Genomic DNA, 71,224 nt, shown 5'->3' on the forward strand with positions numbered 1-71,224 from the left:
ATGACAACATTGAAACCAGACATGTTGAGAATTAATTTCAAATGACATATGGGGTACCAAACATATAAATTGTAACCATTGGTCACCCTTGCAAACAGTTATGGATGACCTACAAGGTTACAGCCCCCCAGCACCTCATTTAAATCCACATGGTAGGGTTTGGAACATGTTTCAATACATTCAGTTTGAGCTATGCAGAAAACTACTTCTTTGAAATACTTAATTTGTGTTCTACATATGACCATTGCATGTAACTACCGCAAGAATGTGACCCCTCATAGTCTTTGTTAATGGTTCAAGTTCAATCCATATTATGAGGTTTCATTTGCTTTCTGCTCAAGTGGGTCTAGGAGACAGGCCTTGTGGTGTGGACACAACTTTCATATGTATGGTCCCCTGGACAAAACTCATATGGATTTAATTCACTTATCCCTTTATGTGGATCATATTTCTAGTGTTGTTCAACCATTCCCTTCAGGGATTATTTGAATTTCATTTTTTATGTTTGATTTTTCAAACACTAATAAGAATTCTTCTCTACTTTTTTATTAAACATTTATAAATAAATATTGACTCATTTAAAGAAAAGGTGGAATGTTGCATACATGGTATAAATGCCTGAGCAAGGAACTTAATTGTTTTCCCTTTTGGTCTTTTGAATTTTGGACATGTTACTTTTTCTAATCATCAAAAACTTGTACAAGTTTGAGGCATTCCCCTCTTCATGTTGTCTTCTGCTCTTATTGTTTGTGGTAAAGCCGTAAATCTTGACTCATACTAGCACCGAAAATAAGTGTACCCTAATCACATTACATTGTCTCTCTATCTTTAGCTTTTAAATTTCTTAGGAAACTCCCCATAATTGACAAAAGATGACAAAGGTAAAAGGTGAAAAAGTTACTCACGGAAGTGTGATTAAATTCATCAAACCCTCTCCTTTATTATTTTAATTTTGACAATAAAATACTACCTATAAGAAAACAAATTTGCAGGCTTCATGAAAAGATGTTCTTACGGTGATTTAAAAGGGACGTTTATACGCGTGTCGTAATATGAATTGTCAATGCAATTAAAATATTTGTTACCCTAAATAGTTACCGATCTCTTTTGTCATATTTGTTCTTACTAACCGTTCATTATAAAAGTAGGACACGGGACGAAATTTCTTCACTTTTTTTTGGTATAAGAAATTTCCTCACTTTACATGCTATAAAGATTTTTTTTCTCTTAAATGAATAAAGATTTTGTTGTTGTTTGATGATATATTAATATCGTTGTGAATTCGACTTTAAACCTCAAATCAATAAATTTAGAAGTTCGGAGAAAAAGAAGTAGTAATCAATAATCAAAGTTATCATAAACAACAATATATTTAGATTTAATCTAGTAACTAACTAAATGTAAAACACAAACTATGAGCAAAAGATAATGAGAAAAAAGAAACAAACAAACTAAGATTTGTTCATCAAGTTTAGTCCAACAATAACTTATATATGAAGGAGGAAGATTCCTCCACTTCACTATCAATGATTTTTTTTTACAAAGAGATATAAAATAGTTACAAGAAATTACTTCAACAAACTCTCAAGAACAATCCTAATTTCTAAAGACACTCAACTCTTAACCTATAAGTTCTCTAAAAGTTCTCTCATTTGATTTAAACTCGTACATCAATACAATATTTAATCTGATCCAAAATCGCATCACAATTTAACCTAATCGCACCTCGATTTTTTGATGAGCCAAAACTTCCAAATTGCTTCTCCAATCGCGCCACGATCAATCCCAGCGGCGCTGTGATTTTTTTAAACATTTCAACATCAAATTTTGAGCCAATTTTCAAGAAATATATTATAGAAAATTGATAATAATAATAATAATAATAATAATAATAATAATAATAATAATAATAATAATAATAATAATAATAATAATAATAATAACTATATGCACACACATTGATTCCCCAAACCAATCTATATTGGGCCCGTTTGTTACAGATTAAAATAAAAGTGATTTTGACATAAAATAATTTAGAGATTATATTTTAGAGATTTTATGAAAAATCAGAATATATTTTGCGTTTGTTTACCGTAATAAAAATCACTTTTTTTAAACAAATAATCTAGTTTGTTTGGATACAACTATATAAAAGGGATTTTTTGTTACAAAATTAGTTCAATCTTTTAAACAATATTTTCTCTCTCTCTCTCTCTCCTGTAAAAAAATCTATTTTTTGAGAAGCTGCTCTTAACAGCTTCTCATTTGAAGCTGTTTTTAGATTTTTTTTAGATTCTGATTTTTTTAAAAAGTTGTAACAAACGGATGCAAAACTATTAAAAGTGATTATTTTTTTAAAATAAGTGATTTTTTTCTTAAAAAAGCTATAACAAATTAGTCTAAAAATTAAACATATTTTATTTCAACACCTAAATTAAACATGTTATCAATTTCTTCGCTAGCTGTCCGACCACTTCCTAAACCGCCCCCAAGTCACAAATTAACCAGTGATCTGATCCCGAGACGGTCCCCTCGAAAGCCACCATGGAAAAGTTTTATTTGGGTTTCTCTGTTATCTTCCCGTTTGAGAGTGTGGTTTGGCTCCATGTTTTTGATTCTCTGTTATTTTATTTACTGTTTTGTTTGCTTTTTGTTTTTGTTGGTTTATTTCAAGTTTGCATGCCATGTGTTTGTTGAAATGCTAGTGAAGGATTCGTCTTATCGGTACTTTGTTATGAGTAAGGAATTCCTGGCGACAATCAACAAACTCGTCATCCTCTCAGCCTCACATAGGACTTTTCAACGTATGGTTGTATTGGTTATCACAGATACCAATTATAGTCAATATGCGCGAACAACAACACAATCTTTTTTCCGGAGTTGAATGACATCAAAGACTATGGATCTCAAAAGTTTGGTGATCTTGGACCATAGGTGGAAGGAATTAGTCTGGTTGTTAGGGTATTGTTTTTGGAGTATTGTTGCCCTTTTGTTTTCTGAACTTTATAGATGTATCGTTAGGATGTATCCTACTATCTTGATTGTTAGGTCTAATCTCAATTTATGGGTGTGTGGAATGTCTCAACTCTTAATCGATTGTATTATTTTTTGCCTTTGAATGCATGAAGTTTTTTGACTGTCAAAAAAAATTAAACATGTTATATGCTCTAAAAGAATTAAACATATTATATTGGGCATTTTATCAATTATAAATATCATTTTACAGCAGTAGTTTAAGTAGCTTACATTTTTATTTTTATTTTTGAAAGGATTAAAGTAGCTTTAATTTTTGTTTTTGGTGACAAAAATTAGGGTTCAACTTTGTTAATATTTTAATTTTGGTTTTTAAAGTAGCTTCTGTATATCCTTAATTAAGTAGATAATAAAAATAATCCATCCACTCAAAATGCATACCCTTCACTTATATTTTATACTATCCAACCACTAGAATATTTATTTATATTTGCAAAAGTCATTATCCGAATATAATTTAATTGCAGACCAGTTTTCTTTCCTCAATATCCAAATTTTATTTATATATTTATCCAAAAAATGACGCTTGAATGAAATGGACCGTAAAGAACGGGACATGCATGTGCCCCTAACATGGTAGGGCCAACATGAGATCTCCCCTCCACTTTCTCTTCTTCGTATTAATTGCATTACCATATGTGCATACAAAAAGAAGTATCATAAAATGATGGTTGAAAAAATTGAAAACTTTGTTTCACTAAACAAAAAATCAACCACTCTCATTCTCTTTGTTTATTGTTTATAGTTTAAACGTCTTCGTGTCCCTTCACCAAGCTTTGTAATAATTAACATTGATTTTTATTTGTTTAACTAATCACAAGTCCTTTGATTGAACGCAACCACGTGTCCACTTGGCATAGTTCTAAATAAGATGTGATTTGAGATATACCCTACTGAAAAAGGGACACAGTAATTGTCTTTTGTTAACTTACTCCCCTCCGGTCTCAAATATAAGAAAATATTCCTTTTTTAGATTCATTGAGTAGTTAATGTATGTGGTCTACATTGTAAAACAGATACATTAATTATTCAATGAACCTAAAAAAGGAATCTTTTCTTATATTTGAGAGCGGAGGGAGTATATGGTTTATTAGTATTTAAAAATATATAATTAAACAATCAAAATTTATTTTACTAATACGGTGGCTGAGATGACTTTTACCTTCTTTTTACTCAAGGGATCGGTTTTAGAATGTCTAATTTTACTATGATCATATGGAAGATGCTGCCTCCTTTTTTTTTAATTCAAGGAAGTTGCATTGTTCCACAATTTAATTGAGCCATTATACTGCTTAAATTGATTTAAACAAACAATTTAAAGGCTGTGTAGTGATATTTAAAAAGAAAAAAAAAATGACGTATGACAATGCTAATAATAATAATGTGTATTGAGGAAATCTTAAGACATAGAGCAATAATGAATCAATGTTACAAGATTACTCCAAAATTCCATTATGTATATGGATCACCGCTCTTATATATCAAAAATTTAGTTTATTCATAGTCAACGTGATATTTAATTTTATCACTTGAATTCAAACTTGAGTCTCTCATGCTCTATACCTATATCGTCATTATAACCAACTAAACTCGCCTCTTGACTACACCGCCATCAAGACTTTCAATGCAAGAATTCATCTTGTTCCACTCCCGCTCCCCATCAAGCTGACTAGAACATATATACCACCATTGGATGATGAAGGGATAATCACATTTAGTTAAGAGTAATCACATAAGTGAAATTGAACATCACATTTTCATCCAAAATCTTATATTTAATATTTATTTCATTCATAAGTAATGTAAGACCTTCAAAAATTCAACTCCTAAATACATCCTTAAAGAATACTTAAAATGAGACGGAGGAGTATTTACCATTTATCCTCAAAATTCTATACTAGATCTTTTTTTTCTTTTTTAAATTGGTGCTATATGAAAAGTGGGGAACCAAACTTACCAGTTTTACCGTACAAATAAGCATCTGGTTATATTTTTTGATTGTAGGGACGACAGTCAAACAGTAACCTTGTTGCTTAAGTAATATAATTTGCTTATTAGATTATGGTTTGACATAGTAACCGACAAAAAAAATATAGGATTCTTTCTAAGTATTAATCATCTGAAATGACTAATTGTCTAATATTAATTTCATAATATGCTAAGAGAGTTGTACAAGCAAAAGAATAAGACAAAAGATAATTTGTTGTTATCTCATTTTTGAAGTTTTGGTTATCATATCATAGTAGACTTTAAATCAGCATTGGTTTTTAAAATCATCTTAAAACTTGAGCAAATTAATGACACACGTGTAATCAAAATACTTTGGTTGTTGGTTTGTATGAAATGCTACAGTTAAGGTCGGTTATGTGCTCTGAGCCTTTGCAATATTAAATCCTTCTGCATACAAATTTAATATTGGTACTGTTTTGTCCTTTTCATACACAATAACAAGAACCAAGTAGAATGCAGAAAGGGTTCCGTGTATCTGTGTGATTCTGTAGAGAAAGGGAGGGGACAAGGGATTTGTAGCAGTCACAAAATAAAACTACTCAACTTAGAATGACTCATTAAATGCAAAGTATACTAAAGATGAAAAGTGAAAGTGGGCTACAATATCACTAGCTAGTTTTTTTTTTAAGTCACCATAATTTTACTAACAATATAAATTAAAATTAAAACAATATGGAGACATATAACAAAACCCATGCAAAACAATTACTATGATAACTTTATAGGAGTATTTTTGAGATTTTGACTAAATTACTAAGAAATTGCTTTATTGAGAATGTCATTGTTGTAATTATATGCCGGAAATCGCTCCTTGCACGGGCTCGTTGGTTTAATATATGCCGATTCAAAAAAAAAAATTGTCATGAATAAAAGTAGGGTACATTGAATTAATCACGAGGATCTTGAATTCTTATCTTTACCAAAAGAAGGGCTATTTACAATCTTAGACCATCCCCAATGGTGGTGTCTTTACCAATTAAGACACCATACCTAATAAGTACCCCCATTGGGGAATTTTTTTTTTGGGGTCTCTTAAGACCCTGGGTCTTATTTAAGACCCCCAACTTTAAACGGGACCCGCACGCTTTTAATATTAAAAAATTGAAATGTAGTGATATAAAGTTATTGATAGTTGATTAGTGGGTTCCATTTAAGAACTTTGTGTGAGATCTGGGTTGGAGGGATTGAGTGCTTATTAGGTACTACTATTAAAAAATAATAAAAGAGTGATGTGTACGTGTGAGACCCATTTAGTACCCAAAAATAGATGTCTCCATTGTGGATGCTCTTATATCATGGTGCTACCCGTTCCTCCAATTGGAGTTGCACGATGAATGCTATTGGGGCGATTAGATCGAGGAGAATCAGAACACCAACTATATCACTATAGCTACTGTAGCAAGCCTTGAACTATTATGATCATTGGGGTGAGGAGTAGCAGCTTGCACCAAATGTTGTATTGAGATAACCCCTAAAAAAATCTCTGATCAGCGAATAAGCAGATTGATCCTCTGTAAATCGTAAGGGTTAGTCAAAATAGTTCATAGTTATTTATTTATTTTAATAGGTAACTACATTTTAAAAATTGTAAAATAAAATGGTTCATCCATTAACTTCTGCTTCATGTAGTCTCGAACATAAGAAAAAAAAAAAAAATCAAACAAAACTGAGTCATATACATCTATTTTGTTAGATTTTTTTTCCGCCTTATATTTAAGACTGAAGTAGTATATGTCTTTAGGGCAATAACATGATATGCTAACCGGACATGTCATATTGTACGTTAATCACACATTAATGTCACCTCATCCGAAACCAATTTAGACATATGAGACACATATTGTTAGTAATTGCAATTCAACATGAACTGATTATACATATCAACACAATATCGTTAATTATATTTAACCATTGCAAACTTTCAAATTTATATTTCGAAAGTTCCCTTGACAAACCAAATGATCGCATTTATATGTCTTACATGGGAGAAATAGTACCTAGTAGTTTAGTTACTACTCTATCTTAATTTATCTATTTTGTTTTTTAAATGAAAATCTTCCCCTAATGACACAATGTGAAAATCAAAATCTATATGTAGTTTTTTCTTCACCTCTATAGTATTGCAAGAAATTAATGCGATTAAGTCTACTAGGTTTGGTGCTCACCTCAACAGCACACCAAGTTGGACGTATATGAGTAGAGGCCGGTTTGATAACCCAAAATTAGTGCCACTTTATCTTATGCAAACCGTGATTTAAGGGCAGCTTAATAAGAAATACAACACTTTCATACGTAACGACCACTTGAAAAAGATAAACTAACATATATAAAAATGAAGAGAAATTTAAACAGTTGAGAAATGCATGTGCCAAGTGGGACCGTAGATTAAGCAGTTGGTAGTGTAACCAAAACATTTCCATGTGCACATATGAATAAGTTTTTTGAGGTTTTGGCTCTCTCTTTAGACCCTAAGAAATGCTAACTTGTCCCTTTCTAACACTAGACCCCATATCTCAGTCTTTAGTATGCTTAAATTTCCTATATAAAGCAAACCAACCTTAGCTAATGTATTAAGCACCACCAAGCACTAAAGCTACTTCTCCTATCTTAAAATCCTTTGCAACCCTGAACTTCTCTTAGTAGTAACACACAATGGCAATAGTAGCAACCTCATTCATCTCTATTCTTTTCTTTGTTCTTAGCTTATGCCTTAGAGGCACTTTTGGTGACTATGGAGGTGGATGGGAAAATGCTCATGCCACATTTTATGGTGGAGGAGATGCATCAGGCACAATGGGTTAGTTCAAATAAATACCTTAACTTTTCACTTTTACATATATGTCTTAAAAGTAACTCTCTATCTCATTTTTCTAAATGTAATTTTTTTTTTTTTTTTAAATATTAGTTTCACATTTTAAAATTATTTTTCTAAGGGAAAACAATTTACTACATATTTTTTCAATAATATATTTATTTATATATTAAATATCATATATTAATTAGAAAGCTTACCGCAACAAAAAGACATTTTAGTCACACGAGACACTTGTGATTCAGCTTTTGTCGTTTCAATTCGTATAAAATATATTTAAGTTTTTGTCGTTTCTATTCGTACAAAATACTATTTCACTTATTTGGGTTTCTAATGAGATTGTGATCATTGCAGGAGGGGCTTGTGGTTATGGAAATTTGTATAGCCAAGGCTATGGAACCAACACTGCTGCACTAAGCACTGCTCTTTTCAACAATGGATTGAGTTGCGGGTCTTGCTACGAGATGAAATGTAACAGTGACCCCAAATGGTGCCTTCCTGGTAGCATATTGGTCACTGCTACAAATTTCTGCCCACCAAACTTTGCAGAGTCTAATACCAATGGTGGATGGTGCAACCCTCCCCTTCAGCACTTTGATCTTGCTGAGCCTGCTTTCTTACAAATTGCTCAATACAAAGCTGGAATTGTTCCTATTTCCTTCAGAAGGTACATAAACCCTATAAAAGAAACTCAACACTACTTTCTGCCGAAGCATTAACATAGACACGAATACTGAACACTACACTAACACGTAGATATTGATGATAATTTAAGAAAATAAAAGTAATTGAATGTGACTACATATATTAATACTAGACACTAATGTGTGTTACGTGTTAGATATCAGACACGTCTTCAATTTGAAATGTCACTAATACATTATTTTCTGCGAATAAAAAATGGCAAAATTTAAATCATATGTTCCTATTTTTTCTCTCTCTCAATTTCAAGCTACTATCATGTACTAACATTTCTTTTTGTGGTTTTAAAACAGAGTCCCCTGTGTTAAGAAAGGAGGAATCAGATTCACAATCAATGGACACTCATACTTCAACTTGGTTTTGGTCACAAATGTTGGTGGAGCTGGAGATGTACATTCTGTGTCCATCAAAGGGTCAAAGACTGGATGGCAAGCTATGTCTAGGAACTGGGGGCAGAACTGGCAAAGCAATAACTATCTCAATGGTCAAAGCCTCTCATTCCAAGTCACTACAAGTGATGGTAGAACTATCACTAGCAACAACGTTGTGCCTGGCAATTGGCAATTTGGACAGACATTTACAGGGGGACAATTTTAGAAACATAAGTTTCATTTCAAGCTAAAAAAAAAACTAGCGTGTGTAATATATTGCATTGCATTGTTTCCTTTGTTTTAGTTGGAAAGTGTGAGGAAAAGAAAGGTAGATTAGGAGGAGTTCAGGCCAAAATTTGGCCTCTAATGCTGTGGTAGCAATATGGCACCCGCTAGCTAGGCCGAGTATAATATATAGTTGCATTTTATTTCTTGAAGTAAGTAATTAAAGGTGATGGTGATCTTAACCCCCTTGTATATTTGATCCCAACAATGGTACAACCAATTTGGGAAAGTTTATTATATCAATTTGAGGATGAATTTTAATTTCAAATTTGTTCCAACTTTAGCTTCTTGTGTTGCTTAATTAAATTTGACTATTGATAAATTCTCAAGTGAAAATTGAGAATTGCATAGAAAAACTCACAAAGTGTTTAGAAATGTGGAATTTGTAAGAATAATAATTTGGAAGTTGTAATTATGTATTGGTTAAAAACATTTATTTACTTGGCCTAGTGGTAATACATGTTGGATATAGGTTAAAGGTTGCTAGTATTTCTAACTAATTTCCTTTTGTGTTGGGACTAGGCATAGTTAACTATGATTTTGCTTAAACCTTTTTTTTTTTGAAGGGAAAGAATTTAGATATAAACTTTTGATATGGCTCGTTATATATAATTTTTGTTTCATTATATCCATGAGTTATATATGTTCTTAATAATTTTTTAGCGTTAAACCTTAAATTAGAATAGTAAAAATATTTTGATTGTCGATTTAGACTATTATGGCCTCGACCTAATTTGATGGTACCAATTAAAAAGGGTAATCTTTGAGAAAGTGGTAGCACCATGTAACTAATCTAGCAAACCATCAAGTTGGGGTATTAGAAAACAAAACTTGATGGTAATTTTGTTGAAACTCGTCTCTCAACACACATTCTCCGACTTTTTGTATTTTCTTTCAGTACTAAAATGGAATGAACAGCACAAAGGCTAACACTTTCCACAATCAACCTTTCTTCAGCAATTCTTAATTTGATGCTAGACTTCAGAATTTCAATGGCATGGCAACTTCTTCATTGGATTTCAACAATAGAACAAAGCACGTAGTTTCAACTTCTTATAAAACTTCTTTGATTTAAGTCTTAACTCTTAAATACTAAAGGCACAAGATGTTTGGAACGCTTCTTGCTTTTAAGAAGATCCCTATATGGCAATGGAGTTGACTTGATCATATTGCCAAGGTCATCCGAAGAGAAGTTGACATGCGTCCATTGGAACGACATTATACCAAGGTCATCTAATAGAACTTGTTAGTATTCAGAGTTTCTTGTAATTGTTGAATTTGTCTCCTTAAGTTTCAATTTCTATTTCATGTTGAGGTTAGCTTCTGTAGACATTTTTAATGATTAAATTGGATTTTCTGTGTTTTTTTCAAAGGCAATATTCAAGATCAAAATGGTAATTTGAAAAATATTTAGGGGCCAAACTACAATTTAAAAAAATGATAGGGGTAAATTTAAAATTTTGAAAAGTTTAACGGTAAATATGCAATTTCTGAAAGTTACGGGTCAAAATGTAATTTTAGAATGTTGAGGGACAAAATGCAAATTTTTCAATTTGTATTATGGGTTTTGTTGACATAGCAAGAAATGATATGTGCTAGAAGGTGGTTGGTTGAACAAAATGATGTGGCAGGTGATGTGTAAGACGATGTGGTGCAGTGACGTGGCAATTCAAACACTTGACACGATCTGAGTGGATTGTCTTCTTCCTTGGGAAAACACGTAGAAACGTGGAAAGAGAGTGGTGACGCCTGGTACTATTGGGAAGTCGCGGACAACATGTGTGTTGGAATACGAAATTTTGTATTCCAAGATTTTCAAACTTGCTAAACACAATGAAAGTGTTTGTTTTTGAAAATTTAGACTAAAAATGGAGCCTCGCCCTTCTAGAGTTGAACTTGAGTTTGATGCTAATATGGATTAGAACACAATGAGCTACCTAGCTCGGTTAAGAAGATCAATATTTTTTTATGAGTGCAATTATTGCACACCCAATCTTCTCAATACACATTTACTATGTTTGACTTTTAAATGGATACAACTAAATTATATACTCCGGTCCTATTTATAAGAGTAATTAAACTTTTTAGATTCATTGAGTCATTAATGTATCTTGTCTTGAATATAAACCAAATACATCATTTAAGCGGTAACCTTTTCACAATTCTCTCATATATTCAAGTCTAATTAAAAAAAAAAAAAAAAAAGAAGGAACGAATAGAACTCAAAAACAGAAAATGAAGAAGTAAAAACATGCAACCGCAGAATTATTCCCACCCATCACAAGTTAACAACCACAAATGACAAATCCATCTTTTGTAATATTTTCTTCACATCTATACAATAGCAGAAATTAATGCCATCAAGTCTATTGCGTTTGGAGCACACCAAGTTGGACGTATATGTGTAGAGGCCGATTAGATAACCAAAAATTGAGAAACTCTTGTGTGAACCAGGACCAAGAAATTTGGTTTGGTCACACATAGAGTTTTTGTCTTCTCTCTCTCTTCACAAATAAACAAATACTTTCCATTTTCTCTCTCTTCTCTCTTCTCTCTCTTCTTTCTTTGGTTGTGACCAAAGAAAATTTCTTGGTCCTGGACCACCTAAGAATTTCTTCCAAAAATTAGTGTCCATTTATCATATGTAAGCCGTGATTCAAGGGAAGCTTAATAGAATACAAAACTTTCAATCTTTCATACGTAACGACCACTTGAAAAAGATAAACTAACATACTATAAAAATGAAGAAATATGTAAACAGTTGAGAAATGCATGTGCCAAGTGGGACCGTAGATTAAGCAGTTGGTAGTGTAACCAAAACATTTCCATGTGCACATATGAATAAGTTTTTTGTGGTTTTGGCTCTCTCTCTTTAGACCCTAAGAAATACTAACTTGTCTCCTCTAACACTAGACCCCATATCTCAGTCTTTAGTATGCTTAACTTTCCTATATAAAGCAAACCAACCTTAGCTAATGTATTAAGCACCACCAAGCACTAAAGCTACCTCTCCTATCTTAAATCCTTTGCTACCCCAAACTTTTCTTAAGTAGTAATTACTACTAGAAGTAGTAACACACAATGGCAGTAGTAGCAACCTCATGCATCTCTATTCTTTTCTTTGTTCTTAGCTTATGCCTTAGAGGCACTTTTGGTGACTATGGAGGTGGATGGGAAAATGCCCATGCCACATTTTATGGTGGAGGAGATGCCTCAGGCACAATGGGTAAGTTCTTAATAAGTAACTTGCCTTTTCATTTGTACATAGAAATGTTAAAAGTTACTGTCTTAATTTTTTTATCTGTATCTTTTTAATTATTTGTCATTTTAAAATAGAAGACTACGTAATTTTTTCAATACTATATTTTCATTTTAACTATCCAATATTATTTAGTAACGTTACCACGAAGAAAAAAAAGGGACATTTTAGTCCCATGATGAGACGCTGATTCAGCTCTTATCATTTCGTACAAAATACTATTTCACGTATGTGGAGTTCTAATGATATTGTGATTATTGCAGGAGGGGCTTGTGGTTATGGAAATTTGTATAGCCAAGGCTATGGAACCAACACTGCTGCACTCAGCACTGCTCTTTTCAACAATGGTTTGAGTTGCGGGTCTTGCTACGAGATGAAATGTAACAGTGACCCCAAATGGTGCCTTCCTGGTAGCATATTGGTCACTGCTACAAATTTCTGCCCACCAAACTTTGCAGAGTCTAATACCAATGGTGGATGGTGCAACCCTCCCCTTCAGCACTTTGATCTTGCTGAGCCTGCTTTCTTGCAAATTGCTCAATACAAAGCTGGAATTGTTCCTATTTCCTTCAGAAGGTACATAAACTCCACACAAAAAAACTCAACACTACTTTCTTGTAATTTTAGTTGTGAATCTATGCATCCTAGGATAAGAAATTATGTTCTGCTTATGAAACACGGATATAGATGTGAATGCCAAACAAGACACTAACACGCAGACATAATGATAATTTAAGAAAATAGAAGTAATTGAATGTGACTACATGTGTCCAAACTGGACATTGATACATGTTAGATACCAGATAGGTCTTCAATTTGAAATGTCAATGGTATATAATTTTCGGTTAATGAAACATTGCAAAATTTAAACCATATGATCTCAATTTTAAGCTACTAACTTGACACTTTTGTGTTTTGGTTGTCTTAAAACAGAGTCCCCTGTGTGAAGAAAGGAGGAATCAGATTCACAATCAATGGACACTCATACTTCAACTTAGTTTTGGTCACAAACGTTGGTGGAGCTGGAGATGTACATTCTGTGTCCATCAAGGGATCAAAGACTGGATGGCAAGCTATGTCTAGGAACTGGGGGCAGAACTGGCAGAGCAATAACTATCTCAATGGTCAAAGCCTCTCATTCCAAGTCACTACAAGTGATGGTAGAACTATCACTAGCAACAACGTTGTGCCTGGCAATTGGCAATTTGGACAGACATTTACAGGGGGACAGTTTTAGAAACATAAGTTCCATTTCAAGCTAAAAAAAACTTGTGTAATATATTGCATTGCATTGCATTGTTTCCTTTGTTTTAGTTGGAAAGTGTGAGGAAAAGAAAGGAAGATTAGGAGATCAGGCCAAAATTTGGCCTCTAATGCTGTGGTAGCAACATGGCACCCGCAAGTTAGGACTAATATAATATATAGTTGCTTTTTGTTTCATGAAGTAAAGTAATTAAAGGTGATGGTGATCTCAACCCCCTTGTATATTTGATCCCAACAATGGCACAACCAATTTGGGAATGTTTATCATATCAATTTGATGATGAATTTTAATTTCAAATCTGTTCTACTTTTGGCTCTTCAGTTGCTTAATTATATTTAGATGCAACCCTTACTATAGGTAATCTTCTCAATACAAACTCTAAATGGATCCTACGTAAATTTAGTAGAATTTATTTGAATTTCAACCAAATAAAGAATATATAGAAAAGTGTGTTAGATTTTGCTAGCATTATTCATATTTTTTTTAACAAAGTAGAGGTTTGCCTCTAATCTAGATAGCTTCATGCGGACATAGAATATATATTGCTTATTTGCCTAATGACGACATGTAGGAAAGGGCTGTCACTTAGCCTTAATGGCAAGAAAGCCAGAAATACATTTTTCATGACTGTATGAAATGGTATCATATTGCTTTTACCACATTTATAAGGAACCGACTACTAGATTCTTTCTAATATTCATTCATAAGTTCAATATGCTGGGTAATAAGAGACTGGCATTCATTTCCCTGATTTTACAACAGAAATTAAGGCGGCAGCGGTGACCTTGTGTTAATTCCAATCTGTATTTCACTTTAACCTCTCTCTGCGGAGTCTTTCCAATTCCTTGGTCATTTGCCAATGTTCTAGTGACAGGGTGGTCTCACCAAAGCTTAAACACATGAGGCGACCCATTGTTACCAATCTGTTCAGAGAAGGTAGGGCAACAAAAGGTCAGGGAAGAAAGGCTGCAAACAAAATGACAAGACATGTAATATAGTCAATCACAAACCTGCTTAAATCTTGGGTATTCAAACTCCTATCTGCTTGTATTGCGGCAACTAAATCACTTTCTACCACCTGGAACACCCAAAACAGTGCAAAGGCTTATAATGCATTCTCGCCACAAAGATTAAGTATGCTAGAGATGTATTCATTAAGAAAAATGGTGTTTCCAAATAATAATGATGGAACTAGAGAAATCAGCAAAAAAGAATTTGTAAATTGCAATAGTAATGCAAACTATAAGCGCCCAGGAATCTATTGGAAACACTAGTGAATCACCTGCATGTTTTAAGCTATGCATGTATAGGTTGAAGTGGATGATGTAAAAATCAAATTTAAAATGCCACTTCTGCCCAACTTTGAAATTAGTCAGTTCCTGAATTTGTATGCTAAGAGTAAGGCAGGTAACCTAAATATCTTTAACTGGTTCAATTTAACCTTAAACAACCTTAGTTTATGAAAACTGTTATTAGCATCACTCATACCTGCTGAGTTTCTGATTCAAAAGAGTGTGGCAGTTGTCTAACAGTTGCTAAATACCACCTCCAAGCTTCCAAAGCTTCTGCTTCCACAGCTTCCAAGCAAATGGTTGCAGAAGGCCGGATAGGTACAATTACATCAGCTGGTAAGATATTTGATTTCCCCTCAGACAAAACTAACAGTTGGACATCAGTTGCCATTTCCATTTTATAGTACTTGAAATCATATTCCACCTGAAACACATACCAAGTACTTGTCATTATCTTAGAAAATAATTGCAAGCAATCAACAGAAAATGGAAAATAGTGTTTTTCAATAAGAAAAAATTGTTTTAAGTGAAAAGAAATTTATCTAAGAAATCAAGATTCATAGCATAATAGAACACACAACCATCCAAAAAGATAGGGAGAGCTAGACAAGCAGAAAGTTACCTTTTGCAACTCCATTACATTTTTCAGCAACCTTGCATTCTCTACACCCACAGAATTGAGAGTTCCAGCTTTTAATTGTGTCTCATCAACAATTAAATGCGAACCTTCAGCTAGTTGCAAGACACCAGTTTCTAATCTGGAGCATTGACAATAAAACTTGTAAATTTATTTGTGTACTAGTAAGAAGTCAATATTCAGAATGATTATCAAATATGATCCCATACCTATTTGTATCATAATTCTTTTTTGGTGCAAGAGAAGCAGTGTTCAAGTATTCCACTGTAAGGGGTATGCAATGTGTGAAAGGCACGAGGTTCTTGACAGCATGGTTTAGTTGTTTTCCGATAGATGCAGTTTCTTTGCTAAAACAAGTAAAATTTACTGAAAACTTTCCCACAGCAAGAGCATCTACCCTGGCTTCCACCTGGTCAAAAGCAAATCAATCCTTATTACAAACATTCTCAAGAATGGAGGGCAAGGGGATTAGAATGCATAAATCATGTGTGGGAGGAAAGGGAAACATGTGAGACAAACAATACCGAGATCATTTACAATGCTTGAAAAGGTAGAAGGGAATGATCTATTAAGAACAGCACACCTTGGATAGGAGATGCAGCAACATGAAATGAGCAGCTACATCATCATTGCCTAGAACAGCTGAGAGATGTCTTAAGAGAGACTCCCTGATGCCTTTGACCAAGTCAGGTTTTGGCTGTAAGAACAAGCACATGCTATCTTATCAAGGTATTTTCAAGTTAAGAATTATCCCAATTCAAGACGCTAATTGCTAAACTCGAGCCATTTGCTTAGATGAATAAATACATTTGAGTGGGTACCTCTGTAATAGGCTTATTCTGAAGGAAGTCCTGAACCGAAAGTTTCCTATGAATAAAACAATGAAGGCGTGGTACCTGCAATTTAGAGGGTAAAATGCAAATAAACATGTCAAAACTTATAAACCAGGTGCTATGAGGACATAGAAACAATATACAGCTGCATATTTGTGCTTCATTTATGCTAGTTTCATTTATACTATTCTCATTGATCAAGTATCCTCAAGGGATGAATCATACCTTGTCAGCTGGGAAATGATGCAAGGGATCTTCACCAAATCCATTTGATAAATCACTATCTTCGTTGTCCTCCTGAAGTTCTGGATCAGATGTAAGGATACCCACAAACTCAAAAATGTCATTCAGCTTCAGTTCAGACTCTGGTGTGTCATATACCTAGCATGGTACAGAGGAAAATAAGGAAATGGATTTGATATAATTCCATGAAATTAAAAACAAGTTAATCTCATGTCAATGAAATATATTTCATAAGATCCTAAACAATGAGACTAAATCTTACCTTTACAATACAACTAGATGAGATGCCATTGAGACCAGGCAATAAACTCATACTAGAGCCAGCAATCTCAGTTACAACTCCCTGAGACTGAGAAGCAGGGGAAGTGCATTCACCTTCTCTCTGTAAAAGTAAGAGTCACACCAATTCTTAAAAGAACAGAATAGAAGGTTGCACCAATTATCAAACTCAAGTAATTTTGACGATTCCAACAAATGGAGGTAGTAATAAAAAATGAATCAACTAGTACGCACATTTAACTTATAAACTGGAAAAATACCACTGGACCTATCAGTCAGTTATTCAGTACAACTCATAAGCTGTTCAAGACTTCATAACAAGTCCAGAACTCCTAAACTAAATAGAATACTAAAGAAACTGTTAATGATTTCATAAATAAAACTTGTAAACTAAATAGGGTACTGAAGACTTGAGGGTCTATGGACATAAAATTTTTGGATAACAAATATCTTGGTTTGGATGGACTTGATTGGAATTGAAAAATAAACCTCGAGCAAAATATCAGCCATAATTTCTAACAAATTTAAACAAAAGATACTAATATATTATTCTAGGATGATTCTTTCCAGTCAATCAAATTCATAACACAATTGGAGTTGGGTGAAAGCCATTCATACCATTCTTTTAGTATTAGGAGAACCTTCAACCTCATCACCCTCAACCTGTGAATAAATAAATGTCATTAAAAATTCAAAAAGCTGAATGAACACACATTACTCACAGTGTATAGTGTTGTCAAAATCATAATGAAATCCAACAAAATGATTCGGTAAGGGTACAAATTATTCACATTTCTCTCGGGACACAAAGAAACAAGGAATGAACTCAATTAAAGGCAAGGAAGAAATTACAGGCATGTTAGAAGAAGACTCTTCATCTCCTCTCCTCCTCTTTTCTCTTTGCTCAGATGTCCAATCCATAGATGGATTGCCAACTGCTTCTCCTGAAGGTTCTGCCCACGAATTCAGTCCCGGAACCTATGCATAAACAACTGTTAAACCTTGGAAACTCTATTATTCAATTTAAAATAAATCATCAACTTACCACTAAATTATCCATCTCTTTCCAATTTAGTAATGAAAGTACATACATGTATTAAGTAGTCCCTAAAATATATGAAAGAAACATAACACGACGCAAGAAAATATTAGAGAGTGACGAGAAATGGACAGCTCACCGGAACACAGTAAAGCAATCTCCGTTCCCAAATAGGCGTATCAGCAGAGCAACCGACAGGGATGGAATGTTGACAAAAATCCGTAAATTTATTGGTCCTCCACACGGAACCATCCTTCAATATACATTCACATAATCAAAATTAATATTATTTTTTTAATTAAGCAAGAAACTGGAACAAGATAAAGAGATAAAAAGAAAAATTACCTTAACAGCGCCTACATAAAATTCATTTCCAAGCATATCCTGAATCATACCACGAAACCGAACAAGAGTATTTGGTTTCACGTATCTGATAGTGGCTGGTGTGAGAAGCGGAACCTAATGAAGCATAATTAGGGTATAGTAAATTAATTAACAATTAGGGTTTTGATGTGATTTGAAGAGAAGAGAGTGGAGATTGTTATTACCTGAGAGAGATGTGATTGGTCGGAAAGAAGGTTGCGGAAGAGATCGATGACGCCCCAGTCGCGGTTGTTTAAAGAAGTGGGATCGGAACCGGTGGCTATGGCGGCGTCGAAGGTGGATCTGACCGCACCGAGTGGGTTGGCGAGAAGATCATACTGTGGGCCCACCATCGTGACTCGTGAGTTGAGGCTGTGGAGAATGAAGATGCAGATCAGAATGCGCAACGGTTATGTTCTTACCGTATGCTTCTGCAGCAGCTTTGTAGGATTTCCGTTTCCCGCCAAATCTTCTTCGGCTTAATCCTTCCCGCCATTCGTTAACCCTCTATAATTTTTTTATTTATTTTTATTTTTATTTATTTATTTGGGTAATATTTATTAATATTTGATAGAAACCCAAAAACCAATTGACACCTTGAGAGAGAAATAAATCAAGATGATGTGGTAAATGTAATACATCGATGATGTGATAGAAAAAGAGAGATGGAGAAAATGTTATGTTGAATAAGTGTATAAAAATTAAGGATCTCTACGTATCATTACTCAAACCTAAAATACAAACACAAGAGTCGATGAAAAGTGCAATAATTATATGTTTTTACTCGATGTCAACCAATTGCAATTGATGTTGATAGTTGAAGCACTACGCTCACATTTGTTGTAATTGGGGTTCAAGTTCATAATTTATGTTAGAAAAATGTGTTTCTCCCTTTTGTTTTTGCTCATTCCCGTGCCTACGTGAGGTAGCTCGCGCTGAAAAATGCCCTACATGATTAACTCACGTTGAAAATAGTCGAACGTGAGTTAGCTCACGTTGGATATTTTTAGGGAAATGAACAATTCTAAATGGGAGAAGAGCAACTCTTTTATGTTATGGATTGGAGTTAGAAGTCAAGTCTGTATTTTAGCCCAATTTTTCGCTTGAGTCTGACATGTTTTGAATCCTTCTCTCGTATATGACCCCCCTAGTGTCTACGTATCATCTTCTAATGTCGCAACATCCTGTCCATTGATAGCCACCACGACTACCCACGAAAACCATTGGGAGGTTGCTGATAGTAACGGTCCATGATTATTCCTCCCCAAACATCGATGTATTTATACATGTCAATCACAACTCACAAAGGTACAAAACTTCTTTCACTCTCATTTTGCTCTTACTTTACTTGAGTGTCGAAGTCTTTAAGGTAAACACAAATCGAAAGCTAAGTAATTGAGGGCAGCTGCCTCTCAAACTTAGTTATTTTGTTATTAGTGGTCGTATAATTTTCTCTTTGATCTCACAAAAAATATTGTCCCCATAAAAAACTATTGAACAAGATTTTGAATAAAAAGTGCAATAATAGGAGAGATAAATTGCTAATGATTAGATTATTTGATCACGTGTGAAGAAAAATATGTATTTAATATGTATATTTTGTAGGTGAATATATGTGTTATATGCATGTTTTATTGTTAAAATGAGAAAATCATACTGCAATTTAAAATATGAAGATACACAAATTAATATAATTAGTAGACATTGGCGTGTCTTAAATTTGCTTGGGTATTAAATGATATAATTTTTGCAGTTTTCAACTCTGTCGTTATTTTACCTCAAAAAAAAAACTATGTCGTTATTTTATCACTCACTCGAGAATTATTTATTTTTTATATAAAGATAAGTTTTTGATTTTCGCCCATAAATGAAAAAATGGTAGTGTTAACTTGTGCCCTTAGGTCACATGTTAAAAAAACCAAAAGAATAAATATTTTCTAAAATTATGTACATTCAATTCATTAAAAAGTTAAATATTAAATAAAATGTACACATTCCAATAAACTATTTATACTTTTAATTCGTTAAGCTGTGTACTAAGGGCACAAGTTAACATTTCTCACGAAAAAAATTTAGATTAGTGTCAATGTTTGCGGTTATCATCCTTACTTTCCTTACAAGGAAACTTTGTTCACCAATCCGACCAATCTTCTCAATCCAATCAGATCAGTTTTGCGGTTGAAATGTTATTCCTAATATGTGTCTCTCTAAAGCTTTTTTTTTATAAATAAAATATAATGTCAACCATACAAGTATTACTTGTATGTAATGGTGAACGTGGTATCTGGTACCAGCTAACTGAGCACAATTTTTGGACCGGTTCTAGTGTGAATTTAACCGGACCTTGAGAAAATTGCTGTTGACACATTTGATAAGACTGTTTCACACTAGTAAAATACGATTTTGCCCCCTAACAGCCGAGGAATTTAAAACCGGCTGCAGTTAACTGCCGAGGAAATCCTCGGTAGTTAACTGCCGAGGAATGATACTGCTGTTTTCTGCTTTCTTTTTCTTCCCCTATTTACAATACTGGTTACTGGTGTGTTTTTATCAGTTTGATACCCTGCGGTTGTTAATGGTGCCAGCTTAATTCATGGAAAATTGAAGATTCCTGAAACTAATAATCCTTCAAATTGATAAAAATTTGCAGAATATAAATGATTACAATAATTTCAAAATTGAAATTGCTTCCATAAGAATTTGAACCAGAATCGAAGTAATAATGAAAGTTTAATTTTAAAAAATAATAATTAATAATAACAAGGTGCAAGGAGCATTTTTGAAGAACAGAATCTACAAATTCATAGAATAATTCAACAACAATTCTAGTTCTCAGTTTTGAATAATTCTAAAACAGCGCAGCGGAGTGAGAATAATTGTCACGGAATTATTCATACTTAAGCAATTTCAGTTTTTGAAGAACAGAATCTACAAATTAACTCGTACTTAAGCAAGTTTAGGGGATGTAGGGGAAGAAGATAGCAGAAAAACACCAGTATCGTTCCTCGGCAGTTAACTACCGAGGTTTTCCTCGGTAGTTAACTGCAGCCAGCCGTTTTTATTTTTCCTCGGCAGTTAACTACCGAGGGGTATTTTCGTCTTTTACATGTGTTTCTCAGCCAAACAACATGTGTATACAGCAATTTTCGGACCTTGAAGGTTGAGCACGGTTAGGACTTAGGACTATGCCACCAAATACCAACTTTCATAATTTAACTATGAGAAAAAAAACTATGAGAAATTTAGGAGAATATATGACTGAATCATGCTTTATACTTGATTTTTGTATAATACTTAGACTTTAGGTTTGATTAACACCTCCCAATCCCATTGCATAGCGTTAATAGTTAATAGAATACAGTGTTCTAGATTAAGGGCTTTGGTTGCTGTAGCGTGCAGAGCACTCCGCTTAGATTAGCTTCAAATAAACCCTTTCATTTTGTCGCACAGTTCATCCTAGTTCTGAATCTAAAGCAACCAAAACATGTAAGAATCTCCTTGATCTGATGGTAAAAATTCATTTCCATCGTATTAATTTTTCACGCACCCTACAAATTTTGTATTTTATAATCCGAAAAGTTTTAAACATCCTCCAAAACATGCTAAAACACCTTTACAAACCCTCCATTTTTTCGCATTTTATAATTTGAATAGGGCGTGCGAGAAGAGACAAAGGGGGAAAAGAAGAAATTCCCAAAGAATTATAGTTTCCGTTTCAGATTAAAATTCTGATTTTTAGTAGAAGCAAAATTGTAGGCTTCTTTCTTTTAAGGGAAATGTTAACTTGTGCCCTTAAGGCACAAGTTAATGAATCAAAAATAGAAATAGTTTATTGGAATGTGTGTATTTCATTTAATCTTTAACTTTTTAATGAATTGAATGCACACAATTTTAGAGAATATTTCTTCTTTTGGTTTTCTTAACATGTGCCCTAAGGGCACAAGTTAACACTACCCTTCTTTTAATCCAATTTAAAAAAATTAGGACAATCAATACTTAGACACATATTCAGCGAACATGAATCCTGAATCAATTCTCCATTTGTTTGAGACACAACAATAAAATTAAAATCACCTAATGGCCAAAGGGAACTTCCACCAATGGGTTCAAAACAAAACACCCTAAAAAGTCTACCAGACAAGATATAATGATAAAGGAAAATAAAAATTTGTATGGTTAAGAATGCAACAGTTCATTTGGCCAAAGAGAAAACTACTATATACTTTAAAATTTCATTCTTGTATTGACTGAATGATGAGAAAACGTCTCTTCTCCACTACAATACCATGTCATGGTCATAAAGAGAAGAGTCTGGTAAAGAAGTTTCCAGATTTTGCCTTCTCTGCACATGCTACATGAACATATCTTCCAAGCTTGTCCACTTGTCTTGCTTCACCCTTGGTGTCCTTTTTGCACACCTTGCATGTTTTGTCTACCCAACCCTCTTCAACATATTCTCCATCCACTGCTCAGTACAACAAGATTAATGTTTCAATTATATTTCTAAACCAAACAATATATAATTCAACTAATCACATGCTTCTTTAAGGACATGTTGTATCAAATTTCATTAATAAAATAAGAAAATGAAAAATGTTGGGTATTCAATTAATTTCATTTCTTATGGCTTTGAAAGATAAATATACTACTCTACAAAACAATAATAACTATACCTTCAACATAAGATTTGAAAAAATCCTTGTAAGTCCCACCAATTTTCCTTCTAAGAGCTCCATACTGCATTATTTACAAAAATATAAAAATTAAAGAGAATCATAAAGATTATTGATTATGAAAGATGAACAGTTTAGAAGATTAATTATAATATACCTGCTCCCTGCTCATTTGTTCTCCAGATTTTGTGGCTTCTCTAGCCTCTTGTATAAGCTGAGCATCTTGTGCGGATCTTGGTTGAGCAAAATCAAGAGCATCAGTTACACTAGTAAAAAAAGATTGCTTATTCTTATCTTCTTCCTTCTTCTCTTGTTTGGCTGAAACTATGAATTTTTTGCTTCTATTGCAATTATTAGTATTTTTATGTACAAGTCCTGATGACTTTGAAGAAAAACTTGTATAATAAGGAGGGGTCAATGGCAAAGTCCCAAGACCCATTTATGTATGTTCTTGAGCAATGACCACCTAGAATGAATTTGAACTTTGTTCTGCTTCTTGTATTGTACGTTATGTTATATATCTGCTTATGATATGAGTGTGCTTCATTCTTTTCAGTATTTGGGGCATCAAATTGTAGCCACAGGTTGGTGTTAATTTTGTCCACAGCACTGTTGCCACTCACAACTTGGTGGTTAACATTGTGGACTATGTGGCACCTTAGGGAGCTCTTAAAATGATTGGATCTCTATTTTCTAGAGCTTGATGCCATGTAATTAAGAAATTTATGTGGATCATTAATTTCCTTCTGAGGTTTCAGTCTCAGAGAATGATTCTCAAATCTGATTAATTTATTTTTTAACTAAGAATCATATACATTTAAGTATAAAGATTAATCTCTCGAATTATGTAGATCATAATAGACCATAAAATCTTTCATAAAGATTTTATACTTTTTAGGCTGAATTCAAATCTAAGTTTTAGTTAAAATGAGAAATACTTAAATCATCTAGTTCAAACAATTTTGGGATCAACTTAATGTTTTCTTTATTTATTTTTTTGACAAAACCATCTTATTGGTTTATGCCTTTAAGATATAGAAAACATACATGTATATGTTTTTTACTTTGTTTAAGGGGCACAAGTAAAATAGTTTTGCATCATGTGCAAATGTGTTTTTTACTACTGGATCAATGAATCACGCCATACATTATTTAATTCAATGATAAAATTTATTGATTTAATGATAAAAAACTAATTTATGCATGATGTAAATCTTTTCTTACTTGTGCATCATAGAACTAGTATGTGCTTTATACCAACAAAAAAAAAAACTGGTATGTGTTTCTTTTGTTTATTGTTTTTGTTTTTGAAGGAATGTGTTTCTTTTGTTTTGTTCTGTTCTTTTCACATATATTTGTTGTATTTGATATTCATTATTACATACAAAAATAAAAATTAAATTAATATTTGAGTTTCATTTTTGAATTTTGTGAAATCAATCAATTTCTTCTCATTGTTACGAACACTTACTTTATTTTCATATTCTTTTGCATTTTACTTTGCTCAAATTTTCAATTAATAATCTCTCCAATTAAATCAAATTAAATATTAAATATAATAAGATATTAAACGTTTTGTTTTTTAAAAAAAATATTAAACATTTTATACTATTTTACTATTAAAATAAGCTTTTAGCAATTAAATTAACTTCACTATATAATTGAGAGTCAAAGAGGGAGGAAATCATAACAGTTTCTTGCTAACAATCCTCATAGATATTATAATTAATTGTCACACAGTCCCATTAACAAAGGTCTTTGTAAGCTGCACATTGCTCTGCCATTAAAGTCTGTATGTAGTTATAACTCTACATGCAAAAACACAAAACCGAAAATGAAAAGCTAATTACAAGTTAGTTTTTCTACACAATATAAACCATGCCAACCTCCAATAAAGAAACTGGGGGAACCTTAAGTGACACGTCAGGCCCTCTACAATTCCTTCTCAAGAAATTATATCCATAGTTAAGTGCCAGCTTCTTCAAGAATGATGAACCTTGCTTTGTTTTCATATAAGAATGTCCAAGAATGAAAGCAATACCAGCTTCTTGAGCAGCATAAAGATCTTCAAGCTCTTCCTGCATTTGCACACCAACCTCAGACCTTGTCTCACTTTCATGATCATCATCAACAGCAAACCTCACTCGTCTTTCGGGCGCAGCATCCATCGGTTCCATCTCAATAACATCTGTTAAGCTTTGCACACTTGGAAATCCTACAGACACGCTACCTGGCTGCACACTTTGCTGACTCTCATATCCTTGTTGGCTGCAAAAGCTAGTTGTTCCAATCACAGTTAATCTGTAACTAGATGATTCGTTCGAGTGTGAACCATCATCCTCAATGCTCATACTATTCCCACGAGTTCGATACCAATCGTATTGGATAAAATCAGACAACTTTTTTACTAGTTCGGTTTCAAAGGAATCAACATCTTGATGAACGTCGCGGTATCCATATCTTACTATACACCTATAAGATCGATGAGTAGCAGGTCCTACGCGGCCTACAAGGTACCTCTCTTCAGGGGTTACATGAGGAACAGGTACTGATTTCACACATACAAAAACTAGGACACGGTGATATGCAGGGAGGTTGGTGACAAAGCGGGAGAAATTCGCTGGGATGCCGGTAGTGAGATCAGTGAACACAAGGCCTATTCCAGGGACCCTGGCAATTCCTAAGCTTGGACCTAAAGCTAGAAGCCATTCTAGTGAAACCTTGTTGTGAAGGTCATATTCATATTTCTTGATTGTTGCGTAGTGCCAAATGAGCATTATAATCATTAGGAAGAGGGCAAGGAGGATTGGTAGCCAAGCACCCTCGCGGAACTTTGTCAGTGAAGCTGAAAAGTATAGCAGTTCGACAGATCCAAAAAACAATAGGAAACAAAGAGCTAAAATTGGTGGTTTATGCCAACAAACTACTATCACCAAAGAAGTTAGGCACGTTGTTACCAACATCACGGTCATCACTGCTAACCCTGCATCAAAACATTGTTGATTATATGTCACATTATAAGTACCACTGTGTTTTATCTAGTTAATCACGCATAAATTGTAATATACCTGATGCATTTCCCAGGTGTTTTGTGTCTCGAAATCCAATGGTGACAGCAATACATAGAATCATGAGCATCCAATTAATTTCTGGGATGTAAACCTGGCCATGTATTTTTTCTGATGTATGAACAACCTTAACTCTTGGGAAACAGCCAAGAGATTGGCTCTGGTTTATGATCGAAAATGTTCCACTGATGATTGCTTGGCTCCCCACAACAGAAGCTAGAATAGCTAAGATAAGCACCGGCCATCTCACGCTTTCTGCAGCCAAAATTTTGTATAATGTTTTCTATAATATGCTATTGTACCAGGTAATAACAACCATAAGAGTTCTGAAAACCAGGAAGGCATTGCAAATAAATTCATTTATACTACTAGTTAGTAATTTCCTATAAAAAGTGATATATGGCAATGAATACCTGGAACGGAGACATAGTAGCTGATTCGTAGATCAGCATTGTGATGTTGCGACAAGTACGCAGCTTGACCCATATATGCCAATATAAGTGCAGGATATACCAGAAAGGTGAATGCAATCTGCACATGACAAATTGTTAAAGACATTTTCCCCAGGTCTATAAGAGCATAACAATATAGCATAAAAAATAGCAAACAGAAAATGAGAGAAGTATTTTAACCAACCTGAATGGCCATATAATTGAAATGACCAAGATCAGCAAACATAGCTTCTGAGCCTGCACACAAAGTCAACACATAAGGAGTATGTCATAAAGTAAAATAGATTTACTGCAGAAGTTTTACAATGCTTCCATGTGAAAGCTCAAATCTATTGATTTGAGGGCATAATATCTTTGCTTTGATTTAGTGAAAGTATACTAAATTTGATACTTTAAGGGAAATAATGATAGATAAAGGAGCAGTCCAGAATTTGTTCAAGTATATATCCAGAGAACTTATTCCATGTCTTAATTAAATCATAGTACTTTTGACTCTGAGGTTTCTAAAAAGATGCCTCGGATAAAATAGTATTCCGTCTTACTCTTACAACAGTACAAGATATGAATATTTATAGATAGATATAGGTTTTGGGGTTTTGGATTTAAAGAATAAGTAGGAGAATAGCACAAAACATTATTCTACTATATAAATGTATGAAATTTCTTCTCTTTACCTGTTATACAAAGTAATATTCCACCCAAAGACAGCCATCCACTTATCCTTGTCTTTTTCAAGAACTTGAACATATAATACGGCGAAAGAGCTTTATATACATGCGGATTCCATTTGAATATATTATATACGCCAAGTGTGCTAATGCACAGTAGCCATGTCAGCACAATTGGAGCAAAAAAGAACCCAACCTTATGTGTACCATAGTGTTGAAGTGCAAACAAACACACCAGTATGAAGCAAGTGATGGGAATCACAGCATCTGCAGACAAAAATCAATAGGTTCAAAATTCAAATACCAGAACAATGAAGAAATCTTGTGAACTTAATTGCCATTTAATTGAAATATATTCACTTAATTTGACACTGCTAACATGTTGGAATATCTAAGAATACTATAAGTGATTACTTACACTGGTGGTGTTTCTTGGACATGATGGATACCTCAAGACCAGATACTGCTGAGAAAACTACATGAATGAAAAGCTAGTCAATAATTGATATGAAATTAGTTGTGAAATTTTCTTTTTATTAACCCTCCGAATTCCCAGGGGAAGGGCCGCCCCAATAATCCGGAGTAAGTAAAGTCGGAACATAGACTGTTCCGATTACAGTTCGAACTCATATACTCCAGGGACCTAAACTGAAGTTCATTAACTACTTGAACTCAATTGCTTAGTTACTTGTAAAACATTGTGAAATAAGGGGGATAGGATTCTTACCGGAAATGGCTGGGGTAAGCACTCCATCCCCAATTACCATACAAGTACCAAGAAGAACCACAATCAGAAGAGCAGTATGCAAAGTCTTATACTTCTCAAGCAGTATCTTAAATTTAGAATACTCTTTCTCTGGAGGCTCCTCCATCTTATATGAAGAAAGTGCTTCATCAGCATGCTGTCTGTTTGGTAAAAGACTCACTTTCGCATGCCTACAAATCAATGAATAAAGAGCAAAAGTACCACCTGCATAGCCACACATACATGAAAATCATCATGAGCAAAAGAAACAGGAAAATCATCATATTAGTTTCTCTTATTTGTTGAAATTCAAATCCTTATTACCTTCCCCATTATCATCAGCTCTAAGAACAACAAACACATATTTGAAGAGTGGAATCAATGTAAGAGTCCAGAAAACAAAAGAAAGTGTGCCATAAATCTCTTCATTAGTCTCTGAATGTTCAATATCTTCAGCAAAAGTGCTTGTAAAAACATACAATGGAGAAATACTCAAGTCTCCATATACAACACCAAGACTCTGGTAAGCCAGTAGCAGAATAGTCTTCCAAGAATCTCTCTGAAAATCAAATTTCATCAACAACTTACTCAATTACCATCCATTTCATTTCACAAATATTCATAACTCAATAAAAACCCACATTAGAAAGGTGAAATGCACTAACCTTTGAACTATCCCAACACTTCCTCCCAGGTTCAAGATCCATTTGTTTTGTCTTGAAAGAAAGTGTAACAAACAGATCTGAACTCAGCAACAAGAGTGAGGAAATCTTAAACCAAACAATTCCAGCCACTCAATAATGATCCTGTCTGTTTCCTGTCTCAGTTCAGTTTCAGAGGTAATAATATTAGAAATAGAAAAACATTCACACTCTTTTGGTTTTGGATGGATAAATATGAATGAAATGAAACTCACATATCACATGGCTTCCATATCTCTGTCAAATCTTGAAAAGTGGGCACACATTATTTCTTTTCCCATAATTTAAGGAGCAAACAAGATAAACCATATCAACAGTAGTAGTATTCTCAATGTAAACACTTTTATTTATTTATTTATTTATTTATAAAATCATACTATCAAGTTCACGTAATATAATATTATTATACTATATATATAAAAAGTAACATGCAAGTTGATTTGATAAATTAAGACCACTCAGAGAAAGAATGTATGGAAATGGAAATACTGGTTGTACACCACTGTGGCGTGGCGTGGCACTGTCACATTATTTAATCTTTTTTTTTGTTCAATTTACCGTCCACTCTTTTATTTTTTTTGGAAAAGAAAACAAACGGGTCACTGTTTGTTGGGAAGTCCAACACGAATGATAATGTGTTAGGACTAGGAGGAGTTGGTAGTTAGGAGAATGATAAAGAAAAGAGAACGAAAATAAGCTAATTTCACGGTGCAAGTTATTATTATGAAAAATAATAGTATGAAAAATGTTCCTTTGATGATGACTTAACAAGTTGTAATCACGTGATTTAGAGACAGTTACAAATTCACTTGTCACTAGCAAGTGTTGTGTCGTGCCTACTCAATCCAAAATGGAGGACCAGTTATCATTTTCAGTTTGCCTTCTCATGTGTCCCATACACACTTTTTCTATTTGGGTTTTTTTGTCATTTTATTAATCACACATTGCATGCATAACTATAGCAATAGCAATAGTTAATCAAACTTTCAAAGTTCCCCACTCACCTAACTTTTGAAATTCTTTCTTTGGTTCTTTATGGGCCGTTACCTGATTAAAGAAGTAACCGAATACATCCAATCAAAGAGTTGAAATTATTTGGACAAGTGGGTAAACTATAATAATGATAAATAATAAATAGTAAATTTTCCACTTAAATGAAAGGGCTAGAAGGAGAGAATAGATCATATTGGGGGAAATGATGGAATGGACACTATTTTTGCGTATTTATGTTCTATTTTTTTCTATATTGACCGAGTATTTTGTTCATTTCACATATATTAAAAAAATATATAAGTGAAAAGGAGAAAAAAATGGTTATAAGTATTTTGTTAAGTATTTGTGCATTCTCCATTATCAAAAGTAGAATATATTAAATTGATAGTGATAAAAGTAAAATGATTTAAAATTATAACGAAAAAAGTAATTAATATTGTATTGAAAAACGAAATTGATAAATTATTTTAGTATAATTTTATTTACAAATAATTCTATCATTTTGGGAAGCAGGAGAAAAATGTAATAATACTACTTAACTTAAAAAGCAAGAGGCATGTGCATCACTATCACTTCACAATAAATGTTTAATTTGAAAATGGTCATAAAACCTGAACAACTCAACGTGCTCCTAACCACTACTCCTTTACGGCCACATTAATGGCTAGCCTTCTTTCTTTCAATGTTTTTACCGGAGAAACCAAGTGTTTAGGACTATTGAGGGCCTATTGAGGATGCTCTTAGCGTAGACTTTCTAAATCACTTGGTGTTTATGGTATACTTTACTTACTCTAGAGTGTGTTTGGAACATTACCGTAGGCATTTGTTTGGTTGAGGGAGTGTATATTGCTGGAATGATAAATGCTAGTTGTCACGAAAAATATTTCACCAAAACGATGTGATTATACGTGATTGTTAAGAACCAAATAAATTACATGCAGCTTCAACCTTTTGAAATATAACCCGTATTTTTTTCCATTTTTCGTAATGAGGTTTGTCTGTAACAAATAGTAAGTGTTGCTGGAATTGGACTGACTCATGTGTAGGGAGATTTTTCTCGGGGCAACTATTTTATTTTATTTTTTAGAGAAAGTAACTTATATCATTTCATTAAAAATTAATTCAGTAATACATGTTGGAATTTCATCAAAGGTACGGAAGTTAGAACTAGATGCGGTTGCCTTAGCTAATGTTCGGGGCAACTATTTGTTTTTTGTTGTTTACAATATAGGCGACTATTTGTTACAATTATTGATTGATTTTTTGGGGTACAATTATTGTTATTTTAAAATGTACTGTATATATATAGGTTAAAACAAATAAAAAGAGACCCACATTGCTCTGCATCTTGTCTTGGACTATAGAAAGAAGCAAACAACTCAAATTGAGTTCCATATGACTGAAAACAAATAAACACGTACCGATGATATTTTTCTTTTTGCTATAAACAAAATTTTCTTATTTGAATTAAAAAAAAACTTATTTTTTTTATCTCAAATTAGTAACAAGTACATTGATATTTGTAGACTTGTAGTTTGCATAAAAAAAAATAGATTTGGACGGTTTATTTACACCATGAAAACAAATGCACGGTCCTGAATGCGACATCCGATCCTATACAGTTATGAATCACGTTCATTTGAGCTTGAAAATGGTGCAAATAGTACAAGTGCTTTCTTGCAAAATAAACAACTACTATGTATGATCATCTGAAATTAGTAAACAAACTTGTGCTCATCAAATCAATGCCACATTCTAACACGTTCACTGAACACAACCCATCTTAGAATTAGTAGGCAGCATGTGTCACATGGTAATGTTGAGAGATACAGATCCTAATGTATTGTATCCGTGGAAGAATGGAAGCTCATCTTGGACACCCTTTCACGCTGGCACTTCAAAGCAATCTGACAAATACATCCAATTTTTGAAGTACTAGTAATTGCATAAAGAATTCATTCTCTTTTTTATAAGGTTGGAGAATACTAAGACAGTGGTGAGCCAGATTTTTATGTTCCTGATTAAACAAACACAGTGCAAGTGGAGGCTATTTTAGTGTTAAATTCTGTGCCTACCGACAGTGACGAATATGTAAATAAAAGAATGAGAGCAAAACGAAAATTATCATTTATTTTTTCATAACTGGGAACATGGATAAAATCAAAGAATGGAATGTTCTGAATTATTTTACAATTTTATTTTTATTGTTTGACAAACACAGACACGAGGATGAAGAAGATTTGAAAGAACGTAGCACTCAAAAAAAAGGAAAAGGGAAGGGTATTGTCCATATTGTCATCTCTTGAAATCATAACTCAGACCTCAAATTTTAAGTGTTTGTTTAAAATTTTTAGAAAAATCATTTTGTAAAAAAAATTCTATTTAGACTCTAAAATAAAAAGTTATTGGGATTAACTTTACTTAAAATCTAATTTTTTCAAAATCAAGGAGGTAATGTAACACATGAACCAGTTAAAAATCATTTTAAAAAATTATTTTTTGAGTAATAGACAAATACAAATAACTTCATTTTTTTTAAATCTTTAAATTTTTCTAACACAAAAATCAATTTTTTACAAAACTAAAATAAACACATCCCAATTTACATAGAAATTGTGTCTCATGACCAATTCTCTTTCTTTTTTGTCAGAGGGGCGTAATCATATGGAGAAGTTACAATATTCCTAACACGTGAATATGAGAAAGATCATTAGCATGAAAATTATGTAGGTTTTCACTAAAAAAAAAAAACGCATTATGATTACTGATCCAATCAATAGTATGTGTTCGAAAGAAAAAAAAAAGTCATATTGACGTCATTTGATCCATGTAGCCGACCCCATTTAGTGGGATAAGGCTTGGTAGTTGTTGATGTAATATGAAGTATGAACTCCGACATACGATATGATACAGGCATATTGACAATATAAATATTTAAATTGAAAATTAAAAAAAAATGTTCATCTAAATTTCATCACGAAAAATTTAAAACAAAACGATAGTCTTTCACATTCACTCATCTATCCACTACCAAAAAATAAAACATGAAGACGTATCAAATTTAATAATCGCCAGAGGGGTCATACTGTCGTGAGTGCTTTCCAATGGAATTACCTGCAAAGTCAAACTCCTCAGTCTCAGAGGAATTACCTTCTTGGCAGTTAGTGCTCAAATAACCAATTTGCTTACAAAGCTCATTCATAAGACATGGTGGTAGAGATAGTTGTTGTTTTTGGACAAATGTTACTAGGTATTGTGCTATATTTGTCAGTGTTTGTATGAGTGGCTAGAACACTAGACACTTTCTCCATGCCAAGTTTGTCAAACTGCAACTGGTATTTGATAAAGGCCATGTCATCCAGCAAATCATAAGCCTGTGTAGGTTTATTCTCTCTTAAAAAACCACCAATAGAAACATCAAGCAATGATCTGTTAGCAGGTGTCAACCCTTCAAAGAAAATATGAGCCTGATGCCAATCTGGAAGTTCGTGGCCAGGGCATCTTCTCAACAAGTCTTGAAACCGTTCCTTTGCCTCATAAAATGTTTCAGACTCAAACTGCGCAAAATTTAATATATCTCTCCTCAGTTTCGCTAATTTTGATGGAGGATAATACTTTTCCAAAAACTTAGTAGCAAGCTGATCCCAGGTTGTGATTGATTGTTCTGGTAATGACCACCTGAACCACCAGATCGCATCATCCTTTAGAGAAAAAGGGAATAATCGCAATCTGATACTATCATCACATAGTGCATCACATTTCAAGGTGCTACAAATTTCTACAAATTCGTATAGATGCATTTTGGGATCTTCAGAGGGTAACCCGCCAAACTGATTGAATGCCCGGATAGAACGAATCAAAGATGAGAGGTCATAACTAACATCCGCATCAACAGGAGGAAGGACAATGCTGCTTAGTATTCTGCGAGGCTTGTAATCCCCAAGAGTTTGTCTGGGTTCCTCAGCCATAACTTTGTGCCTAAATTGATATCTCAGTGATTCAATATATATGAATAAATTTTTCAATGATAGGATCGAAGTGCAAGCTAGAATACAATGATAAGAAGAGATAAAAAAACAGAACTAGATAAAACTAGTGATTGAAATTCCTTAAGATATAATAATTCGATGAAAATGGAATAGATAAACAACTAAACAAAACATATGGGCATTAATAACTAAGATTTATCGTGTCCTTCAAACAACAATGCTAAAAACCTGATTTGTGTTATATACTTATATGCAATACAAAGGTTATGGCAAGTATGTAATTTCATTCACACAAGCAATATAGGAATAAGGAATCAACGAAGCAAACAAGAAATTTACTAAATCATGGTGAACTTAGGAACTATCCCTCACCTGTATGAAATTAAACTGTTGCCCTAATTTCTCAGTAACTAGTTATGCATTTCCTTATCGATTATTATTCACCCACATTTATGCTACTACTACTACCACCAATCAACATTCATGCGTTACTATTGTTATTTTTCCTTGGTCATAGTGTCATACAAAGAACAGAGTTTAAACCAGGTTGCTTGGGCTCCAATGGCAAGGAGCTCCTTCCAAGGACGTATCCGGGGGAATACCGGGTTCCATTCCCAGGGGAACAACACTTGGCCAGTGCGCACGCCTCTGCGCACGAGCCAGATTAGTGTCCACCTTTGGTGGGTCGGAAACCGGTGCGAAAGGCAAAAAAAAAAAAAAAAAGAACAGAGTTTAGAAAAGCTTAAAGACGAAAAATAGGTTCTCTTCTAAGTTCTAGTCTCATTCAGAATGAACATGATTCATTGAGGCCCGTAGAAAATAGGTTTAAAAGGGAAAAAAGATGTACTTGAGAGAAAAGGAAAAAGTAACAAAACCTGACAACCGAGAACACCGGACACCTGGCAGAAGATTCGGCAGAGGTCCAACGGTGAGTTTAGTCGGAGGGATTGTTGAAGGTGAAGGGACGTTCAGGTTGACGAGTGCCTATTCCGTTTTGAAACTAAACCCTAAACCCATGTGTAATGGAATGAGAATCCAGGCGGTTTTTTTTTTTCTTTTTAAGATCCATCCAGGCAGTGTGCTTAAATATGATTAGAGTAGAATTACACAATTTCTCCTTGAACTTAATCTTAAGCAATATTTTCGTCTTTCATTTTTTATTTTATTTAATCTTTTATGTTATGTCAATATGTTATTTTTTTTATTAAAAAAATAAAAGGTTAATAGGCTTTTACCCCCAGCCATTTGGACGACTTTTGGTTTACCGCCGTAAAAAAAACTTGTAGATTCCCACATGTAATTTAAAGATTCATTGGTTTACCCCCCCCCCCCCCCCCCCCCAAAAGCCAACAGTCAGCATCTGACTGGATAAAAATGGTGACGTGACGTGCTGACTAGGTATTATTTTTATTTTTTTAATTTCCACCTAGATTATTAAACACCAAAAGTCCAAAAAAAACAAGTTTATTGGCATCCCCCCCCCCCCCCCCCCCCTCATTTCCCCCAAAAATCTTCCTCCATCACAGCTACACTCTTCTTCATCTTCTTCACCTCTTCCTCCTTCCTCCATCGTAATTGCAGTCCTCTTCTCCATCTCTTCTTCCTTCCTCCATAGTACGACCCATACTTTCATATCCAGGTTCTTCTTCCTCTTCTCCATCTTCTCCTGTCATATTTAATTGGAGAAATTAGGGTTTATAATGGGTGGAAACAGAACTTCGTCAATTAGTTACAATGTTGGAAATCGACCACCAATATGCGGTTGTGAGAAGGTTATGAAGATGTGTATTTCAAACACAGATGAAAATCCCAAGAGAAAGTTTTGGAGATGCCGATTTTCTGGAGTGTGAATTTTTTATTTTTCTGGAGATGTAAATGTTGTGTTTCAAATTTTCCTTACATATGCAGTTTTGTAATAGTTGCTAAATTTGTAAACCGAAACTTATTGCAGACTGAGTATAGTTGTGAGCTGTTCATTTGGGATGATGAACTCGATGAATTTTTGAAAAAATCTGGAAAGTACTATGAACCAGGTTGTTCTTCTGTTTTGAAGTCTGAAGCTGGTTACAACAACTGTGCAATGACAATGGAGTTTTTGACACAATTTGGCAAAGACTTTGGGAAAGAGTTTGGCAAAGAACATGGAACTCAAATAAGTGCAAAGAAGCATGAGAAACTAAAAATGAAGCTTAAAGCTGAGAAGAAGAAAAATTTTGGCCTCATTGTTGTGCTAGCTGTGTCTTGGATTGTGTTTTCAGTTATTTTCAAGTTAATGTAATTGTTCTCTAAGTCATTGTAATGTTCTGATTATGTAGTAAGAATTATGTCAACATTTCTGCTTTTGTTTATCTCAGTAACTTCTCAACAACTAATGGAACTCCTTTAGATATTAATGAAAAATGTTTGAAGTAATCTTTACATCATTCTAAACATGCCATAACATAAGCAATAATCAAAAGCACTTATAGTGCATAAGTCATTACATCAATCAAAAGCACTTAAAGTGCATAAGTCATTACATCAATCAAAAGCACATATAGTGCAAATGTATGTAACTTAAACAAAAGCACTTATAGTGCATAAGTCTTAAACTGAAATTAAACAAGCATAAGCAGACCAACATAACCATACAACCAAAAGCACTTAAGTGCATATGTCTTAGCAGGAACCAAAAAACAAAAACAAGCAAAGCACTTATAGTGTCATTACATCATTAAGCAAAAAAACTAACAGTGGCCTAGAATGAATTTGTGCTTCTTCAATTAGGCTTGGAGGCTCTCATAACCAGTTTTGGTAAGCCTCTTAGCACAGACAAACATGCCCTACTCTTAATCAGACCATCATCCTCCTGAGTCAAAGTGCCCTCTTCAGACTCATCAAGGACCATAGGCTGATCCATACTGGAGCCAGCAGCTTTGATTGCATGGGTCTTCAATTTCATCAACCTGGAACTCTTCCTACCAGCATTTATAGATTTCTTCAACCCCAATGTTTTCTTTTTCTGTTCATTCCTACTCTTCACAGCATGTTCATTCCTACTCTTCACAACATTTACAACATTCAATTTTTTTCTGCTACTTCAAACATTTGATCAGTGATGGCTGCCAATACATTGCCATCCAGGTCATCAAACACATCTGGCCCAAGGCCACTTTCAAGCTGTGATGCAAGAAGGGCATCATAAAATTCTGTAACAATTTTTTCTGGTAAAGTATTTGCAGCTTCAGAAGTGGCCACTTTTTGCATCTTGAAAGGAGCTACAGAGGTTGCCACTTTTACAATTTTTGTGGGGTGCCTTGGTGGACCTTGAGCAATGTGCATTGGTTATGTACCAGCTTCAACTTCAGTGTGCATTGGTTCAGTCTGCAATGGTTCAGTACCAGCTTCAACTGCAGTTTGCATTGGTTCAGTAGCAGCTGCAGCTGCAGTTGAAGTGTTCTTCCTTCTAAGTGTTTTCTTCTACCATATTAACAGACATAAAAGCACGTATAAGTTAGGATTTTGTACATAATCAGAGAGTATAATTAATCACATTTAGTACATAATCACATACCTTCCTTTTTGCAGCCTCTGGTGGACCTTGAGCTGACTTATGGTGAGTTGGTGGTCCTTGAGTAGATGCAGTGTGCATTGGCTCAGTAGCATCTTCAACTTCAGTTTGCATTGGTTCAGTAGCAGTTGAAGTTGCAGTTGAAGTGTTCTTCCTTCTAGGTGTTTTCCTCTACAACATTAACAGACCTAAAAAGGCAAAAGTTAGGATTTTGTTGATAAGTGCTCAAAAGTAATATATTTCTTATGTTAAAAGAGGCATTTTTAGTGACTTGTTATGCAAGTTATCTATGGAAAAGCTTTCAATTGTGTATTTATACCATTTATGCTTTACATGCCTGATTCTACCCAATTTATGCAGAAAATGACAAGCAAGGACCAAAACTCAAGTTTCTAAGCCAAGCAAAACTCGCTTAAGCGAGAACATTTCGCTTACGCGAGAAAGTTCCAGGGAGCATCTTATCATTTCGCTTCCAGTTCGCTTTCAGATCGCTCATGGAAATTGGCATGTCGCTTACGCGAGTATGAGTCGCTTACGCGAGAAAGTTCCAGGGAGCAACTAATCATGTCGCTTCTCATCTCGCTTTTAGTTCGCTCAAGCCAGACTCAAAGGCGGTTTAAAGATTGAAGCATATTCGCTTACGCGAGTGAATGTCGCTTACGCGAGATGCAAGTTCATCTAGGCTAAGGGCTACGTGGCAAGACTTCATTGGTCAGAACTTAATATTTATGCAATTCGCTTGCGCGAGATGATGTTCGCTTACGCGAGTTGTCACGTTTTCAGCCCATTTAAATATAACTTTTCCCTCTCTCTAACATTATTCACTATTCCATTGAAACATTATATACATTTCTAGAGAGAGGTTAGAGCTATTTCAAAGAGAGAAACACAAAGCAAGTGATTAAGGAGTAGATTCAACCCTAGATTCATTGAGACATCAAGGATCTTGGCATGGAATCTTCATCTTTCCTTCCTTCCTTGCATTAGTTTACATGTCTATATGTAACTATCACCTTCTTTGTAGTATTGAGGTAACAATCAAGCTATTATGTAATCTTTTGATCTTTTAATATATAAGGTTCTAGCTTAATGATTCAATATTGTTGTTATTCTTGCTTTTAATGCTTTCAAAGAGATTCAAGATGATTTGGACACAAACTCTTGAATCTAGAACTAGAATAACAATCTATCTTATGTTATATCACTCTTGACAAGTTTGTAAACCTTTGATAATTACTTGTAATCAAGATTTTAATGCTTTCGGATATTTAAGCAGGCTGGACACGGTCGATTAAGTTATCCGATCGACTTTGTTATCGTTTAAGGAATTTGGACACGAATGTTTAAACGCTAACTTAGAAATAACGATGTCGCTTTGGACACGAAGGATGTTGTAGAAATGATTGTAATAATATTGGTTATAAAGCTAGAGTCTGTTAATCGATCAAGAGATTGCTGCTGCTATGCTTGTTCGTTATCTTATACCGCAAGCGAAATAGTTCAATCTCCTCTCGTTTTTACTTTTGTAATCTATGGATATAGTGTTACAAACAAACAAATTATATCCAAACCCTTAATGTGAACTATTGCGAAAATGCTTATAAATAAACGTAACTCCCTGTGGAAACGATCCTATATATACTCACGTGTACATAGTTATATGACATGTAGGAAAAATCTTACATCAAAATGGCGCCGTTGCCGGGGAGTAACGGAAATTTTATTATAAGTATGGAAACAATTTTGTCATGTTAAGTCAATTTTGCACAAAATTCTTTCATGCATATACTTATACACATATATCATTCATTATTTTTTATGCTAACCACTTGGTATAGTCTTGGTGAACTTTGTTTATGCGAGGTACCGTTGCTCACGAAGACCTACAACCGGGTTCATTCCCGAGGATTTTGAATGGCAACAACGCAAGAAGTTCCTCCATGATGCTAACCACTTTGTGTGGGATGAGCCTTATTTATTCAAAATTGGAGCGGACAATCTCTTGCGTAGGTGTGTGGATGATGAAGAGGCAAAGAAGATCCTATGGCAATGTCATAATTCGCCCTATGGAGGTCACTTCAACGGGGAGAGAACAGCCGCAAAGGTACTTCAATCCGGGTTCTATTGGCCAACTCTATTCAAAGATGCCAATACACATTGCAAGCATTGTGATGAATGCCAAATAACCGGATCAATGTCAAAGAGAAATGAGATGCCTCTACAACTCATCCTTGAAGTGGAAGTGTTTGATTGTTGGGGTATAGATTTTGTTGGCCCTTTTCCTTCATCATATTCAAATGAGTACATCTTGGTAGCTGTTGATTATGTTTCAAAGTGGGTGGAAGTCGTGGCATCGCCTAAAGCCGATAGCAAGACGGTAGTGAAGTTCCTAAAAAAGAATATTTTCACCCGATTTGGTACACCAAGAGTTCTTATTAGTGATGGAGGGTCACACTTTTGCAACACACAACTTGCCAAGGCCCTAGATCATTATGGAGTCAAGCACAAAGTAGCATCACCGTATCATCCGCAAACGAATGGACAAGCCGAAGTTTCTAACCGGGAGGTCAAACGAATTCTTGAGAAGACGGTCTCTACATCTCGGAAGGATTGGTCGGCTAAACTTGATGAAGCTTTGTGGGCATATAGGACTGCATACAAGTCTCCTATAGGCCTCACTCCTTTCCAAATGGTCTATGGCAAATCTTGTCACTTACCTGTCGAGCTCGAACATAAAGCATTTTGGGCATTGAAGTTCCTAAACTTTGATCAAGAGAAGGCCGGTGAAAGAAGAAAAGTTCAAATGCATGAGCTTGAAGAATTGAGAAATCAAGCTTATGAATCTTCAAAGCTCTACAAAGAAAGGACCAAGAAGTATCATGACAAGAAGATCATTATGAGACAATTCATGCCGGGGCAAATGGTGTTACTTTTCAATTCAAGACTAAGACTGTTTTCGGGCAAATTGAAGTCTAAGTGGTCCGGACCTTTCATGGTTAAAGAGGTCAAACCATATGGAGCTGTTGAGCTTGAGGATCCAGTCACAAAAGCCGACTGGACTGTGAATGGGCAGAGACTTAAGCCCTACTTCGGTGGTGAAATTGATCGGTGTTTGACGACGATTTCACTAATCGAGCCAGGATTTCTTCAAAATGCGTCAAGCTCAGGACGTAAAACAAGCTCTTGCTGGGAGGCACACCCAGTTTTGTAAGTATTTTTATGTTTATTGCATGTAGAAGTAGTTATGAGCATAGCAAAGCAAAGCAAAAATATTTTTTTGAGGACAATTCTGGGACAATTCGCGCAAGCGAATAATAGTTCGCTTAAGCGAATTTGGTTCAATTTTTGAAATTTGGTTACGACATTGAACTCGCGTAAGCGAGGTATATCTCGCGTAAGCGAGATGGAGTTATAACGGTTCCCTACATCAATGCCATAACTCCTCTTAACCACACCCAACCACCCAACTTCTCTTTTTCGGTTACAACAACAACACAACACAAATCTCACACACTTTTCTTTTTCTCACAAACTTTAACCCTAAAATCAAAACCAATTCAACCATAGTCAAGCACTTGCATACTTCTTCATTCATCATCATTCAACAGGTTTGATTTCTATTTCTTTTCCTTGCTTTTCATTTGTCAAAATTCATGCTTTATGTATTGTTTTGAAAAGATAGGATTAATTGCAGTCATTTTTGGTTAGAGACTATGTTCCATAGGATACTGGTGATGCAAATGAACAAGAACAACAACTAATTGCCTTGAAATTCAATTTTGAAAATTTGACCCATTTGAAATATTTTTTGAAAATATGGGTTTTGAGAAATTTCTTGGCAAATGTTTTGATTCTCATTGAATTCTTATTCATGGTTGTGTTAGCAGAGGATTAGGGTTGATTGCTGTGTTTAAAAATGCTGATTGTGTTGAAATATGCTGGAAATGGGTTGAAATTCGCAGGTACAGACAGAATTTGCTTACGCGAAGTTCATGCTCTAAAAATCTCGCGCAAGCGAATTTTTCCAGAAATCCTTATGCATGTTCGCTTCTGTGCTCGCGCAAGCGAGTCGCAAGCGAATCTTTCTGTCCCTCTGTTTGTTTTGAGTTCTATCTGTCTTAACCCTATGGTTTTCATGCTTGTGCTGATCATTATTCTATATTATATATGGTTTTCCTGGTTTTGTTGCAGATGGCACCCAAAAATCAACAAGGCACGAAGCGAAAAACTACTGCTTCCTCGTCCGGTGTTATTAACCGTCCAGCACCTTTACCCAGAAACCCCGACCGCACCAGATACACCTCAAACAAAACTTATGCCAGGTTTCTTGAGCTAAGAAGAGAGAAAACTTGGCATGACAAAATCTTTCGAATAGACCCTGAGGGAGAGTTTGGGGATATTGCAGCTGTTTTTAGAGAGAGGCAATGGGAGAAACTTCTCAACCCCCACCCAAAAATTAACCTGGACCTGCTGTGTGAATTCTATGCCAATTCCATGCCTGATTGTGCAGCCAACCAAATGCATGCTGCCTACTCCTATACCACTGTTGTGAGGGGCACTACGATCCACTTTGATCGTGATGCCATCAATGAGTACCTGGGAAACCCTTACACCTTGCCTGAATCTGAGGACCCAGATGAAGAAGCCCTTTGTCCTTATGGGGATAGACAGAAAAGTGGGGACTGGGACCATGGAAAAATTCAGAGAGAGATCCTACTACCTGGGAGGCTGTATCGCCCATCCAAAAAGGGTAACCCAAACTTAGCCGGCTTCACTGATATGAAACCAAAGGCCGGGATCATCTTCAAGTTTTTGGTTCACAATGTTTGGCCAAAAAGCCATGTCACCACTGCAACTAAGCAAGTAACGCCTCTGATTTACCATATTTGCAAAGGGAGACCAGTGGATGTGGCGGGGATCATTTCTAGAGTGTTGAAGAATATAGCTCTAGGTGGTACAGCAGGAGCTGAGACTCGACTTTGCTTTCCAGGATTCATAATGGGGCTGCTTAGGCATAAGGGAGTGCAAATTCCTGACTTTTCTGAAGAGCTCGTTTCTCCCATTGACGACAAGTACATTCGGAGTTACATTTCCAGAGCACTATCTAAGGGTGCTGCTTCTTCTTCTCATGTACCCCCACCTGAGGATGTACCCCCACCTGAGGATGTTCCAGAGCATGATGATCCTCACCAGTCTATGCCACCACCTCAGCAGCCTAGTATGTTTGATTTTTCTTCTTTGCAGGCCTGGATGACTCAGCATGAGCAAAGAGCACAGGAGAGAGCTATGAGGCAAGAGATCAGAGATAACCATATGATAGACCAGCAGGCTGCGATTTTCCGCAGCAACCAGGGTATCTATGCGCATCTTTACGATTCTCACATGGACCCTAGATGTTTTGCATTTACTCCTGCTCAGTTCTACGATTCGTGCATGTGGCCTGGGGACAGGCCAATTTACCCAGGAGGGGGCAGTGGAGCAGGACCAGCCCAGACTCAGGAGAGGACTGCTAGTGTTCATGGTATTAGTACAGCGGGGCATGCTACTCAGGAGAGGACTGCTAGTTTTCATGGTGCTGATCAGGATCCAGAGGGGACTGTTAGCTTCCATCCTTCTGATGATATGGATGATGATGCGGCACACTGACCGTATCTCTTGGTTATTTTAGTGATGTTTAGTTGTTTTGACTTCTGCTTTGACTCTTTATTTCATGTTTTTAGTTTTATGTTGAAACAAATTTCTATGCTTTTGTACTTTTACTTCTTGAGCACGGTTTTGGGTGTTCAACATTTTGGTTTAGTTTTAATTTTATTTTTGGGTTAAATAACTTAGTTTGTTGTTTGAATTTTAATTTATCGTTTTGGATGAAAATTTTTGGTTAATCTTGCTTGTGTTTCGTTAAAAGAAAAATTGCTCATGAACATCAAAGTTTAAAGTGCTCCAGGGAGCCAATTATTGAGCAAAAGCAGGTGAGTGATAATGATATGAATTGTGAGAAAGCGCAAAGCCAAGGTATTGGTTTCTTGTTGTTCTAGGTCTTACTATGAATTTGAAACTTGTACTTTGCACAAAATATATCTCATTTAATTCTTTTCATAAACATAAATAATTTTGAACCACTTAGTACTTAACCTAAATGTGAGGTAACTTCAAACTGTTGTATATATATGCTGGAGACCGATAATCACCGTCTAACTTGTTTTAGTTATGTTAAATCTGATAATTATTTTGAACTGTTTGAAAGCATGGAAAGGATCAAGGCACTTTTTGAATCGAGAGTAACCTACTTGACCACATAAAGCCTACCTGTGAGAAGAGTGAGTATCTGATTCCCCAATCTGAGCCAAATGAATCAAGTCCTCAAACATGAACTGTCAATATTCATAAGCACAATGCTTGTTGAATTTGCCTGAAATTTTTCAAAAATCCAGTTCATGGTTGAATCTTATAGGACTTTGATAATTTTACTTTGTTGAACCCTTAACCTTTTTGTACTTTGTCCCTTGCCTTAGGATAGGGGAACATTCAATTAGAGTTTTGTTGTATTCAAGTTGGGGAGAAAAAGGAGGCATTATATGTTAAGTTCTGGTGAAGTTGTAAAATAACCTGACAACATTGAATCAAAGAAAAAGTTGTACATTTGAAAAAAGAAAAGAAAAGAAAAGAAAAAGAAGAAAAAGATAGAGAAAAATCAAAAATAGAATAAGTTGTCAAGGTTATAAGTTTGATTGTTAATCGCCAAAGGTTGTAATTCTTGGTAGGGAAGTATTTGGATTTCAAGTTGTGATACAAAAAAATGTTCCTCTTTGATAGGCTTTCTGATCAATTGCCCCACATATGACATTTCTTTTGTAGCCCGGCCAAGTTATAACCCTTGCAAGACCTTTTGATCCATGCTTTTATGCTTTTTGAGACGATATTTGGATGGACACCTAACTTAAATAGGATGTTAGCATGATTGTTGGATGAGTGTTCATTACCTTCGCTTTGTTATTATAGTATTCATTTACTTTTTAAGAAGTGTGTTAGGTGTGGTTCATAGTTAGTTATGTTTATGTTTTGAAGTTTATGATGTAAATTTTGTGTTTAGAACTGGTTTCACATTCATAGTTGTGCTAAGAATAATGGAGAACTTCATGCTTGCCGCGCATTCACATTTGAATCACCACTTGAAATTTTTTACTGTTTTGACTTGTTTGGTATTGTGCTGAAAAGCTTGTCCAAAGCCTTGTTAGTTTCCTTTTGATTCTTTTGTTTGAGGACAAACAAAAAGCTAAGTTGGGGAGAGTTTGATAAGTGCTCAAAAGTAATATATTTCTTATGTTAAAAGAGGCATTTTTAGTGACTTGTTATGCAAGTTATCTATGGAAAAGCTTTCAATTGTGTATTTATACCATTTATGCTTTACATGCCTGATTCTACCCAATTTATGCAGAAAATGACAAGCAAGGACCAAAACTCAAGTTTCTAAGCCAAGCAAAAATCGCTTAAGCGAGAACATTTCGCTTACGCGAGAAAGTTCCAGGGAGCATCTTATCATTTCGCTTCCAGTTCGCTTTCAGATCGCTCATGGAAATTGGCATGTCGCTTACGCGAGTATGAGTCGCTTACGCGAGAAAGTTCCAAGGAGCAACTAATCATGTCGCTTCTCATCTCGCTTTTAGTTCGCTCAAGCCAAACTCAAAGGCGGTTTAAAGATTGAAGCATATTCGCTTACGCGAGTGAATGTCGCTTACGCGAGATGCAAGTTCATCTAGGCTAAGGGCTACGTGGCAAGACTTCATTGGTCAGAACTTAATATTTATGCAATTCGCTTGCGCGAGATGATGTTCGCTTACGCGAGTTGTCACGTTTTCAGCCCATTTAAATATAACTTTTCCCTCTCTCTAACATTATTCACTATTCCATTGAAACATTATATACATTTCTAGAGAGAGGTTAGAGCTATTTCAAAGAGAGAAACACAAAGCAAGTGAATAAGGAGTAGATTCAACCCTAGATTCATTGAGACATCAAGGATCTTGGCATGGAATCTTCATCTTTCCTTCCTTCCTTGCATTAGTTTACATGTCTATATGTAACTATCACCTTCTTTGTAGTATTGAGGTAACAATCAAGCTATTATGTAATCTTTTGATCTTTTAATATATAAGGTTCTAGCTTAATGATTCAATATTGTTGTTATTCTTGCTTTTAATGCTTTCAAAGAGATTCAAGATGATTTGGACACAAACTCTTGAATCTAGAACTAGAATAACAATCTATCTTATGTTATATCACTCTTGACAAGTTTGTAAACCTTTGATAATTACTTGTAATCAAGATTTTAATGCTTTCGGATATTTAAGCAGGCTGGACACGGTCGATTAAGTTATCCGATCGACTTTGTTATCGTTTAAGGAATTTGGACACGAATGTTTAAACGCTAACTTAGAAATAACGATGTCGCTTTGGACACGAAGGATGTTGTAGAAATGATTGTAATAATATTGGTTATAAAGCTAGAGTCTGTTAATCGATCAAGAGATTGCTGCTGTTATGCTTGTTCGTTATCTTATACCGCAAGCGAAATAGTTCAATCTCCTCTCGTTTTTACTTTTGTAATCTATGGATATAGTGTTACAAACAAACAAATTATATCCAAACCCTTAATGTGAACTATTGCGAAAATGCTTATAAATAAACGTAACTCCCTGTGGAAACGATCCTATATATACTCACGTGTACATAGTTATATGACATGTAGGAAAAATCTTACATCATTTGTACATAATCAGAAAGTATAATTAATCACATTTTGCACATAATCATCATACCTTCCTTTTTGCAGCCTCTGGATTCTGAACAGCACTCTTGCATCTCCTCTGATTGTGTCCAAATTTATCACATTTTGTGCACCTATATGCCACCCCTTGCCTTCTCATCCTAGCTCCATTTTCATCAAACTCTCTGATCCTAAGTTTTCTAGGCCTTCCTGGTCCATTCTTATAGTTTGGAGGCAGAAGTTCAGGAGCTTGTACCTCAGGCCACATATCTATACCATTAATAGGACTAATTGCAAAACTATAACACATGGCATACTTACTCCTAGAGTAGTAATCATCAACATACAGTTCAGGCCTTTGCCTCCTATAACCAAGTGCAGCAACAGCATGTCTGCATGGTATTCCCACTAACTCCCAAAAGTTACAGCTGCAAATCCTTTTTGCAATGTCAACAATAAATTGTTGACGGTTATATGAATGTATAACCTGAAATTGTTCACCTATTCCAGACTAAGTTGGTGTCCAATGAGCAGCTAAGGTTATCTCTTTATCTAATCTCTTTCTAGGCATAGGCATCACATTATGTTGCCACTTTTGAAGTTTAGTAGCAGATGCTGCCATCCTTCTCATTAGATAATGTCTAATCCATTCAGCCATCGTTATAATAGGTTGATCTTTAGCAGATAATATTATGGCATTAAATGATTCAGATATGTTGTTCATCAGTACATCACACTTAGAGTAAAAGGTAAAAGCATGCTTACACCATTTTTTTGGTTCTACAGCCATTAACCATTCCCAAGCTCCCAGATCTATCTTCTTCAGTTCATTCATCTTTTCCAACCATCCTTGATAGTAAGTGGCCTTTGCAGCTCCCATCATCAAATCTCTTATTTGACTGCCTCCTCCAAACTTCTTCTTGAAATTTGCATACAAATGTCTAAGGCACAATCTATGGTCAATACTGACAAACATCTCATCAAAAACTGAGACCAACCCTTGCATAATAGTAAATATATACATAGGTCACAATAAAATATAGATTTGAATAGATCTAAAACAATAAATAGATATAAATCTCATTAGATCTGAAACAATGAATACATATATAGATGAAACATGAATAGATCTAAACATACCTTTTGTTGATCTGATATGAACACATATCTCTTATCTTGACCTATATCTTCCATCAGCAACTGCATGAACCATTTCCAACTTTCCTTGCACTCAGTTTCAACTACCCCAAAAGCTATGGGAAAGTATTGGTCGTTTGGGTCTCTTCCTACAGCAATCAACAGTTGGCCCCCATATCTTGTTTTCAAGTGGCAACCATCAACTCCAACAAAGGGTCTGCAAGCAGATGTGAACCCTTTCTTACACCCATCAAAACAGAAATAAAAAGACCCAAACCTTGGTTGAATAGTTGCAGATGGACCATCAACATTTATCTTGACATTATTATCCCTAAACACTCTCTTCAACTCAGTTGCATAACTCCATATCATTGCATACTGCTTATCTGCATCACCCTCAATTATTTTCTTTGCAATCTTCCTTGCTCTCCATGCTCTGTCCACGATAATACCCACACCAAAATTAACAGACATTTCATTAAAGACCTCTTCTACAGTCATCTTTTTGGTAACTTGCATTTTTGGCACAACTTTCTTAGCAACCCATCTTGAGTTGGCACTCTTATTTTCCAACACCTTAACACATGTGTGGGACCCATGAAATGTCTTTATCTGAAAATTCCTCCTGTCACCCACTTTTGAACATAAAACCGTATAGCCACATTGGTCCTTACACACCACCCTTACCCTGTAACTTTCATTTTTTGGCATTTTAATTTGGTAACCATTCAATACGTTCCACTCAATAATTGCTTCCTTAAACTCCACCAGAGAATTAAATTTCATACCTATCTTGAACTTAAAATCCTTATTTAATTGTTCCTTCTTAAACTGCTCATATTTAATTGTCTCATCTTCTGAGTCATCAGGGTCTGAGCTACCCAACTCCTCACTAAGGTAATCTCCATTTATTTCTTCATCTACTTCTTCCTGTACAACATTCTTTCCTTTCCCATTCTTCAAAAGAGACACTGGTGCAACCACATTGATCCTACCACTATTATTCTTCTTAGGTGATTTTTTTCTTAGGTGTTTTGGAACCACACTTCTTGATCCTTACTGTTTTGTTGTTAACTGTGACTCTGTTGGTACCATTAGCAGGTGCTTCAACTTCAACCTCTTCAAACCCATCTTCAAGTACAGTGGTTCTTTCATCCTCACTATCATTAAACATATCTGGTTTAACACCATCAAACATTGCTACTTCCTCATCATACCCTGCATCCAAATCTAAAAAACTAGGTACATCTGCCTTCACAGTTATATCCAACACATTGTGCTCAACATAAATATGTCCATCTACTTTATTACCAATTGAATACCCAGAAATTTCATAAGCAATATGGTCCTCATTAATTTGAACAAACTCTTCAGACACTACAAGAAACATTACCTTTTGCCAGGGGCAAAATCCCTGAGAAAAGGACAGAATCCTTGGCAAACTGGACGTTTGTGAGGGAATTTCCCAGGGGCAGAAGCACTCGCAAAAGCACTCGTCGCAAACATTTTGCTAGGGGTTACACCCCTGGGAAAAAAACGAGGGGCCCAACCCCTAGTATATGGCCTGTTTTTGTCCCTGTCTTAACCCCTGGCATATTCCCTCACTTTTTTCTATTGTGCAGTCAGCTTTGACTGACGCGCTGACGCACTGACTGACTGATGGAAGGTCAAATCAGGTCAGCAAAAAACCAGGGACTTGCGAGGGGTTTAACCCCTGGCAAACTGTATATTATTTTTTAAAAAAAAATGTTTAATTTTAAAACCGAATTTTTATTGATTAATTAAATATTTTAAAAATAATTTTAATTAATAAAATGAATTTAAATTAACTAAAAATTCGATTTTTTTAAAGTTGTTTTTCAAATACAATTAAATGGTTCAAAAATCATTTTAATTAATTAATAACAAAAATAATTGTAACATTTTTTTAATTTAAATAAACAACTTTCTTATATTATACTATTTTTGAGTCCCTCCTTTTTAAACAATAGGCATTATTATATTATATTGTTTTATTTTATAAATTGATAAAATATAATAACAGATTTTAATTTATTAAAAAAACAGATTTTAACATAGTTTTAATTTTAAAAAAAAACTGATTTTTAATACACTATTTTAACATAGTTTACAGTTTATTATTTAAAAAATATATCAGATTTTTTAATACACAAATTTACAGTTTATTATTAAAAAAATAAAACAGCTCCTATTTTTCTTAAACAAAAAACTACAGTTTATTATTATTTTAAAAAGTATCAGATTATTTAACAGTACGGACATGTCCTAAGAAAAAATAAACTCCTATTTTTCTTTAAAATAATTACAGTTTAATTATTATTAAAAAAAACAGAATATACTATAAAGCTTAGTGTTTGACCATTTTTTTTTTAACATTCTACTACAACATGCATATATTTCAATTTATCACAAAAAAAACATGCATACATTTCATTTTATCACAATAAAAACAACATGCATATATTTCATTTTATCACAAAAAATAAAACAGACTGCATATATTTCATTTTATCTCAAAAAACACAACATGCATATATTTCATTTTATCACAACAAAAGAAATACAACATGCATATATTTTGTAAATTCGAACAAATAAACCAACATTCATGCATAATAATATGAAAAACAAAAATAAATTATCATGATATTATTTTTTTTCTTCAGATTTTCGGAAAAAAAAATTACTTTACCAAACAGTCAGCATATTTTACATACAACATATCATTAACATGTATATCAGTTATAGTGTTATGAGGAAAAAATATCACTAACTTGTTGAAGCTTTACAATAGAAGATTTGCAATGCAACCAAAAACAGCAAGAGTTGGAGCAATAGCTAACAACAGGAGGCAGATAAGCAGCACAGCTGCAAATAACATACAAAATAAATAACATTAATAAATAGTAAAAATAAATTTCATGATAAAACATATAACAAATGAATAATTTTTTTTACCAAATAATGGAAGTTTGGTGAATGTGTTGTGTGAAGGTGTTGTGTTTTAGGTGAAAAAAAATTTCTAAGTGTCTTGTAAGCTGTTAAAAGAATGGTGCTTCTCTTATATAGGGAAGGAAAAATAACCACGGCTTCTGCCAGGGACATGTCTGTCGCACATATGGTCATATCCTAGCATAGGTAGGCGCAGAAGTAGGTGCAGAATGGCTTGAAAAAAGCCACGGATTTGATCAATAACCGAGGGGTTATACCCCTGGCATGCCTGCAACCGGAAAGCTTTTGGCAGGCCCTTGTCAACTCAACTGGAAAACAGCAGGGATTCCTTTGAATTTGGGCATCCGAGGGGCATTCCCTGGTTTTTTCCGTTGGTTTTCTCTGACAAAGCAGAGATTCGTTCAGCTTTTGCAATTTCAATTTGGCGCCTAAAACAAAACGACGGATTTTGGAATTATCCGAGGGGAAAACCCCTGTGATGTATGCCAGCAGTTCTCCTTGGCATTTTCCCTGGCAAATTTGCCAGGGGTTTTAAACCATTGACAAAATCCCTGGCAAAAGGTAATGTTTCTTGTAGTGAGAAACCTGTTCAATTTGACCCCAAACCCTAAAAGTATTCTTCTCATATCCCCAGCTAGCCACAATATTCTGAATATCACACACCCCCCAGTTGTTACCTTCAATTCCAGACACAATAGTTTGTACACCACCTCTATAAAACATATGTTTATCCCTTACAAACTCCCCACCGTGATGGAAAACAACATCAAACAAACCCATTATCTGTGGTAAAAAAAAATTAAATTTTTAATCAAAATTAGCTTGACATGTGTCAGCAACCCATTGGTTTAAACCAGGTTGATAGAAACAACTCAGACAAAACAAAAATTTCAATAAAAAAACCTAAAAATGGAACTATTGCACATGGAATAATGGAATCTAGCATCACACTTTTGGGACCACAACATATATTTCTTCCTTTCTTTATCATCTATTTATTCCTTTCTTTATCATTTACAAATAGTAACAACAACAAGACACACATGCATAAAGAGAAAGAGAGAATCAGTAAACTTACCACAAGCTTCGTCTTCAACCTTCTTCGTTCAGTTCGCTTTCTCTTTCTTCGTTCGTTTCCAGATTCGCATAAACCTTAAATCGAGATCAAAACCCTCTTTCCTCTTTCGCAGCTTCCCAGAAACCGTAGATATCTTGCTTCGAATTCGCTAAAACCCACAGATATTGCTTCGATTCACAGAAAGTTTGCTTCGATTGTAAACCCTAGATCTAGTTCGAAAAGCACTTCATCGTCGTTTTCTCTTTGTTCTTCGTAAGTTAGGTTTTGAGTTTTTGGGGAAATGGGAGGGGGGGTATGCCAATAAACTTGTTTTTTGGACTTTTGGTGTTTAATAATCTAGGTGGAAATTAAAAAAAATAAAAAATAAAAATAATACCTAGTCAGCACGCCACGTCACCATTTTTATCCAGTCAGATGCTGACTGTTGACTTTGGGGGGGGGGGGGGGGGGGGGGGGGGGGGGTAAACCAAGGAATCTTTAAATTACAAGTGGGAATCTACATGTTTTTTTTTTACGGGGGGTTAAACCAAAAGTCGCCCAAATGGCAGGGGGGTAAAAGCCTATTAACCCAAAAATAAAAATCATTAAACTCGTAAACAAATCATACAAACTTAAAAATTCATAATTTGTTGAAAAGATCTCATAAACTCAAAAATCGATAAATCCATTGTTATACATAACATTAATCATCTTTTTAGTACTCATCAACAAAATAAGCCATAACCAAAAGCAAAAAACAATCATATCCTAATTCCAACTCGATACCCAAACAAAAGATACGACAGAAAAATCAACGAAGAAATGGTGAAAAAATATGAAGATCATTTTAAGAAAGAGCCATAACCAGGATAAACCAATACTAGTTTTTTTTCTTCTTCTTTGGTACGGAACACAAACTAATTAATTATGAATTTTCGTTCTTCGTAATCATGAATTTCTTAAAAAAAAATTATAAATATTTGTCTCTCATTTAAAAACTCCAAAATTTCATGGTGGAGGTTCTTACGAGGATTTAAACATGAATATGAAATTGGGGAGCAAAATTTAATTAGTGAGTATATGCTTACTCAGAACAAGATTGCGATTTTGCATGTTTTGATGATTGAAGAATCAAAATAAGTTAAGGGTTCTTCAGAATGATCTGAAAATTTGGAGATCATTTCTATGTATTTTTATAGTGGTTTTTGCAACAACAAAAATCAGCTCAAAATTTAATTTCTAGGTCGATGTTTCTGTATTTTGGTTTTTAAGATTTTGGCACTTTAAAAGCTCATAATTAATGCACCACTCGTTGGAAAATTCAAATTTTATATGGGAGACCTTATTTTAGCGTCTTAAACATGCATGCAAAACATTATTAAAAAAATCCATTTCTAAGTCATTTTTCTAGACTTTATGCCTAGAGAGAGAGAGAGAGAAAATGTTTTATTTTGTCTTTTTTTTTAAAAAAAATGTTAATTTTTTTTTTTGCAATCATAAAAAATTGAGGAAAAAAATTAAATCATTTTTTGACACATCATCAAAAAGCCAAGTGGTAGTAGCCACATGGCAAAATTCACTGCCACGTCAGCTCCCTCGTTTGATTGGGTTGTTGGATGACAAAAATATAAAAAATCTCAAATTACATCGATAAAATATGTGTTTTATTTATTACATGGGCTATTTCCATACTTCACATATATTACAAAGACTATTTCAATAATTAACCCTTTTTTAAATAAGTGATTTTCACATGTATTTAGTTTTCCCTTTTGCGGTTTCTTCGTCTTAGTGTGACGTTATTTTATTCATCGTGTTTTTGCGACGTTGTTTGTCTTTTCCGTCTTGTTATAGTGTTTGTTCGATTCAGATTACCAAACTAGTTTCAATCTAGTACATATATAATCAATGACTTTGGTGTCGTCGATGTTACCAGCCAGAAGCATGGGTGTTCCAGACACTTGTATATAGTCATACATGTAGGCTTATATATTGTGTCGATTTATGTTATAAACATATGTGTGTTGTTAGTTTGTTCACAAATTATTCCTTTTTATATTCAGCGAGTTTTTATTACATCGATGTACTAAAAAAGAGTCTATAACATTTGGTCCTTAAGCTTAAGCTTGCTTTTATTCCATTATTATTAAGAATACTATATAAGAGAGAGAGTAAGAACCCCCTCAAGAGAGAGAGAGAGAGCAAGAAGAACTTGGAAGAATCAAAGGACCGAAACTATGGTTCCTGTTTTCCGCATTTGATTTATTGATATTGTTCTTTATAATAGCATAGCCTATTTCCATCCACAATCCTCCGTTCAATAAACAATATTTACTGATAATAATTTTGAAAGTTTGCTTCTCTCAAAAAAAATTTTTTTTGAAAGTTTGCTAAAACACCACTAATATTTTTTTTGGTTACAAAAACACCACTAATATGATAACAAGCTAATTAATTAATAGAGATAAACAAAAATATAGAAGAAAGTTTAAAGACCAGATTGGAATTCAAACGCCCTCAATTAAAAAGGATACCATAAAAAACTATGATTTACTTTGAAGATATAAAATCCATAACAATTGCATCTCCTCACCATATAAATGTACAAATTTATATGTAAAACTCTATCTGATCATCAATTCATAAGTAATTATCAAGTAAAGCAAACTAAAAACCCCACATATATCTATACAGGATATCTTATTGAAACCCTCTTTAACAAAGGTATATGATCCCATTAAGTAGTATTATATAACACATAAACAAATTAACAAAAGGTCTTCATAGATCAATACTCACTAGCTTCATCAGTGACCAGCACCAGGACTTGGAATATCACCATGTTTCCTATAGAAATCATAATCATAGCCATAATCATCACTAGGTGGAGGTGGAGATTCATTGCCCTGATCACTGTAATCCATCACGGTGACTTTGACATGGCATGCAATGCCAATTGATGTACAACTGCTCTCTTTGCTTCTTAATCTGCTTGTAGCTGCAATCTCTTGGCACATCAAAGATAGAAGAAGAGGTAGCACAATAAGCATAAAAATAAGCTTAGATGCTCTCATAGTCATTTTATGATATAATATAAGAAAGGTGCATAAGATTAGAGTATAACTTCAAAAGTTGTTAAAAGCATTGCCCATTTGAATAATTTATATGACACTATGATAATAGCATGCTCAATCTTGTTCAAAATGTAGGGAACGTAGTATAATTAGTTTCCTATAAAGTTAAGCCCACTACTATATGACTATGCTATGTAAACGAATTCTTTATTGTCAAATGGAATCTTCATGTTTATCCGTCTTAAATAGTACTATAATTAATTTTATAAAAGATAATTATTTTTTTTACTCAGTAACAAACAAAATCTTAATCATATCATATATGTAAACTACATATTTTAAAGAAGTAAAGTTTGGTAATTTCACTTTTTTGACCATCTATATAGCATTCACATCATCCTCCATGCTTCAGTTTTAGCTCACGATAATAACAAAAAGAAAAATCAATAATGATGTCCTCCGTTTATATGTGGCCTGATACTACTTCTTGATTATTGGCATGTGTATTAGAGATTATGAAGGGAGCTTTATCAAGGTTAAAACTACTTTGCATTCGGGGTGGTCTTTGGTCTATTGCAAACTATCAAATGGATGGATGAATGGAGGCTTAACAATGTTATATTTGTTGATACTTTGTCCAGATTTGTCTTATGATTTCGTCATTAGAGATTATTTTCTCTATTTTTCAAATTTATGTTCAAACTTATTAGTTGACTTCTTTAGAAGACAAGTCAATAAGCTAGTCTGTAAATTAGCTAGGCGGCTATATATACAGTTATCCTCACGTATTTGATTTGTTGTATGAATGAAATGAGTTAAATTTGTTACCGCAAACAAAACCTTCCTTTCCTCCGTAAAATAAATAAATAAGTAGACTTGTTTCTTTGCAATTCAATTTTTACCGTTACCTTATAATTAATTTTTATCTTCTTTAATCTTTATTTAATCTTCAATCCTCTAGTGTACCCAACCTTTCGATAAAGGAATATTGTGTTAAATACTATAAGGTCAAGATTGGGGGAGAGTAAAAAAAAAGACAGATAGATAAAAACAAAAATAAATAAATAAATAAAAAGTGAATAGAAAATTGAGATAAGATTGGTTAGTAAAACTTAAAAGGAGAGTCCATGATGGGTTGTCGTTGATTTCTTTTCACCTGAATTAAAAGTGACATCTCAGGTCACGTGAGCATAGCTCAGTTGGCAGGGACATGCATATGCATTGTTATATACAGGGATCGAGGTTCGAACTCCGGACATCCCACTTATTCACCTTGAAAAAAGTGAGTTATAACCACTAGGCTACCTGACAAAAAAGAAGTGACATTTCAGTGTTAATGTTAATTCATTATACTCGTTCGTTGGATAAACAATTTTTTTTTAAGAGCGTTTGATAAACAATTATTTGGTTCATAACTATGGTGGCACTTAGCATGCACAAATGAAACTTTTTGTGTATGGTGCACAAATTGCAAAATAAATCAAAATACATACAATAGCCAGTTTTCCAGGTTTTATTGAGTTTTTGACATTGACCCCTGTTGTGTTTAATATTATTATAGACACACCACAATAGTTTTGATTATTGCACATTTGCCCTGTACATAATATACTTTTCTATTATACAATTTGTAAGTTTAAATAAATAAACAACTTATATTTTTTTAATTCAAAAAAAAAAAACTTATATTTTTTCCCTAAATTTTATTTTACGCAAAGTAAATAATAATTATGAGTGTTAATTTACCTTCTTTATTAATTCTGGGCATTAACAACATTAATTTACCTTCTTTATTTCAAATTTTTATTTAACCATTGAAATTTACTCATTAATTTTGAATGTTATTCTGAAAAAAAAGTGTTGGGATTCATCTTCACAATCTTATCAACCCAGAATTTAAAAGCTAGAGAAAATCTCAAATTAAATTGATTATTTCTTTACCATTAATACAAATTTCAGACAAGGAATTTAACAAATTGCTACATGTTCATCTTTGTCTTCAACCTCTTTCTTCTTCAAACCCAGAAACACATTCATCCTTTTCTTTATCATCTGTCATTCCAAACTCAGAAATCCCCAGATTAATTTTTTCTTTTTAAATTAATTATTTTTGACTTCATATTTGGAATTAGATTATGGATTTTAATTGATATTGATGTTTAATAACAATGATTAGAATGGCTGATGATGGAATAGAGATATTGAAATTCAAGTTTGATTGATAAATTTAGCTTCTTGAAACAATTCATATGGCTCGATTTCTCTGTCTAAAAGTTCAATCCCTCTTATTCTAGTAATTTTTGGATTCTTGAATTAAACTGGAAAATCAAACATTGGTGTCTCAACTGCAGTGTATAAGTTCATCAAAGAGTCTAAAGATGTTGTCAATGTCAAACTTATGTAGCATCCAACTCCATATATGTATCTAACATTTAACTTGAACCATTTGTAAAAGAGGTGAACAGTATAAATTCATTGCAAGTTTGCAATGAACTTGAATCATATTGGAAACTACATAGAAAAAAGAAAGAAGAAGAAGAACAAGACAGCTATGATTCTCATCATTCACAGCACAATCAATGACCTTAAGAAAGGGACAAATTAATACACAGAGGAAAGGGACAAACTTATGCGCAGTGCTCGTGATGTCCGAGTCATTGAGAAAGGATTTTCATAGATCTGAAATTTTTAACGGATCTAGGAGGCAGCTCTTTTTCATGTTGGGGATTTTTCTCATCTTTTTCTTCTTCTAGCTTCTGCGTTTTTTTACCTTGTACCGGCATGGAAGAAGAAGAAGAAAGGGACAAATTATTTTTCTTTTTTCTTTAAAAAAAATATAAAAAGGGAGATGGAAAAGAAGTGATGTGACTAAACAGCTATAGACTCTATGGTCTGAACCATTTGCAGGCAAAAACAAATCTCGAATCTTTATTTAATCGTGAAAGAAAAATAATATTTAAATGGTTGGAAAAAATAATATACACTCTCTGGTCAAAAAACAAATCTCGAATCTTTATTTAATCGTGAAAGAAAAATAATATTTAAATGGTTGGAAAAAATAATATACACTCTCTGGTCACTAATATAAGCAAAAATTTACTTTCTAGGTTCATTCAATAAATGATGTATGTAGCCTATAATAAAGACTACATACATCATTAATTGAATGAACCTAGAAATTGGATTTTTGCTTATATTAGTGACCGGAGGGTGTATTTAAATTTGATTTTCTCAATAAAGTTGGTCCATGGTCCAATTAAACAATACCACATGCACTTGCAATTGCTTCCTAGAATGTAGCCACGTACTCCCCTAAAAAGGTAGTCTTTTACCACATGCAGACTTTAAAAAAAAAAAAAGAGTTACTAGTGTTTTACCGTATTTTTTTTGTGGTGGTCATGGTTTGAATCCCGAACCTTATATACATTATGCATTGTCCTTATCAGCTAAGTTAAACTCACAAAGACTAAGAGTGTTTTACCTCCTCTAATATAAATTATTTCCGGGTTTGTCCTCTGTAAAAAAAAAATCGAATCAGTCCTTGTAAAAAAAAAATTGTTTCAAAATACCCATGGAGGTCATCTGACTGTGTATATTAGCTGATGTGGCACACTGAGTCACCTTCTTCTAATGATGTGGGGCGCTGACCGTATAATTAAATTTGTTTTTCATTTTTTATGGATACACGTGACGTTTGTGCCTTTTTAAAAAAATTAAAAATAAATATAAATCCATTTATATTAATTTAGAAATAAAAAATTGAAAATTAAATTGAATTTTTTTTATTTTTTTAATTAAAAAAACAAATGGCAAGTGTACACATAAAAAATGAAAAACAAAATTATACAGTTAGCGTCACATCATCAGTTTAAGGTGATTCAGTGTGCCACATCAGCGAATATGCACAGTCAGATGACCTGGGGGTATTTTGAATTTCTCAGATCAGGTTCCTGGAGGTATGTCATTCGGACGAACTATCCCTTCAGAAACTTGTCAAATTAGGAACTAGTTTACTCTGAGGACCTAAACGTGCCTATCATCTGAACGGCAACAGGTACAATCAATCCCACCGTTCAAAATGACCTTCTTAGACCTAAAAGGATGCAGAAACTTGAATTTCTCATATCGGGTTCCCGGAGGTATGTCATCCGGACGGACTATCCCCTCAGAAACTAGTAAAATTAGGAAGCAGTTTACTCCGGGAACCTAAACGTGCCTATCATCTGAACCGCAACAGGTACAATTAATCCCACCATTCAAAATGACCTTCTTAGACCTAAAAGGATGCAAAAACTTGAATTTCTCAAATCGGGTTCCCGGAGGTGTGTCATTCGGACGAACTATGCCCTCAGAAACTAGTCAACTTAGGAACTAATTTACTCCGGGAACCTAAACGTGCCTATCAGCTGAACGGCAACATGTACAATCAATCCCGCCGTTCAAAATGACCTTCTTAGACCTAAAAGGATGCAGCAACTTGAATTTCTCAGATCGGGTTCCAGGAGGTATGTCATCCGGACGAACTATCCCCTCAGAAACTAGTCAAATTAGGAAGTAGTTTACTCCGGGATCTAAACGTGCCTGTCATTTGAACGACAACGGGTGCAATCAATCCCACCGTTAAAAATGACCTTCTTAGACCTAAAAGGATGCCGAAACTTGAATTTCTCAGATCGGGTTTCCGTAGGTATGTCATTCGGACGAACTATCCCCTCAGAAATTAGTCAACTTAAGAACTAGTTTACTCCGGGAACCTAAATGTACCTATGATTTGAACGGCAACAGGTACAATCAATCTCACCGTTTAAAATGACCTTCTTAGACCTAAAATGATGCAGAAACTTGAATTTCTCAGATCGGGTTCCCCATTCTGAGGGGATAGTTCATCCGGATGACTTGCCTCCGGGAACCCGATCTGAGAAATTCAAGTTTCTGCATCCTTTTAGGTTTGAGAAGGTCATTTTGAACGGTTGGATTGGTTGTACCTGTTGTCATTCATATAATAGGCACGTTTAGGTCAGTGTAGTAAGCTGGTTCTTAATTTGACTAGTTTATGAGGGGATAGTTCGTTCGGATGACTTGCCACCGAGAACCCGATCTGAGAAATTCAAGTTTCTGCATCCTTTTAGGTCTGAGAAGCTCAATTTGAACGGTTGGATCGGTTGTACCTATTGTCGTCCATATGATAGGCACATTTAGGTCCGCGTAGTAAACTGGTTCCTAATTTGACTAGTTTAAAAAGGGATAGTCCGTCCGGATGACTTGCCTCCGGGAACCCGATCTGAGAAATTCAAGTTTCTGCATCCTTTTAGGTTTGAGAAGGTCATTTTGAACGGTTGGATCGGTTGTACTTGTTGCCTCTCATATGAAAGGCACGTTTAGAGCCCATTTGTTATAATTTTTTTTTTAAGAAAAAAATCATCTTGTGACACTCAGAGCCCGTTTGTTACAATATCATTTTTTTAATAATCATTTTTTAAGAGTCTTGCATCAGTTTGTTACAATTTTTTTAAATTTCAAAATAATCTAAAAATATTTCAAATGAAAAGTTGTTAAGAGAAGCTTCTCAAATAATATATTTTTTTAGAGGAGAGAGGAAATATGGATCAAAAGATTGAACCAATTTTGTAACAAAAAGTCGCTTATAATATATTTTTTTTTAGAGGAGTGGGGAAATATGGATCAAAAGATTGAATCAATTTTGTAACAAAAAATGCTAATATATAACTACATCAAAGCAAACTATATATTTTTTTTAAAAGTGATTTTTATTAGGGTAAACTCATGCAAAATAAATTTTGATTTTTCTTAGAATCTCTATAAAAATAATCTTATGGTATAACCACTTTTATTCACTTTGGTAGAATGGTTGCCGTTCAAATTCTAGCCACGTTTAGGTACTCGTAGTAAACTAGTTGCTAAGTTGACTAGTTTCTGAGGCGATAGTTTGTCGGGTTGACTAACTTTCGGGAATCCGATCTGAGAAATTTGAGTTCCTATATCCTTTTAGGTCTACTAAGGTCGTTTTCAACGGCCTGATTGATTTTATTTGAATCTATAACAAATTCTTTCTTAATAGTATCTCATTTGAAGCTCTTTTTGAATTTTTTTTAGATTCTAGTTTTTTTCAAAAACTGTAACAAACGAATGCAATATTCCTAAAAATAATTTTTTATTTTTTTAAAAGTGATTTTTTTTATTAAAAAAACTATAGCAAACGATTATTAGTTTTCACTAAAACGAAATAAAAAAAACTCAATTTCACTAATCCACTTTTTTATGGTGAAATCACTTTCACTCAACTTCATCTTCCCTCTTCAAATAATCAAATTTCATGAATTATTTTCACTCAATTTCATTTTCCCTCTTCTTCCAAAATAACCAAATTTCATTTCCCTCTTTATTTATATGTGAGAAAAGGAGGAGTGTTTGAGCGCAAACTTTTTCAGTTTTCATTTTTCATTTCCCTCTCTCAGATCCCCTTATTTTATTGGGTTAATTAAGTTTTTGGTCCCTATAAATATCTGCAGTTTTGTTTTTATTCCCTATAAAAATAAATCACATTTTTTAATCCCTACAAAATTTTCTGTTAGTGTTTTTAGTCTCTGTTAAATTAAAATTTGTTTAATTATGCTTAAACTTCTAAATTTTTGATAGATTTTTTACAGATATGTTCATAACATCGTAAGACACTCTTTTATAAAATCTTTTACTTTTTTAACATGTAATGAATTAAATATGAATTTTTCTAAAAGCCAAAATTTCAAGATTATATTAATGAAAATTTGGACCTAATAATAAAATTTTGAGTTACTTTTTTTGCGGATGAACTTTGTATAATGTTCTAAATAAGTATGTAAAAAATATGTTAAAAATTTAAAAGTTTAAGCACAATTAAGCAAATTTTAATTTCACAAGGACTAAAAGTATGTGTTGGTCCCTGTTAAATTAAAATTTGTTTTATTATACTTTAACTTTTATATTTTTAAATGATTTTTAACATACATGTTAAGAACATTATAATAATCTCTTTTATAAAAAATTAGAAGTTTTTAACATATAATGAATTAAATATAATTTTTTTAAAACGTAAAAAATTCAAGATAAAACTAACGAAAATTTGGACCTAAAAATAAAATTTTGAGCTAACTTATTGCAGCGGAACGTTTTATAATGTTTTAAACAAGTATGTAAAAAATCATTAAAAAATTTAAAATTTTAAGCATAATTAAACAAATTTTAATTTAACAGGGACTAAAAACACTAGCGGAAAATTTTGCAAAGACTAAAAAGTGTGATTTATTTTTATAGGGACTAAAAACAAAACTGCAGATATTTATAGGGACCAAAAACTTAATTAACCCTATTTTATTTCCCTTTTTCCTTCAAATTTGGCTCAAAACTGTCGCAAAGTACACATTTGCAACAGTTACTGCGACCCTTGCACCCAACTGTCGCAGGTTTTATGCCAAAATATCTTTAAGCGCGTTCTCAATTGGTTTAAATGTGTAATTAGTCCTTGCACTTTCAACAGATTTTGGCATTGGTCCCTGCACTTTTTTTTGTTTGGCATTGGTCCCTGCACTTTGTAAAAATATTGTCATTGGTCCCTGCACTTTTTTTTGTTTGACATTGGTCCCTGCACTTTGTAAAAATATTGGTATTGGTCCCTGCACTTTGTAAAAATTTTGGTATTGATCCCAATCATTTCATGCCACGTGGCACCAATACCAATATTTGTCCAAAGTGCAGGGACCAATACCAATATTTTTACAAAGTGCAGGGACCAATGCCAAACAAAAAAAAGTGCAGGGACCAATGCCTATATTTTTACAAAGTGCAGGGACCAATGCCAAACAAAAAAAAATGCAGGGGCCAATGCCAAAATCTGTTGAAAGTGCAAGGACCAATTACAAATTTAAACCTTCTCAATTTCACTAGAATTCTCTTTTGGCCAAATATTTTGATACTCCCGCTTCTGCAATTTCATTCTCCCTCCCATAGTTTCAAAACCCTAAAATCCAATTTTATTCTTCAATTTCACTTTCCCCCAATCTGACATCTAAATTTCCACCACTCTCACCCACAATCCACTTTCCCCCAAACTGAAATCTACAATCTCACTCTCCCCCACCAAAGCATCCCGTTCCTCTCCCATATTCAAACGTGAATCTCAATCTCCAACCATGGCTCAATCTCACCACCACTAACCCCAGCTCAATCGAAGCTTTCTGCTCCTGACCCTCAATCTCATATCGAAGCTTTCAGTTCCAACACAAGTCATTTGCTCGGTTCAGTTCTAGTTAGTCTGCACCATCTTCCTTCATTATGTGTTGCTACAACTTTTGCAAAGAAAGCAATCAGCAAAGGTTCAAAAGGGGACAAAAAAAATTAAGCTCAAGCACAACCTGGTGAGTAAGCCTCAATGACAAGAATTGAGAATTTGAGTATAAATGTGAAATAAATAATGTGTCTGTACTGAGAAATTCTGCTTTTGTTGTACATTCAGATACATGACAATTGAAATAATGTGCAGACATGTGAATGCTGATATTATTATGCTGCATACATAGTTCATAAATATTTCAAGGGGCTATCGGGGGCTGTTGAGTTTGTACCTTAAAATGAAGAAAAGAAGAATTTGGTGCCCTTTAAAGCAGTTGTGAATGGTGTTTTGCTTCATCAGCTTGTTCAGGCAATTGCTGCAGTCATATTGGTAAGTCATTATACATGCGTTAATCTCTATTCTCCAGTAATAATAGTTGTTCACACTTCACATTTATAGTTAATAGAGTTTATAGTTGAAAATCTTATTCTGTTTTGTAGTTAAGTTAAAAGCACTTTTAGTTATAAGCATTATGTGTTGCTTGATAACTTTTATGTACACTATGTTTTGGGTGTACTCTGTTAAAGCTAAACAGATTTATTAACATACACTTAAGAATTCAATTATAGTCATTTCCCACACTATGTAATAGTTTAATTCATCTGCCTTCAAGTCCCAACAATAAACTTTTACCAAAATTCAGTATAACCCATCTCTATTGCATCTTCATTGCATCATTGCATTGCTAAAGCCATTCACAACAAGATATATTTATTTAAATGACATTTCTATCCATTCGTAATTCATTTTTGTCTTGTTTTGGCATGTCCATATAATTGTGCTCATAAAATAAAGTTATCTGCAAGATTAAAATAAAATTGTTATAAGCTATAACTGCATTTGGAACAATGTCAACTAGAATATTCAAGTGTCACAAAATATTCAAGTGTTTGAACACTACTAACTTGCCTTTTTTTGTATCTCCTATCCTTGGATTTTTGAAAACTTTTTCCATCTTCTGTTTGTGGTAATCTATAATTTTATATTTTTGCAAATTGTGAAGTGAGCTGCTTGCTTTTTATTCAATATTAAATTTAATTAGGTGCTGTTTTGCTATTTCATATACGTGTCTTGTAGAGTATTTTTGCTAAATGTTGGAAAAACCTTTTTAACAAGTTTGAGAAATTGATTACTTTCTATGTCTTCAGGTGACAGCTAGAAATGGCTTGAAGTATTGTATGATCTCCATCTCTACATTAGGGAATGAGTCTGACTGGATTTTAATTTAGAGTAACTCCCCTTCAACATGCTTGCTTTTTGTTACATTGTAATATGAGGTTTTATAAGAAATGGAGAAGTAACTGCATTGTGTATGAGCATAGTGAAAAATATAAATTAGAATTTATGTTAGAATGCAGCAGCTTTGAGTTTTCAGGTACTTTATATGTCATTCCAATTGAATATTAATGGAATGTGCTGCTATTATCACATTCAAGAAAATATGGGGAGTCTTGCTTTCTTACTAGTTGATGAGAAGTAGAAAACTAAGATTATTTTTTTTGTTGAAGGAAGGAGCAAGCTATAATAAGAAAGAAAAAACTTTTATGGGACACTTGTACTTTGTCAAATGTAAATAATTGAGCTGGAGTATTTAATTGAGCTGGAAACGGGCTCTTTTCGCAGACATATGTTTGAGGCTGGGGTATGCCTTGAAAATTTGCGGTGATCTGTTGCAGGTTTGGGCAGGAGGGTATATGGCAGCCTCATGTTTTTGTTTGCTACAGAATCGGTTGCTGCTGGTGTTTTTGCTGTCTGTGTTTTTGTTTTGTCTGTCTTTGCGGTGTTCCTGTGCGTTTGTGTGCTGGGTTCCTGCGAGACAGGTTTTGGGTTTCTGGTATTTCTGAGCCCTTTGTAATTCTGTTTGCTTTTCGCAAGTTTTTTAGTGTGCTTCTTGCACACGCTCGGAGTGAATAATATTAGCCGTTTCTAAAAAAAGAAATGCGATCTTATAACATTTGATATTTTTTTTTTTAAATTGCCTTAATATAATTCAAATAAAACTGGAATGTTAAACTTATTTGAAATATATCTAAAATAATATGATTTCATTTAGTTTTTAATATTGAATTTGTCCCAAATTTGTCTCAAACTAGTATTAACATGTTTCTTTGATTCTATATGAAAAATGTCTAGGAAAAAAAAGGAAGGAAACTTGGCAAATATAGAAAGACCTTTTTGTAACGATCAAAATGGATTGAATTGACTAATTGTATCAAATATAATCAATTTAACTTATGTCGAATATCCTGATTGTCGAAAGTTAACATTAATGATCACTCATAGTTCAATTGGGCTATATTCAATGATCATAAGGAAATGAGAAATTAAGGTAATTAATTAATTACTGTTAGATAAGAAATTAAGGCTATATTCAATGATCATAAGGAAGATGGACAATTTTTTCAAGGGATAATTTATTGGATTAACTTATAACGAAGATTTCGATCGTTGAAATTCCAATTTCTTCTTCGTGGGAATTGCTTAGTTGGACACAATACAAAATAAAAAAGATTTTGTTACACATAAATGATAAAATTTAAAAGAAAAATAATTTAGTCTCAACACTTAGTATCATTTATATTTTAAATTTTAACATTAATAGATTAATTCCCAAATAAATTTTATTTGGAATTCAAAACTCATCAAAGCACGAATTAAATTAGGGATTATTTGAATTAACTAGCTTGGAAACCCGTGCCAAGCACGGGCTAGAATTACGACTATTATTATTTTTTTTATATAAAATTTAATTAAACGGCAAATTCATTATTTTATACACAATATATCAATAAAACGTATCGTTATCGTATTTTTGATCGCATATTATATACAAATATCAACGCGTATATAGTTATTTGGATTTTCTATCGTTAAACATGAATGATTTAACGGATGTAATGTCGAAATATTAGTATTTAATGCCGGAATATTTTACACAGATGACTAAAATTAATCACAGAGACATGAGTCTTGTTTTTTTTGTTGTTGGATGTTCTGCATATAACTGGGGTGTTGGAGCCTCGAGGCTACCACTGCATATACAATTAATTGTCCCTACCCAAGATGCCCTTATATACAGTTTCTTTCAAATTCCATGATTTCTATAACGGATACCCTTATATATACAAAGTTAATATCGTGCATACACTTGATTCATCTTAACATCCAACATGAATTTATAATTATTCAATGGTGTAACAAATAAGTATAACAAACAACGACAAAGACACCAACTATCTATCGCATTTTTTAACTAAGCATATTATAAAATAACCCATCAACAAAAACACAACAAAAAAGGCTTGAAAAAGGGACTACAAAATTGTCCTGTGCATGCACATAGACACAGGCGCTCCAAAGAACAAAAAAAAAAGACGGATATATAGCAAATTGTATAAAAAAATGAAGCTGAAAATATAGTTGATAATATGGTCACTGAAAGAGTACGACTTACATTAGGAAAAATGAGAAAGATCAGATGGATACTGACATTATAAATAAAATTAAACCGAGTATGAGAATATTGGAGTTGCTCTATCAGATAATAGAATAACCGAAGTCTCATTAGATAAACACCTTAATGTATCATGCAGTGTTAATTTCGGAGCCGAAGAGATGGCATTGCACCTATTGAAAATGGTCAATGATATTTCAATGCCATAGAAATTCCATTAACGTCAGCCTATGTACATCTGAATGATATCATGTCACCTGAAGCACAAAACCAGCACCTAAAGGTACATGAGACCAAAAATATTGTCAAAAAAGGGATCAAAAATATTACTCCATATAACATATTAGTACCTATAACAAATCGATCACTCAGACTGTTCTTTGCACAACAATAAATGTCATCGGATTTTATACAATGAAATAAGAAGTGTGATCTTAATTGTTAGTTGCAGAATTGTAGTTTATCTACATGACCAATCCATTACTCTTTCTTTACGCAACTATTAGAATGGTTGCAAGTAGCAACAACCAATTCATATCCAAATAATATATATATATATATATATATATATATATATATATATATATATATATATATATATATATATATATATATATATTACGACGAAGTTTAAAAGAGAAAAAAAAAACTCATACCCACCTGCGTCATCAGGAACAACCGGTTAAACGTTCCGAAAAACATCACGGTGCACAACATTAGTGGTCTCCGTACACACGATTTTCTTCATCCAATATAAGCATACTAGGATGCTGTTATAAGCTATAACTGCATTTGGAACAATGTCAACTAGAATATTCAAGTGTCACAAAATATTCAAGTGTTTGAACACTACTAACTTGCCTTTTTTTGTATCTCCTATCCTTGGATTTTTGAAAACTTTTTCCATCTTCTGTTTGTGGTAATCTATAATTTTATATTTTTGCAAATTGTGAAGTGAGCTGCTTGCTTTTTATTCAATATTAAATTTAATTAGGTGCTGTTTTGCTATTTCATATACGTGTCTTGTAGAGTATTTTTGCTAAATGTTGGAAAAACCTTTTTAACAAGTTTGAGAAATTGATTACTTTCTATGTCTTCAGGTGACAGCTAGAAATGGCTTGAAGTATTGTATGATCTCCATCTCTACATTAGGGAATGAGTCTGACTGGATTTTAATTTAGAGTAACTCCCCTTCAACATGCTTGCTTTTTGTTACATTGTAATATGAGGTTTTATAAGAAATGGAGAAGTAACTGCATTGTGTATGAGCATAGTGAAAAATATAAATTAGAATTTATGTTAGAATGCAGCAGCTTTGAGTTTTCAGGTACTTTATATGTCATTCCAATTGAATATTAATGGAATGTGCTGCTATTATCACATTCAAGAAAATATGGGGAGTCTTGCTTTCTTACTAGTTGATGAGAAGTAGAAAACTAAGATTATTTTTTTTGTTGAAGGAAGGAGCAAGCTATAATAAGAAAGAAAAAACTTTTATGGGACACTTGTACTTTGTCAAATGTAAATAATTGAGCTGGAGTATTTAATTGAGCTGGAAACGGGCTCTTTTCGCAGACATATGTTTGAGGCTGGGGTATGCCTTGAAAATTTGCGGTGATCTGTTGCAGGTTTGGGCAGGAGGGTATATGGCAGCCTCATGTTTTTGTTTGCTACAGAATCGGTTGCTGCTGGTGTTTTTGCTGTCTGTGTTTTTGTTTTGTCTGTCTTTGCGGTGTTCCTGTGCGTTTGTGTGCTGGGTTCCTGCGAGACAGGTTTTGGGTTTCTGGTATTTCTGAGCCCTTTGTAATTCTGTTTGCTTTTCGCAAGTTTTTTAGTGTGCTTCTTGCACACGCTCGGAGTGAATAATATTAGCCGTTTCTAAAAAAAGAAATGCGATCTTATAACATTTGATATTTTTTTTTTTAAATTGCCTTAATATAATTCAAATAAAACTGGAATGTTAAACTTATTTGAAATATATCTAAAATAATATGATTTCATTTAGTTTTTAATATTGAATTTGTCCCAAATTTGTCTCAAACTAGTATTAACATGTTTCTTTGATTCTATATGAAAAATGTCTAGGAAAAAAAAGGAAGGAAACTTGGCAAATATAGAAAGACCTTTTTGTAACGATCAAAATGGATTGAATTGACTAATTGTATCAAATATAATCAATTTAACTTATGTCGAATATCCTGATTGTCGAAAGTTAACATTAATGATCACTCATAGTTCAATTGGGCTATATTCAATGATCATAAGGAAATGAGAAATTAAGGTAATTAATTAATTACTGTTAGATAAGAAATTAAGGCTATATTCAATGATCATAAGGAAGATGGACAATTTTTTCAAGGGATAATTTATTGGATTAACTTATAACGAAGATTTCGATCGTTGAAATTCCAATTTCTTCTTCGTGGGAATTGCTTAGTTGGACACAATACAAAATAAAAAAGATTTTGTTACACATAAATGATAAAATTTAAAAGAAAAATAATTTAGTCTCAACACTTAGTATCATTTATATTTTAAATTTTAACATTAATAGATTAATTCCCAAATAAATTTTATTTGGAATTCAAAACTCATCAAAGCACGAATTAAATTAGGGATTATTTGAATTAATTCAAAACATGTACGTAAATCAGAATCCAAGTTTCACGACTAGTTAAATCAGAATCCAAGTTTCACGTAAATGCGTGCTTGTTGCAGTTGGTAAGGTTTGTGTACTTCTATATGATGGTTGTGGGTTCAAGTCACGCGAAGCAGAAATTAGATTTTTTTGGTATTTTTTTATGCTCATCTTCTTCGCCCGTCAATTCTAAAATGGGTCGTTTTCACCCGTGATTCGACCCGACTGGATCTCCCTCGGTACACAGCGAAATTCAACGATTTTTACGTAGTATTGATCGGAATTGAAAGGGAAGAAGAAAGCACACACTTATTTTTCAAATCCACAAGCCAAATACTAGTTCTTTTTTTATTGTTCATTCGATGTAGTTGATGAACATCACTACTGTTGCTGCCTTTCTCAGCGCCATGGAAGCTTAAATCTGAAATGTTATGGCGGTGTCCAGAACACAAAAAGAAAAAGAGAGTAGACAAAGAGAGAGATCTCGTCAAAGAGAACAAGGATCTGGTAACCATTTTTATTGAAGAAGATCGAGGTGGTCGGAAACTGGTTATGAAGCAGGTGGTGCCAATATTTTAAGAATTAGATCTGAAAGGAAATAGTCCATTAAAGGTATTTGATTAACTTGCAACAAGTTCACACAACCACTGTATGTAGAAAGTGGTATCGAAAAGTAATCACCCAGATGCATGCTAATTAATAGGTGGTATACAGTGTTCTTGATGAAGATGGTGTAAAAAAAGGCTTAAACGTACTTTTTACCCCTTAAGTTTGCAAAAGTTGCAATTTTGGCCCCCTATTAAAAAAAATAGCAAAAGTGACTCCCATGTTTACCCCCTTTTGCAAAACCTCAATTTTGACTTGGTCAACACAGATGTGACATTTAACTTAGCTGATTCAGATGACACTTGTGTAATTTTTTAATTTTAAATTAAATACAAAATCCAGCACATTATTCATTTAAATAAAATAATTAAAAAGGAAATTAAAAGCACATTTCTCTCTCTTCTTGCCACAAACCCAGAAGAACTTCATCTATTCTTCATCTTCTTCATCAAATACAACTAAAAACCCAGCAACCTTTGAACAAATCTGAAATATGTCATAATCCCATAACTCAAATCGGAGCAAATCGAACAACACTCAAACTTTCATCTTTGAAAACAAATCGCAAATTCCAAATCTGTCATCGAAAGAGCAAAAGAAAACGGCGGTTAGTTTGGAGGAAAACGAAATGGAAAGAACTGAAAGAGAAGACGAAAAGGGAGGAGGTGGTTGACGGATCTATCTATGAAAATCAATAAATAAATTCCAGTCAATCCATTTCTATAAACTGACCCGATTCATTCAAATCGGATTTCCACCATATAAAAATTCGAAGCAATGACCTTAAACATCATACGTTTAGTGAGAAAAACGTGATTTTGGTGAAATTGGAAGCAAGAAGGGTATTTGGAAATCCAACTAAGGGCTTTACCTTGAAGGTATGAGATTTGGTTGTTATATTTGATGAGACAACAGTGATACTTTGTTGGTTTGGTTGTTTGAGTGATACGAGGGTGTCGTTCTTCATTTCTTGGGGAATTTTTTGGAAGTAGAAAAGAGTATTGTGGTTTGGTTATGCAGAAGTTTGGATGTCACCTTCTTTTCACCAACTAGAATAACCCCATCTTTTGACAAGATTTCGATGGCAGTACCAACATTTCCAATAGCCTCCATTGCATACTCCACTTGGTAAAGCTGTCCTTTAGGAGAGAAGATTGTTGTACGTTTAAGCCTAAAAAAATTCTTAATGGACAAATAAAAAATAATTAATTGTGAATTACAATTACAAAAGTGTGAATAACTATTTCTGCAATTTCTAAAAGTATAAACAAATACTTACTATTCAAGTAGCACATCTTCAATCTTAACCATTCAATATTTTAATATTAAATCTATGGTGAATTTGCTCCTTTTGCACCATACACAAAAAGATTCATCTGTGCATGCTAAATGCCACCATATTAAGTTTCTTTGTTTCGTTCATCCGAAGGAGATGAGAGATTTTAAGAAAGTGAATGGAAAAAAAGAGTTTAATATATACTCTATTTATTCTAAATATAATTTGTTTGAGGTTTTTACACATGGGTTAATAAATGTAATTGATATAATATATTTATTATAAAAAATATATAAATAATTTCCTAAATTATAAATTACTCCTCCATAAAAAAATGATTTACTCTATTATATTTATCACAAAAATTGAAAATGAAACATCAATAATAATTAAGAGTATAATAGAAAAATATATTTTGTCTCTCTGAGCTTATCTCATTTGATATAAATAGATTGTGGTATATAGAAGTTGATGGTTCGAATCTGGATTTTCCACTTATCCTCCTTTAAGGATGAATTTCTAGACACTATGCTACTTAAAAAACTAAGAGAAGTCCTCTCTCCCTTTCACAAAATTCTATAATGAATGTTACTTTAAA

At 33.8% G+C, this 71,224-nt stretch overlaps 6 protein-coding genes, 2 long non-coding RNA genes and 1 pseudogene across 9 annotated transcripts; 3 read left to right on the plus strand and 6 right to left on the minus strand.

The window, feature by feature from the left end:
* The first annotated feature begins 7,615 nt into the window (after window positions 1–7,615).
* On the plus strand, window positions 7,616–9,481 carry EXPA8 (expansin A8). The gene is made up of 3 exons (XM_085755356.1): window positions 7,616–7,840; window positions 8,210–8,522; window positions 8,851–9,481. The coding sequence occupies exons 1-3, from the start codon at window positions 7,696–7,698 to the stop codon at window positions 9,152–9,154; spliced, it is 762 nt and encodes a 253-aa protein (XP_085611482.1). The 5' UTR covers window positions 7,616–7,695; the 3' UTR covers window positions 9,155–9,481.
* Window positions 9,482–12,195: 2,714 nt separating this feature from the next.
* LOC146941547 (expansin-A8-like) lies at window positions 12,196–14,033 on the plus strand. The gene is made up of 3 exons (XM_085755359.1): window positions 12,196–12,439; window positions 12,736–13,048; window positions 13,406–14,033. The coding sequence occupies exons 1-3, from the start codon at window positions 12,295–12,297 to the stop codon at window positions 13,707–13,709; spliced, it is 762 nt and encodes a 253-aa protein (XP_085611485.1). The 5' UTR covers window positions 12,196–12,294; the 3' UTR covers window positions 13,710–14,033.
* Window positions 14,034–14,174: 141 nt separating this feature from the next.
* Window positions 14,175–18,836, minus strand: ETG1 (E2F target protein 1 (ETG1)). Its single transcript, XM_085755358.1, has 14 exons — window positions 18,608–18,836; window positions 18,405–18,518; window positions 18,199–18,312; window positions 17,873–17,998; window positions 17,639–17,683; window positions 17,004–17,123; window positions 16,724–16,879; window positions 16,487–16,561; window positions 16,249–16,362; window positions 15,875–16,074; window positions 15,651–15,786; window positions 15,225–15,452; window positions 14,747–14,814; window positions 14,175–14,659 (listed from the first exon to the last, which is right to left on the minus strand). Exons 1-14 carry the CDS (start codon window positions 18,773–18,775, stop codon window positions 14,545–14,547), a joined length of 1,779 nt encoding a protein of 592 aa, XP_085611484.1. The 5' UTR covers window positions 18,776–18,836; the 3' UTR covers window positions 14,175–14,544.
* A 3,593-nt stretch (window positions 18,837–22,429) lies between these two features.
* Window positions 22,430–23,586, minus strand: LOC146941549 (potassium transporter). The gene is made up of 3 exons (XM_085755360.1): window positions 23,253–23,586; window positions 23,096–23,159; window positions 22,430–22,887 (listed from the first exon to the last, which is right to left on the minus strand). The coding sequence occupies exons 1-3, from the start codon at window positions 23,532–23,534 to the stop codon at window positions 22,718–22,720; spliced, it is 516 nt and encodes a 171-aa protein (XP_085611486.1). The 5' UTR covers window positions 23,535–23,586; the 3' UTR covers window positions 22,430–22,717.
* Window positions 23,587–24,788: 1,202 nt separating this feature from the next.
* Window positions 24,789–28,985, minus strand: KT2 (potassium transporter 2). Its single transcript, XM_085755357.1, has 10 exons — window positions 28,945–28,985; window positions 28,694–28,845; window positions 28,353–28,587; window positions 28,011–28,253; window positions 27,702–27,758; window positions 27,290–27,550; window positions 26,800–26,852; window positions 26,577–26,694; window positions 26,164–26,418; window positions 24,789–26,078 (listed from the first exon to the last, which is right to left on the minus strand). Exons 2-10 carry the CDS (start codon window positions 28,733–28,735, stop codon window positions 24,958–24,960), a joined length of 2,385 nt encoding a protein of 794 aa, XP_085611483.1. The 5' UTR covers window positions 28,736–28,845; window positions 28,945–28,985; the 3' UTR covers window positions 24,789–24,957.
* A 3,679-nt stretch (window positions 28,986–32,664) lies between these two features.
* Window positions 32,665–34,030, minus strand: LOC146941551 (uncharacterized; annotated as a pseudogene).
* A 12,041-nt stretch (window positions 34,031–46,071) lies between these two features.
* LOC146941552 (uncharacterized) lies at window positions 46,072–47,031 on the minus strand. Its single transcript, XM_085749964.1, has 2 exons — window positions 46,538–47,031; window positions 46,072–46,453 (listed from the first exon to the last, which is right to left on the minus strand). The coding sequence occupies exons 1-2, from the start codon at window positions 47,029–47,031 to the stop codon at window positions 46,072–46,074; spliced, it is 876 nt and encodes a 291-aa protein (XP_085606090.1).
* Window positions 47,032–62,216: 15,185 nt separating this feature from the next.
* LOC146941553 (uncharacterized) lies at window positions 62,217–64,591 on the plus strand. Of its 2 annotated transcripts, XR_015032430.1 has the most exons (3): window positions 62,217–62,677; window positions 62,776–62,982; window positions 63,801–64,591. It is a non-coding gene; the product is annotated as an uncharacterized LOC146941553 (long non-coding RNA). The 2 variants fall into 2 exon arrangements; XR_015032429.1 differs by having other exon boundaries at window positions 62,217–62,982.
* Window positions 64,592–69,652: 5,061 nt separating this feature from the next.
* On the minus strand, window positions 69,653–70,716 carry LOC146941554 (uncharacterized). Its single transcript, XR_015033525.1, has 2 exons — window positions 70,222–70,716; window positions 69,653–69,927 (listed from the first exon to the last, which is right to left on the minus strand). It is a non-coding gene; the product is annotated as an uncharacterized LOC146941554 (long non-coding RNA).
* Window positions 70,717–71,224: the final 508 nt, after the last annotated feature.

This window comes from Medicago sativa, chromosome 3 (genome assembly GCF_051527215.1).
Source record: "Medicago sativa cultivar Bolivia chromosome 3, Bolivia_mono, whole genome shotgun sequence".
NCBI lineage: Eukaryota > Viridiplantae > Streptophyta > Magnoliopsida > Fabales > Fabaceae > Medicago > Medicago sativa.

Excerpts from the sequence above, each read along its gene's own strand:
- EXPA8 (XM_085755356.1), top strand. The coding sequence starts at position 7,696 with ATGGCAATAGTAGCAACCTCATTCATCTCTATTCTTTTCTTTGTTCTT. Across the intron at positions 7,841-8,209 it reads AGATGCATCAGGCACAATGG|GAGGGGCTTGTGGTTATGGA; the intron begins GTTAGTTCAAAT and ends TGATCATTGCAG. Across the intron at positions 8,523-8,850 it reads GTTCCTATTTCCTTCAGAAG|AGTCCCCTGTGTTAAGAAAG; the intron begins GTACATAAACCC and ends GTTTTAAAACAG.
- LOC146941547 (XM_085755359.1), top strand. The coding sequence starts at position 12,295 with ATGGCAGTAGTAGCAACCTCATGCATCTCTATTCTTTTCTTTGTTCTT. Across the intron at positions 12,440-12,735 it reads AGATGCCTCAGGCACAATGG|GAGGGGCTTGTGGTTATGGA; the intron begins GTAAGTTCTTAA and ends TGATTATTGCAG. Across the intron at positions 13,049-13,405 it reads GTTCCTATTTCCTTCAGAAG|AGTCCCCTGTGTGAAGAAAG; the intron begins GTACATAAACTC and ends GTCTTAAAACAG.
- ETG1 (XM_085755358.1), bottom strand. The coding sequence starts at position 18,775 with ATGGTGGGCCCACAGTATGATCTTCTCGCCAACCCACTCGGTGCGGTC. Across the intron at positions 18,313-18,404 it reads TTTATGTAGGCGCTGTTAAG|GATGGTTCCGTGTGGAGGAC; the intron begins GTAATTTTTCTT and ends TGTATATTGAAG. Across the intron at positions 17,124-17,638 it reads CTCCTAATACTAAAAGAATG|AGAGAAGGTGAATGCACTTC; the intron begins GTATGAATGGCT and ends TTACTTTTACAG.
- LOC146941552 (XM_085749964.1), bottom strand. The coding sequence starts at position 47,031 with ATGCAAGGGTTGGTCTCAGTTTTTGATGAGATGTTTGTCAGTATTGAC. Across the intron at positions 46,454-46,537 it reads GCTCATTGGACACCAACTTA|CTGTAACTTTTGGGAGTTAG; the intron begins GTCTGGAATAGG and ends AAGGATTTGCAG.
- KT2 (XM_085755357.1), bottom strand. The coding sequence starts at position 28,735 with ATGGATCTTGAACCTGGGAGGAAGTGTTGGGATAGTTCAAAG. Across the intron at positions 28,254-28,352 it reads AGCTGATGATAATGGGGAAG|GTGGTACTTTTGCTCTTTAT; the intron begins GTAATAAGGATT and ends GTGGCTATGCAG. Across the intron at positions 27,759-28,010 it reads GCTTACCCCAGCCATTTCCG|TTTTCTCAGCAGTATCTGGT; the intron begins GTAAGAATCCTA and ends TCATTCATGTAG.
- LOC146941549 (XM_085755360.1), bottom strand. The coding sequence starts at position 23,534 with ATGGGTCTTGGGACTTTGCCATTGACCCCTCCTTATTATACAAGTTTT. Across the intron at positions 23,160-23,252 it reads AACAAATGAGCAGGGAGCAG|TATGGAGCTCTTAGAAGGAA; the intron begins GTATATTATAAT and ends TAAATAATGCAG. Across the intron at positions 22,888-23,095 it reads TTTCAAATCTTATGTTGAAG|TGGATGGAGAATATGTTGAA; the intron begins GTATAGTTATTA and ends TGTACTGAGCAG.